We start from the raw sequence: 72089 nt of genomic DNA on the forward strand, positions 1-72089 counted from the left end.
TGGCTGTGAACTATCCATTCCGTTTTCTTTGCTCCTTAGGTCATGTCTGCACATCTCGAGAAACTCTGGCCCCATGAAAAGATTTATTCAACTCATTCTATTTTCCTATATCGTCTCTGTTCTCCAAGTGCTGAGCGATTCCCAGTGCTATTTTCTCTCTCTTCTCGTTCGCCTCTCTCTCTCTCTCTCTCTCTCTCTCTCTCTCTCTCTCTCTCTCTCTCTCTCTCTCTCTCTCTCTCTCTCTCTCTCTCTCTCTCTCCCTCGTTATTATGAGCAATTTTCAGCGTCATGACTAAACCGAATCCATCAAATTCCTCCTCACTGTTTTTTATTCCTGGTAACGTCAATTTTTCTTCAGCAGTATCTTTCTCGCATCATCATAAATCTTCTTCTTCTTCTTCTTCTTCTTCTTCTTCTTCTTCTTCTTCCTCCTCCTCCTCCTCCTCCACTTCCTCCTCCTCCTCCTCCTCCTCCTCTTCTTCTGCAGCATTTTCTCCAACATAATATATCAGGGAGAACGTCCCACACACCAGACTAAGATGAACTTCCATGAGTGAGTTCTGGGCTGGCAAGGAGCATAAGGGACTCCCTCCCACTATTAGGGATGTGAGGCAGGTCCTCAAAAGACACCCTAAAGTCCCTCTTTTCCACCCCTGATCCATTCATCCACCTCCTCCCCTCCCTGCTTAACGGATTAAGGCCTCTCTGATCAGGGTGCATACATGGATTTTACACGGATGCCTCTGCAAGTCTTCCACTGTTCCACTCAAAACATCCCGAGTCCACCCACCCTACCACCCAGCCACCCACCTCCTCATCTCGCTGGTCAGCCTCGCGTGGACGGCAAATTGATGATGATCTCTTTTCCACTCATTTTCTGGCTTAAATCATGGGTGATGGAGAAGACCCCAGTCCTCTCGTCCCTCCCTCTGGCGCCGCGTCTCAATCGTCGGCCGCTTCTGCTTGCTAAGCCACCACGAAAAAGCACAGAGACCCGGTGAGGTTCTGATCATCCTTAAAACCTCTCTAGTATGTGGTGTTGTCCGGGGGTATGATGAGTCGCCATATCATACAGACAAGGATCGTAGGATACGGCGGCGTAAAAGGGCCTGCTTGAGAGCCACGTTCTCCAATATAGCACAAGGTTAATACCACAAAATGAAACATAGGAACAAATGGTTTATTTCATATAGACTCAAACTACCGGAGGAAAGACGAAAATATATACCGGATTCTCTTGAGAGAAAATGAAATTGTACTCTTTAGAAATATTACTAACATATCATATTACTCTTAATAGAAAGGTTTCTGCTTATCGAGCGAAGTAATCTACCAAGACCAGATGTAATGAACCTCGTAGAACGTTTTTCATAAATGGCTAAGAATAAAAATGAAATGACAAATGGTTTTAGCCCATCTTGTACTTAACTACTAACGTCATAAAATGTGTGTTATATACAGAATGAAAGCCCTTATAACAAGGAATATAATCGCAAACCCTTCCCCTTCAGTAGATTTCAATTTTTCCAAGTACTCCCCAAAGAAAACGGTACAGGTGATTATGTTCCTACAACGTACAGAGGCGAGGGACTCCCAGCGCAAACATGCGTTACGTCGTCACCAGCCAAGGGCACCTGCCGGGCAGGACGGGGCAGGACATGTGTTGCCAGGATTCGACAGGATGGAGTGGCGGGGTCTGTGCACACGCCAGCAAATGTGTCTCCTTCCTAAGACCATCCCGAGGAAGCTCGAACCCCGTATCTCGAGGGATGTGAGAGCATCGCCTTACCAGTTTGCCACTCTAGTATACTTGCAAACGATATCTTGTTTATAAACATTACTTTTCACAGCACCGAGGGGAGATGAACACCTGGGCTGGCTATGGGCCGACCGCCGTGCCCAGGGTTTGAACACATGCAGACCTGACTTCCGGAGGTGTGTGTGTGTGTGTGTGTGTGTGTGTGTGTGTGTGTGTGTGTGTGTGTGTGTGTGTGTGTGTGTGTGAAAATCTTTAAGGCTGAGTTATGCAACAAGGAGAAATTACCCAATAGAGATCCTCAAGCAATCATTATCAAGCAGTTACTGGTCTATGATTCGCCTCGTTCAACTTCCACTGAAACTTGAGAGAGAGAGAGAGAGAGAGAGAGAGAGAGAGAGAGAGAGAGAGAGAGAGAGAGAGAGAGAGAGAGAGAGAGAGAGAGAGAGAGAGACCTCCATTCCTCACACTGGCATCATCGAGTCTTTGAGAACCCCAGGACCACAGAGGGGTCTAGATCGTCCTCATCACTGGTCCTCCACTTCCGAGGAAAATCCCTCACCACAAACGATATAGAAAAACACGCATAAAACACACATCCTTGAAGATGACATCTGCTGACACGCGAGGACCGTCCGTACGTACGTACGTCCGTGGCCTCCGCCGCTCACGACCAGTGAAGGTCTGCGATAGATGGACTCGCCTAGTTTTTACACCGTGGGCCAGATGGACCTCCTTGTATTGGCCCACATGGACCCCGTGAGGAATTTCCTCTTCGAATCACACGATGATACTAAGGTCTCATCCACTCCCTCCTGCTCCACCTCTCCCTCGACATCCAGAGTCTTCTGATTTAACAGTTTTTCACACATCTTTTTCTTTATAATCATTCTCTCGGACTGTAAGGTTAAGAGAAACGCTCCCGGACGAGATGTTACAAGTTTATCTCGTGTGTGTGTGTGTGTGTGTGTGTGTGTGTGTGTGTGTGTGAGGGAGGAGGGGGCCCCCGTGACATGGTGCGGGTATGCTATGGTCACATACCTGGGCGTGTTATCAGATCATACCTGGGTCGTCGTGTACACAATCGGGGTCACGCCGTTCCCCTCGACCTGATAAACACACGAGTGTCAGGATCCTCATATTTTTTTTTATATATGTCCCCTCCCACCCCAGCCTCATCCTTACCCCAGCCTCGTCCTCACCCCAGCCTCGTCCTCACCCCAGCCTCATCCTTACCCCAGCCTCGTCCTCACCCCAGCCTCGTCCTCACCCCAGCCTCATCCTCACCCCAGCCTCATCCTCACCCCAGCCTCATCCTCACCCCAGCCTCGTCCTCACCCCAGCCTCAGCCTCACCCCAGCCTCATCCTCACCCCAGCCTCATCCTCACCCCAGCCTCATCCTCACCCCAGCCTCGTCCTCACCCCAGCCTCAGCCTCACCCCAGCCTCATCCTCACCCCAGCCTCGTCCTCACCCCAGCCTCGTCCTCACCCCAGCCTCATCCTCACCCCAGCCTCGTCCTCACCCCAGCCTCATCCTCACCCCAGCCTCATCCTCACCCCAGCCTCATCCTCACCCCAGCCTCATCCTCACCCCAGCCTCGTCCTCACCCCAGCCTCATCCTCACCCCAGCCTCATCCTCACCCCAGCCTCATCCTCACCCCAGCCTCATCCTCACCCCAGCCTCATCCTCACCCCAGCCTCATCCTCACCCCAGCCTCATCCTCACCCCAGCCTCGTCCTCACCCCAGCCTCATCCTCACCCCAGCCTCATCCTCACCCCAGCCTCATCCTCACCCCAGCCTCATCCTCACCCCAGCCTCATCCTCACCCCAGCCTCGTCCTCACCCCAGCCTCATCCTCACCCCAGCCTCATCCTCACCCCAGCCTCATCCTCACCCCAGCTTCATCCTCACCCCAGCCTCATCCTCACCCCAGCCTCGTCCTCACCCCAGCCTCATCCTCACCCCAGCCTCATCCTCACCCCAGCCTCATCCTCACCCCAGCCTCATCCTCACCCCAGCCTCATCCTCACCCCAGCCTCATCCTCACCCCAGCTTCATCCTCACCCCAGCCTCATCCTCACCCCAGCTTCATCCTCACCCCAGCCTCATCCTCACCCCAGCTTCATCCTCACCCCAGCCTCATCCTACCCCCAGCTTTACCGTCCCTTAGCCTCATGTCCGCCGCCCCCCTCAGTCTCACGTTCCCCCTAGTCCCATGAACCAGAATCATTACGGAGGAATGACGGGAGAAGCAATCTTGGCAACGAGACCTCGTGGGAAAAAACGGGGAGTTTAGGGCTTTTAAAGGGAAGGTTCAGGGACGGGCGACAGGGAGGGTTTGCCGAGCCAGTGTTGACACCTGGAGTGACGGAGGGCCAGGTGTGCCACAGGATCATCATCTCCTGAGTCCCTACGAGGATTTCCTCAACACTGGAGTGGCTTTTTTCTCCCCCTATTGCTCAGTCTATCTCACTTTCTCCCACTCGCTCTCCCTCTCTCCCATTCACCGTCTCTCACTCTCAATCTAACCTCCCCTCTCAATACACCTCCCCCATTCACTCTCTACCACTCTCACTCTAACTCCCCCTCACCCCCTTCAGTACACCTCCCCCAGTTCACTCGTCCATTCCCTTTCCCATCGACCGTCCCTACACACACACACACACACACACACACACACACACACACACACACACACAAACACACACTCACTCACTCTCACAGTCCACTCTCCCTCCAGCAACACAAGTGTGTCAGGTGTTACCACAGCGATGCAGATGGTAACCCCCCTGCCCCACTAACCATACCCCAGTCATCCACTATAATCTGTAATCACTTTAATAATGTTTAATTACAAAGAAGCGGATGAACTGAACAAATGATAATGATCATATTCCTATTATGGCCCACCAAGGTTTCCTGTGCGTGCGTGCGTGCGTGCGTGTGTGTTTGTGTGAATGTATTTTTGCGTGTGTGTGTGTGTGTGTGTGTGTGTGTGTGTGTGTGTGTGTGTGTGTGTGTGTGTGTGTGTTTACGCAAAAATGACAGAGATGCGTTTATATGAGTGAGCGTGCCTGTTTCTGATTCACCGATTCGTGTGCCTTTGTGAATGCTTTCGTGTGTCTTGTGTGCAGTTCGTGTGTACATTCGTAAGAGTGTACAGTTGATCCGTTAGGTGTACTCAAGTCTCACCTGAATGTGTTCACATATTCATCATCAGATTCTTTAGGATTCGTGTGGAGGTTTGTATGTTCTATGAATGTGCGCGTTCATATGCACTTTGTTCGTGTATATATATATATATATATATATATATATATATATATATATATATATATATATATATATATATATATATATATATATATATATATATATATATCACCAATAAGGCCTCATTCCCTTACTGTGCTTACGTAACATCACTGTTCATTCTCATCACCACTGACTCTCCTTTACTCTAATATTCTAAGTAAAGTCCGATAAAGATGAACAAAGGTGAGTAAAGTATTGAGCCAATATGATTAATGGAGTGACGCCTGCGTGGAGTTCGTCCTCTGCAGTACACAAGGCGAATATTGTTGTTAAGGTTGTGATACTGTCATTTAGCAGCAGTAAGTGTGGTGGTAGTTGTAGTAATAGTGGTAGCAGTCGTTGTTGTGGTAGTAGCAATAGCAATAGCAGTAGTAGCAGTAGTAGTAGTAGTTACAATAGTAGCTGTAACAGTAGCAGCAGTAGCAATAGCACTAATCCATGAAGAGAATACAAAGTAATTATCGACTTTCTCGTATAACGTAACGAATGAAACTGTAACATGTACAGCAAAGCATCAGTCAGGCAATGAATGAAGTTCTCCCGTTGTGAAGAACCATTACGAAGATACTGTGTCACTTGTACGTTATAAAAAAATTCAATGAAGGAAAACGTAAAAAAAAAATCAAAGAAATTAAAGTGTTGAACTGAACGTAAATATACAGTGAAAAAATGAAAGAAATAATGAAGGAATCTTCATGTAACGTCCTACTAAAGTGCAAATCATAACTAAACAGAAGCTTGAATTATTTTGAACTTATTTTACAAAATCACAAGTAAATTCTACGCATGTGGAAATGCAGATAACTTACAACTAAACTACAGGTCTTGCCGTATTAGTATACAGGAAGAGGCAAGAAGGGCGAGAGAGAGTACTGGATAATGTCTATAATAAGAACAAGACATGTTTATGGAAACCACTTAACTGACGAGCATAGATCCAGGTCGTGAGAAGAGGACAGAGAGGAGGAGGAAGAAGAAGAAGAAGACAGAGAGGAAGAAGAAGATGACGACTTTTAGGCGTCTGATATTTCTGAAGCGTTATGAAAGGCTCGAGGTCAGGAGGAGAAAAATACTGAACCACGTAATGAAAGCATGACCAATCACACAGTCCATTCGTGTGTGTGTGTGTGTGTGTGTGTGTGTGTGTGTGTGTGTGTGTGTGAGTACTAAACAGAACAGACACAGAAGTATGGAGAGCGCAACTGTAAATGATCTCTCTGTCCTTATACATGATAGTGAAATCTACTTCACCAACAGCAAGAGACTGAACGTAGCGCAAAAAAAAAGAGAGAGTAATTTTAAACGAGCGTTATTATAGATGCTGGCTGGGTAGAGGGAGGGATGTGTGTCTGCCTGGTACGAAAGCCTGCGGGTTGAACATAGAGATGACGAGGTGGAGATGAGATGATGAGATGGTCCGGACGCGTGGGATGAATGGATGAGGAGGGAATGATGAGTGGAGGCTATGAGGAAGGGGGGGGGGGAGGTAATGAGAGGAGGTTACGAGAGCTACAGGAGGAGGATTGAGGGAAGGTGGGGAAAGACCAGAACCTGGTGGAAGACCCAGTATGAAGGATCGAGCCTGATCACCAGCAGAGCAGCTTACAAGTCATCAATTCTTAATCGCTTCTGCAAACCAGGTATCGTATCGTACACATCAATTATCTATTATAGAAAAAAAAAAAAACATACACTAGCTATACCCAGGGTGAGACAGTAGTTAAATTTGAAATTGGAAGTGGATTTGCTGGGGGGTAAAGTTCACGAGTTGCTTCGAATCGCTGTTCGATACTTTTCGAAGCCTCGGCCGGTATTGTCAGATATGTCACCGAAAGGCAGGGTATCTACCCTGTGATGCTCTAACTACAGGGTCGTCTTTGCCTCGTATACTCTCTCTCTCTCTCTCTCTCTCTCTCTCTCTCTCTCTCTCTCTCTCTCTCTCTCTGTAACCTGTTGCTTCCACCCGCGGACGACATAACCACCACTTAAGGCCATTTGTTACGTGTCAACAACCCGCTTGTTTACCCCTCTGGTTTATAGCCTGTAAATACACTTCTTAAACAAGCTCTGGCGGCTAATCCACTGCAAAGATGGTTTAGATAGGTATCTGTTATGGCAATATAGCAGGAAAGATATTTGCTTTATAGCTCTATAGATATGTTCTATCATTATAGCTGTATGGACATCTGTTATAGTATTGTAGAAATCTATTAAAGCAGTATACAAGTACATATATCTGTTATAGCATTATTGCTGTTTAGATATACGTAATATCATCATAGCTGTAAAGATATCTTTTTCAGCACTACACCAGTATAGACATCCATGATAGTATACTATCTTTCTTAAGATTATATCAACAGATGACAGATTAACTCCATACTACCTTCACCGTACACTTGTATACCTGCGAAGTACAATTGTGTACTTGCGTAGAACACATGTATACCTCCATAGTATACCAGAATCCCCTCCGTAGCACACCTGTACCCCTCCGTAATACACCAGTACCCCTCCGTATCACACCTGCGCCCCTCCGAAGTACACCAGTACCCCTCTGCAGTATAACTTTGTCCCTCCGAAGCACAAATGTACGCCTCAGTAATACACCTGTACACACTTTGTAGTATACCTGAACTCCTCCATTGTACATCCTTACCATTCCGCTGTTCACCTGTACACCACTGTAGAACACATATCCTTTCAATCTTCGAGCCTCTCTAGCACGATGGTTTGACTCTCGAGAACCATGGTACGACTCTCAAGCACAGACAGCACGACCCTGGTGTTTGAGGCTCATGCCCCCAGGCTTAAGGCTCGTACCGTCGTGTTTATGGAGTTAAGCGGCGAGTGTGTGTACCCTAAGTTAAGGGAACCTCAGCTTGTGTGTGTAAAGCTACTGCCGAGCCAGCTGGGGCAGCAGCCCTGTGTCCACACTGGTTCGCAGGCCAAATATATCACGCCGGCCGGAGTCCTGTGGTCTGGCCTCCTGGGCCAGGCTAAAATAACAGGGTAGCTCTCGTGGTGGACGAGGGCACTGAACACGACCAGATAACCCACCAGCGTGTAACATACTGGCGCCAAATTACACGTATTTAGGGCGGGTAGGGCGATGTCTAGCATCTTAATGATTCTCCTAATGTCAAGGGCATATTTAGCCACCTCTTTAATTACCCAGAAAGGGACGTTAATTGCGAATAATATAAGGAATAGCCATCTCGCTAATGGGTAATTGTAAATAGATACGTAACCAAGTCCACAGGTCATCCGAACCGCAAGCCGAAACGCCTTTCGGATCTCTTCTTCTTCTTCTCCTTCTCCTTCTTCTTATTCTTTTTCTTCTTATTCTTCCTCTTCTTTTTCTCCTTCTTTGGGATAAAAACATCGGACTCGCGAATCCAAACACCTTCTGAATCTTTTTCTTCTCTGGGATGAGGCCATCCGACCCTCGAATCGAAATATCTTTTGAATCTTTTTCTCTCCTTGAAATGAGGTTATCCGATCCACGAATCGAAGCATCTCACGAGTCATTTTCCCTTTCCTCGGGGTTCAGCCATCTGACCCGCTGGTCAAAACATCGAACGGATCTTATTCTTCGCTTCTGAGACCATCATACGAATCTTTTGTTTACGATTGAACAATCCGACCCTTGTGAATTCGAAACACCAAACGAAAAACTTTTGCTCTCTGCACTGAAACATCTAATCACAGGAGAGATGCAGATCCACCTGGGTCGTGATGCCGAACCGGAACGTTACGAAACACGACAATTTTTCAGTCGATCAGAGTGAAGCGTTTTGTGAGGTGAGGCAGGAACTTCGAAGAACCCTGGGGGTTGCAGGGAGCAGGAGGAGCTGTGCTGGAGCCTGACCAGTCATGCACTGTAGTTTACGGCTACCGTGGGTCATAGGGTCATGCTGCCTCATGCCGAGTGCATGATGAGGGAGGGCCTCATGCTAGCCGCGTGATGAGAGTCTTGTGCTGCGTGATGAGGGTCTCATGCCGAGTGCATGATGAGGGGCCACAAATGCTTCATCACTCTGCCAACTTGGAACATCTCGCTAATTGCCTGGTATCTTACCATTTAATTGGTTTGTTATATAAAGACACACACACACACACACAACACACACACACACACACACACACACACACACACACACACACACACAAAAAATGCTTATCTCAAGTCATAAAATTGCGGATAAAACTTAGAGAAATAAAAAGGATAAGTTCTGTTATCGAAGATGCGTGAAAGACCAAACTCCCGGGGTTGGTGGAGACTAGGGGTACGAAAAGGAACCTTCCTAAAACCCCTTGAGCACGACGGTACGACCCTCGAGTACGGCGGTACAACCCTTGAGCACGACGGTACGACCCTCGAGTACGGCGGTACAACCCTTGAGCATGACGATACGACCCTTGAGTACGGCGATACAACCCTTGAGCATGACGATACGACCCCTAAGGTATGAATGCGTGGCATTTCATCTGTTCCTCGATGGTCAGATCAAGGGGTCGAATCGCCAAGGGTCGTACCGCCGAACTTACAAGTAATCCTGCTGTATTCAAGGGTCGTACATGCGGGTTCAAGGGTTGTACTACCGCCGATCTCAAGGGCTTCACACAAGAGTTGAAAACTGCTACACTAACGCGAGAACTCTTAAACTGCTTGTCCCCCACTTAATACCAACAGCTGGTCACAGTGCTGGCTGACAACGGAGACTCCCGCACCGTTACAGTGTTGGATGACAACAGAAAGTTCTGCATTATCACAGTGTTGGCTGACAACGGAAAATCCTGCGTTGTTACAACGCTGACTGGCAACGTAAACGCCTGCATTTTCCGCATCTCCTTTCACTGTATACTTACGGTTTTTGAATCATGCCAAATGATGGTTTGTGAGCCACATCACAGAACTGTATAAACTACGTCGAATAATCAAATCACTTCCAACTGCATTCGTCTCGCCTGTTTGAAGCGACATCAGAACCCAACAAGCCAGATGGGTGGTTTAATGAAAGGGGGATGGGGGTCATTAAGTGATACAATGACTCTTAATAGCGGTGCTTTGACAGCAGCTGGTCCAACTGGTGCGTAAGAATATTCGTCCGGAGTTTACAAAATGACGTTCGCAGCGAAGAACCATCGTCCCGGTCCAGCGATTGTTTGGCGGAGGACTTCGAGGGCTGTAGATACGCCAAGACGCTCGGGGGGGAAAAGACATTATCCAGCACACGTTTTCCTGCGAATTCTACAATCTCAAGTTTTGATGCTCGACCTATAATGAAGGCTACGTATTGTTTCCCCGGGTGAGGCCCATGTATGTGAACACACGGTCGCGAAGAAGGGACGCGCGCTGCTGCAGGGAACGCCCGTTCTCTTCCCAGTATTAACGACGCCAGCGACTCGCAATATATAGCCCGATAAAAATGAGAACAAATGCGTCTCCTTGACGTTTACGGCCGATTCCTCCAAGTCCGTCCGGCGTCCAATTTTCTTTAGTTCACCATTTATATTTTGTTTATATTCACTGATGTTTTCATTAGAGGGGCTGAGATCAAGCTCCGGCCACAAGGGACACAGAACTACCAATAGCTCTCCTCCTCATGATGAGTATGATGATGAGTATGATGATGAGATCCAGAAATAAATCATACCTTATCATCAACCAGCCAAAACCCTGCCATAACTCAACCTTCATCCCCATCACGGGATATGATTCGTCCCTTCTTTTTACACGAATGACGTTATACGTTTACTTCATCACTTAAGAATACACACAAAAACACAAACACACACACACATAAACATATATATATATATATATATATATATATATATATATATATATATATATATATATATATATATATATATATATATATATTCCCGGATAAAGGTTTCTAATGCCAATATATTTCAGCTCGTCCAGTATAATTGGCTTCGTAACTCGGAATCGTTGGGGGAACACAGCGGGTAACTTATATTTCATTCTGTGTGTTTTGCATTTCAAAAATAAAGGAATGTCAGATGTATAATCGTACGGCACAGTCAGGTTCTGTGGATCTGTGTTCCTCTTCATATCAGTGTTACTAAGACTTCCACCGAGCGGCTCAGCTTGAGCATTTTGTCTTTAAGGATTTGGAAATTCGTGATGAATTATGAAATCTTTCCCTGGATGAATGGCTGGTATAGGTAGGTGGGTTGGTAGGGTGGTGGGGTGGGAGGCAAAGGTGAACTGGTTGGCAAAGTGGGCTGGTAGGAAGGTGGTGAGTAGGTAGGAAAGTGGTGGGGCTGGTAGGAAGTTGGTGGGCTGGTAGAAAAGTGATGGGTTGATGGGAAAGTAGGTGGTGGGCCGGTAGGTAGGTGGTGGGCTGGTAGGTGGGAGGTGGGCTGGGAGGCAGATGGACTGACAGGTACATGGACTGACAGGTGGGTGGGCTGGTAGGTACGTGGGCTGGCTGGCTGGTAGACTGGTTGACCTGGCTGTATCTGATGGACCGTGCCATGTCGTCTTTCCCTCTGCCTCGTCCACTGTTCTCCTCTGGTTCATCAGGCAGTAAGTAATGGTCCTCGGGACATCGCTTCCATTGCATTCGAAGTCGCTCGCATACGTAAGAATTGTGTATACGTATGCTTATGTGTATTATACACATAAGACTTATACAAGCACGGGTGAACGGTCGCAGGCTCACATAATCATACATCTACTGTCTTACATACACACACACACACACACACACACACACACACACACACACATATTCCCTTAATCTTTCCAAGTACGAACCCCGAGATCAGTTCGAGTGTCCTGATCGTGTTCCTTTACGAATTATACAGTACTCCATTAAGCAAGTCGGATGTCAATGATGGCTTATCTACCTTTTATGACCAGAATTTACCGATGGGAGCCAGGACGAACGTGCCTCGTATGAATAAGTTTCTGCAAGGACCCCCGATCACTGGCCAGGACATAGGGACAGCGAGGAGGGAGTCAGCTGCTGGGTCACCGGTTGTGTCAACTGCTGGGTCACCTGTTGGTTCACTTGTTACGTCAGTCGTTGGGTCACCTGTTATGTCAGCTATTGGGCCACTTGCTGGGTCAGCTGTTGTGTCAGCTCTGGAGTCGGATGCTGGGTTACCTGTTGTGTCAACTGTTACGTTGACTAAATGACGTTGGAAATGGTTTTGGTTCTGGCAGACGACCCTCACCTCCTTGACGTGAGGAAAGGGGAAGGCGGCCTGGTGGCTGAAAAGTCCACTAAATCACCGCAAATGTAAGAAGGCAAATACACATCACCATACGAAGGCATCACACAGGTGGCGTGTGTTATGTACGGTAAGGCACATCATCATCTCCTGGTGAGGAACTGGAAGTGAATCTTTGGGTCCTGGGTTTCGACACTCCTATCTTAAGCTCGACTCAAGTCACTTGCCTGAGAACTGACTCTCTAGTAATGCAAGTGATTGAGTCAGTGTCTATCCAGGTTTAATTCCCGGTACCGGGTACCAGGAAGCTGTATAACTATCCCAGGTGCCTGGCCCAGGCAACGAGGAGGGACACGCCTATCCCAAGTAACATGGAGTTCCTACACCTATCCTAGTTTCCAAGCAGCTCCTACATCTGTCCCAAGACGCAAGACCCAGAAAGTTACACTGAGAATAAGCCACACATGTGTAGAGAGAACAAGGGAGCCACACACCTTCCCTGGAGAGTGAGGAACGACGACTCATCTGCCGAGGTATCGAGAAACCACACACACACACACACACACACACACACACACACACACACCTGCCGTAGGTACTATTCAGCTACACACCTGGATGGTCCACGCCAGTCGAAGTAGAGCAAAGATTCTACGGGTTACGAGCCTTACCCCAGGCACTGTGAATCCCAACACTTTACCTTACCACCGAGCCCCCACACCTGCCTGAAGGCACACACGCACACACACACACACACACACACACACACACACACACACACACCTGACTCTACGCCAGAGCCAAACACGGGGTCATCCAGCCAGCTTAGCTATTGGCTCTACCATATTCTTTATGGCTTCTTTACAGCTTCACGGCTCCCCCCCCCCCCCCCCCTCCGTCCTTAAACACCCTCGCTCATCATTTCATTTTTATGTGTCATGCAAATATCGAGGAAAATACCTGCAACCCAAAGTACACGAAAATCACCTGCCTTTCAATCAGCAGACGTTCGGGACATAAAGGTTTATTGCGGTGCATATTTCGCCCAGAATGGCCCTTTTAGTGGTCTCCTCCGGTCAAGCGGCCAGGACCTGTTGTTGGGGAAGAAGCGGGCGCCTTAATGCGAACCTTTATCATCTCACTCATTTGAGCATCTTCAATATAGACTCATGTTTAAAATATGAGTCTCCTTTGTTTACCCTCACAAGCGGTGTAGGACTGACACGGGCTTGAGGACAGGAGGCAAGGACGAGAGAGAGAGAGAGAGAGAGAGAGAGAGAGAGAGAGAGAGAGAGAGAGAGAGAGAGAGAGAGAGAGAGAGAGAGAGAGATGCAGGTAGACAGAAATGAACTGAAACATTTCTAAAAGAAACACGTAAATATCTTTACGTTGTGTGACTATTTCATGAGACGGATTAATTATAATCTAAGTGTACTTCCGCAGTTACGACTCATCTCGAATACCATTAAGCGTAATTATAATAATTCAGGCAGAAAAATATATATATATATATATATATATATATATATATATATATATATATATATATATATATATATATATATATATATATATATATATCCCTGGGGATAGGGGAGAAAGAATACTTCCCACGTATTCCCTGCGTGTCGTAGAAGGCGACTAAAAGGGAAGGGAGCGGGGGGCTGGAAATCCTCCCCTCTCGTTTTTTTTTAATTTTCCAAAAGAAGGAACAGAGAAGGGGGCCAGGTGAGGATATTCCCTCAAAGGCCCAGTCCTCTGTTCTTAACGCTACCTCGCTATCGCGGGAAATGGCGAATAGTATGAAAAAAAAAAAAAAAAAATATATATATATATATATATATATATATATATATATATATATATATATATATATATATATATATATATATATATCATACGCTGTGATTTGCTTGAAATAAAATGTATAATACATTATATACAATATGTTGATCACGCTATCAAATAAGTCGGGATGATTTCCCAATACCAATCGAACTCATGAGCCTTGTTACTCCTGGCGTGGCGTATCTAATCGTCCACAGGAACACAGCAAATGAACTTTTGCCCAATAAGGCTCTGAAGATCTATAGACCAAAATGAAAAGCAAAACTGCAGAAATAATGAGGACAAAACTAAAGATATACGACAGTAAATATCTAGAGATAATAAGAATAACAAAACTCAGACGGCGCGCGGGCGGGGCGGGAGGCAACCAGGGTCTTCGGCTTCGTACTTACGGGTGCGTTTAGGTCACCAAGCGCGCGTGAAGCTATCCAGCGAACAGCGACGAGATGAAACCCCACCTTGTGGGAGCCCAGACCCCGCGGTCTGGTGCCAGGGGGTTCTACGTGGTGTGTACAGGGGCTGGGAGAACGAGCAACATCTTCCCCACTTTTTCTCCCCGTGGTCTTCTTGATTATTGATATATATATGTAATTGTGGTGCCACTAATTGTGAGGTGGAGAGAGGGGAATTTGATACTCTTGGAACCCCATCTCGCGTGTCATAGCCTCTGGACGCATCCTCTGAGAACCCATCAACGCATCCTACAAGTGCCCGTTAACGTATCCTACAGGAACTCTTATCAGGAGACGCACTAAGATATATAATTAAGAATTTGATAAACGATTTACGAGATTCTTTAGTTACCTCGTGAATGGCTGCGCTCTGGTTCTAATGTACTGACTTCACCAGACAGTAATTTCCTTTCAACTTTATCATGAATGAAGGAAATAAAGTATCTCAACGAGAATACGACAAGCGAGACTATAATTGAAAAATCTTGATTGCTTTCGCTGGAATGGAGAATAAAAGCAATGGGGTTTTGAGAGGAAAATATGCCATGATTTAAGGACATGTTCGAGAAAAAATAATAACTGAATAACACAGATAGTATAATGTCATTCTGCAGGACCTTCATAACCAATGAATAACTTCAAAAAGGTTACGTGGAACATACCCTTCCCACACCAGTTGATGACTGCAGTCATGAACATGTGAACACACACACACACACACACACACACACACACACACACACACACATACACATACGGCCTTCGCACAGGTAACATTTCAAGAATATGAATATATCCAAAAACTGAGGAGAGAGAGAGAGAGAGAGAGAGAGAGAGAGAGAGAGAGAGAGAGAGAGAGAGAGAGAGAGAGAGAGAGAGAGAGAGAGAGAGAGAGAGAGAGAGAGAGAGAGAGAGAGACAGACAGACAGACAGACAGACAGACAGAAAGGTGGGCAGTGAGCGTTCTCACGCGGGATAATCCCACTGTAAGAGTGTCCGGGGCCTTCGTGGGTGGGAGCCACGTCTCCACACACACACACACACACACACACACACACACACACACACATCAGGGCCGGGTCCTCAGCGTGAGCTCCACAGGAACCCTGGCTATCCCTTCCTCCCCTCCTCCACCATCATCATTGTTGTTATACACATTTTCATCATTTCTCATGATATTACATTTACTTAACGAGATCCATCGTCCGATCTCGTGATCTGATATAATCCAATAGATCTATCCCCCCCACCACACACACCCCTTACCCTCATCTTACCGAAGATAAAAGAGATGTATTACGTTCATCCAAGTTTTGTCAAGAACATGAAAAAGGGGGGGGGGGGGAAGGGTCTCTGTCGTACGATTTCCTCCGACTCGAACCTCAAAAAAGAGAACACAAAGAGATCAAGAGCTTGATCTGATGCGGACCTGACAAGGTTGTATTCCCTCCGACGTCAAACGGAACCAAAAGGTTTTCACAGCCACTTCTCAGGCGGTAAACTACCAACTACATCATTTCCGACGGTTGTTATGAAAAAAATCCCAAGCCATTATAATGTTAAAGAGAGAAAGAGAGAGAGAGTGAGAGAGAGAAGCCCCTTTTGGGTCATAGCCCAACTCGTCACAAAAAGTCAAAGTCAGTACCCATAAAGGTGACTATCCAGGTGAGGGGAAGGTGTTGCGGCCGCCGCTCCTGCCAGGGTGAAGGGAAGGTGTTGTGGCTGTTGCTGCTCCTGCCAGGGTGAAGGGGTGTTGTGGCTGTTGCTGCTCCTGCCAGGGTGAAGGGAAGCTGTTGTGGCTGTTGCTGCTCCTGCCAGGGTGAGGGGAAGGTGTTGTGGCTGTTGCTGCTCCTGCCAGGGTGAAGGGAAGGTGTTGTGGCTGTTGCTGCTCCTGCCAGGGTGAAGGGAAGCTGTTGTGGCTGTTGCTGCTCCTGCCAGGGTGAGGGGAAGGTCTTGTGGCTGCCGTTGCTCTTGCCAGGGCTGCCGTTACGACCCTGTCCTTCGGACAGTCACAGACACAAGTCCATCTTAGACGACTATCGAACTGCCGAGACCCAGTCCACAACAGTGGCATGATTATTGACAGAATATGTGAGCAAACAGCAATGAGGTGTTTTATAACTTCGATCTACGTTCTCACGATGCGTGCTGATGGTTACTTATCACAACTTGGACTACATAACATAACAGTAATACTGTCTAAACGTTGTTACTTCAAATGTGTTATGAAAGTACTTCTGTGTCTGGAAAGTACTTGAGGAGGCACAGAAAAGAAGTATCACCTATGAAGCTCAGAGAAGTTGACCCTTGCCCCCGGAGGAGTTCATTGAAACGTTCGTCCGCGGGAGAATGTGAGTCTTCGAAACATTCTGGAACCTCAGGATGAACTCTGGTCCTTCGTTAATCCAGGTGACATCCCGCCCTGAAAAGGTCCTCTGCCAAACAGCGGCCAGGATTAGCGTCCGGCGGTGACAGACGAGTAACAGATACCGCAGATTTGCAGGACTTACACAGCGAGCTGGTTCTTTTATGCCGGTATAACTTCTCTACGTCGACCAGGGATGAGGAGGAGGAGGCAGGAAGGCCACTGCTGGTGTGTATAGGGAAGACGGTGGGAGGTAAACCATCAAGGTTCCTTAGTTACGTCGTTGATAACAAAAGACGGGAGAAATACCTTGACTGAACGACCTCGGTATCGATAGTCGTGGGGGTCGTGGAGGTCGTGGCCGAGGGCCGTGTCTCTCATGCCCTCCCAGATGTGGTGGCATCCCTTTCATGCTGGAGACAACACTGAGCCATTCTTGCTTTTCCCTTTCTGCTGCGCCGCTGGTCGGCTCCTCCTTTATGTGTGTCCTTCCTCCTGGACAGCCACAGCAAACATCTCTCAACACGTACGTTCAACATGACCCAACTTATTCTAACTTGTCATAACCAATATCCTACATTGTCGGGGCGACGCTATCGCACGTTCTGAATCAGCCACATTCAGTACAGGAAGCCAGGGAGGTAGACTGTCACCAGGTGTGTCTCTTAAGGAGGTCTTTGCTCGGGTAGCGTTGGTGTTGTCACTCTGGAAGTCGCTCAGGTCCTGCTCTCCCTTCCCTCCATACACTCACCCTCCTCCCTCCTCCTTACCTGGCCGCGTGGGGACCCCAAGAAATTTCATCCATGGGAACTTACCTGGAAAAAAAATACCTTTTGCTACCGTGTTCCTCGTCACTGGCCTGGCATTAGGGCGTCTAAGCCATCACAAATAGTCCCCTTGTTCTATAGGCATAAAACTCAGGTATAACACATTTTCTCTCGAAAATAGTTTTATAAATAATTTATCTTAATATCAGGTGGTAAGATGGGCCATATATATATATATCCATTAAATCGGTTTGACCTGCGTCCTTTCTTTCCATTAGGCAAATGAATAACAAGCAACGTCAGAGAACCAGAAATCACCCTTCGGATCACCTCCTTGGGATGTAAATTTCCGGAAGAAATTGTTAGAAAATATTTCATGTGATTAGAAAAACGTATTTCACTTATCCATCTAAGGTAACTGCGGAGGTATATGACTCTGTGGCAGATAATGAAGATGATGACGTCACCGTGTTCTAAATACGAACAACAGGAGTGAGCTTCTGGTGTGTCTGATGGAACTCCTGTGCCCTGGGAGGACGACAAAAAGCCTAAGGCTCTGTCCATCTGTGTCCTCCTACCATCTTGTCCAGTAAAGGAGCCCCAAAGAAAAGTGTCTTTCCTCACAGAACTTATGACTGCACCTAAAAACTGCCGATCAATTTAAGAACCAGTACCACCATCAAGGCTTATCCTAATAAAGAAAGGAAGATAATCGTTTCCTGACACCACCTGGCGAGACACAGATCGTTTCACGCCACTAGCGATCAAGCCCATGGCTGAGAAGACACACCTGACGTTGGTTTATGACGAAAACGTGGGTTCGTATTGGGCAAATGTGGCTTGAGCCAGCGCCAGGTTTGTGACTAGATTACTAGGAGATACACAGCTGACGTGAGACACATGTACTGTGTCTACTGAGTCCATGGCGAGGATGTGGTAACGAGATGCGACTGACAGAAGACGTAGGAGAACACAGTTTGCTGAGCTCATGTGAGTCTCATGTCCGAGTCTACCACCGTCTCGCCACTTCTGTGGACTGTCTCTCCACACCTCAACTTGAGTCTCCCACCATCTCGCTGCATACACCTCGCCTGGTGTCTCGCGTGAACCTACACACACACACACACACACACACACACACACACACACACATACACACACACACACACTTCCCCTCCATCAGCCTCGCTTCTTGATGAATACTCACGAGTGAGACTCCGACTTAATTAATTACTTGAAGTCTCAGTTAATTGTTTGACGGTCCTCGCCACGGGGGAGCCGACGGACAGGTCCTGGGTTTATGAGAAGCGTAAAACTCGCCCGAGACGCTATCAGCGCTATTTATATTAATGCAAGTGGATTGGGTCTTATCAGGGACGAGCACATAATGCGGACGCGTGGCTGATGACTGGCCTACCAGGCATGATGCCTTAAAGGATCTGATGTTGTCTAAGATAGTCCTCCCTCCCTGCCTCCCTCCCTCCTCCCCAACCTTCGGAACCAGTTTAGTGGGAAAAGCCGTTTGCAGGTGTGGCATTATGAACAGGGAGAGATGTTCAGGTTCCATTTATTTTCGTAAGGTGGACGCACAAATGGCTGCCCATGATGTTTCCCACAAGAATTATCGCATGGATGTTCTCTCGAGATACACTCACGTATCTTCCAAGTGTGTGCGCGTCGTACATTTAAAAATAGAGTGTGATCCAACAGCACGACCACCAACACCATCAACAAGGACGAACTCCCCATTGCCACAGCACTCATATATAACCCCTCAACAACACCGCCATAAACTTTTCTTGTACTCGCGGCAAATGGGGCTGGGAGGCTCATTGTTGTGGTAATTCAGAGACGTTAGTCCCTCCAGTTTCCAAAGCATTCCCAGTCTTATGGGCTCCAGTAAATCTCTCTGTGTACTAGGAGAGCCACTGGGGATGTATGGGAAGAATTTTACTCAGTTCTTCGGCTGGCGTGGCTGCCTGGGTCATTCTCCTGAGGAAGAACACCACTTCTGAACCCTCCACACAGGTGGCTTTCGTCCACCTAGTTGCCTTTTATCCAGCTTTGTATATATATATATATATATATATATATATATATATATATATATATATATATATATATATATATATATATATATATATATATATAAGGGTGTTTAACATTGATTATTTGATAAATAAATTCGCTGCCATAAGTGACTTCAAGCGTCATCGTTTGGTTAATATCTTTGTACATCATTTTTTTTTCCTCGAAGTTTGAAAATTATATGACAGACATTTTCAGCGTCACTAATTTCGAATCATGTACATGTGAGTATAATCGATAATTTCTATATATCTGGCCATCACTTTGTCAGTCGAATAATGTTGACTATTCTTCCAAGAACTCTCTCGTCTGTTTCTTTCAGTCTGGTAAATAAGATAAGAATTGCAACGTTCTGTAAAAAAGGAAAGAAAATGACCTCCGAATGAAAACCCTGAACCCAACTGCTTTTAAATAACTACATATGAACAGGATTGACTTGTCATTTGAGGAAATTCCACCAATCTACAAGGGATCAAAGAGCAGTAAAAAGACACAACTTAATGTCTACAATGACTCAAATATATTTCACTCAGTGTTCAGGAAATTCTGACACCCAGATGTCTTCTCACTTGCTCCACAATATTCGTATATCAAATTTTGTAACTTGATAATTCTATGCTATTCTTTAGGGATCAAAGTTAAACAGAAGGAACATACTTTTGGTCTTTCGGGCCAAAACTCGTATATATTTCAGGCAAATGAACCCTGGTACAAAGACGTCTTCCTAAATACTAAACAAAATGCCTTTAACCAATATATGATCCGGGCTAAATTTTGACTTTTTTTTTTTTTAGAAATCAAATGTTACCCAAAAATGTTCCACTTTTGCCACTAACATCCATTTCAACTCCACCAATGTTGAGTAACCTGACCCAGGCACCACTGGACACTACCTGATCATGGTGAACACTTGACACAGAAGTTACCTAAAAATGTACTTATGGTGGGAGTTACACAAGGTGTTCACGCACGCTGATGGTGTTCGCTTTAATACATTCTTACCGTCTTGTAAGGTGTGCGTGGGGGGCTACACCAGCTGCGGCCTGCCCCTAAACAAGCGGAAATAGATTGAACCTGAATGAAGGAAAAGTTGATAAAACTCGTCCCCAACTTGCTAATGCAACTTGGGCAACCCAACTACCGATAATGACCCGGTTTGTACGGTCGCAAACACACTCTCGCCTCAACACACACACGCACACACACACACACACACACACACACACACAGAGCGAGAGGTGTCGTTCGTGGAGGTGTGTTAACAGCGAGTAACATCATCCCCCTCCCTCCGGCAGGAGGAGGAGGAGGTGTGCCGTCCCGTCACCTTCCACCGCTAAATAAGCCACGTCTTCCGTCCACGTATTCAACCAGCACAAAACTTGCTTAAGAGACCTTAACTCTTAAATGAGCTGTCGTAATTCGATTTGGCGGCCTCTCAAATTTGTGTAAGATTTCCCCGAGTTGCTGATAAACGAAAATTATCTTATAAAAGTTAGAAAAGGAACTAATGACTTTCTTCGGATAAAAGGAAGAAGTTATCTGGGTGTATTAAAACTTTCTCTCATGTGTCGCGACATGAAATGGCTTAGATATTATCATAATGGATGGCGAGGCGTCAAGACTGCGAGGCGATGAGGCACATTATATTATACCAGCCGATAGAGAAAGTCCCCATCGCAAAATTCGTGACTACAGACTTAGTGAATTGCCGCTAACTTCTCGTCCGGGAACCTGTTTAAGAAATCGTCCAAAGTTGATGCATAATAAACCTGGTGACACAAATATCTTGGGGGCAGGAAGTTTGCTCGACACGTTTGCGAAAATCTCTGTAAAGAAGAACGAGTCTGAGATTTCTTCTCTTACCCCGAAGCTTCATCGTCTGGGAGACACTGGTAGCAGCATCTGTCTCGGTGATCTACCAGAGCGGCTCAGTTACTCACAATCTCTCTCCCTCTCCTCATGATCACTGGTCTGTTTGCTCTACCTGTAGGAGTGTTGGTCGTCCCTCCGCCTGTTCGTGATTACAAGGTTGGATCATTGGAAGAGAATACAGTCAAGAAAGAAAACGTGTTCTCTCTCTCTCTCTCTCTCTCTCTCTCTCTCTCTCTCTCTCTCTCTCTCTCTCTCTCTCTCTCTCTCTCTCTCTCATATATATATATATATATATATATATATATATATATATATATATATATATATATATATATATATGAGAGAGAGAGAGAGAGAGAGAGAGAGAGAGAGAGAGAGAGAGAGAGAGAGAGAGAGAGAGAGAGAGAGAGAGAGAGAGAGAGAGACAGACAGACAGACAGACAGACAGACAGACAGACAGAGTCCATCACTTCCCTGCTCCTGAGTGGAATGCAGCCTTGGAGCTGCAGAAGCCCCATAAACGGGATATATATATATATATATATATATATATATATATATATATATATATATATATATATATATATATATATATATATATATATATATCGTATGGCAAAGGGGATAGCTCCCTTCAGCTTCAACGAGGCAAATTATGTGGTGGCTAACCATATTGGTCTTATGGTGAGCAGCGTGGTGTTGCTTGTGGTTGTGGTAGTTATACTGGTGGAGTTCTGATGGGTAGTGTGGTCGTAGTCAGTCACCTATGTCTGGACAAGTTAAGATGCTATAGTTAAGGCGGTCAGTGATGTATGCATATGGTTGTGGTGAGTCAGTGTGATGAAAACGTGTTGATGCACCCTGGAATCTGGAATCAACTAAGTATGCTAAAGAATACTGTTGTAGCAGCAGCAATAGTTCGACAATATGTATCTCTCGCTCCAGTCACAGTGGTCCTTGCACCCCTAAAGAAACTGTGTGTACCTTTTAGCCGAGTTCTGCAGTACAGTATATCATCCTACTTAGTTAAGCTGTCGAAATGAAGCTTAGCTTTCATTTGTCTAATTATACGACGATCATTTCTGGTGCCTTCGATGAATAACAGTTACAGCATGCTATAAATAATCTATACCAGAGATGAATAGATAATGGCTATATTTGCCGATAGCTACGTCGGCTATACCACTCAAGTTGCTGACCCTATTTGTAATCTCAAACATTATTGATATCTTCAGCAGTCTAGAGTGAGAGGAGGAGGAAGGGGAGGTCATTAATTAGGGCCGGGGATGTATGCCCCTCTATAGCGGCCCTGGTCAACACTTACCGACCAATAAAGTGAATTTACAGCCTAACCAATCAACAACGGAAGGAAGTTATCTCCCTGCTAACGCAACACAACCTTGATCTATCACGCTATAAAAGCTCAGCAGTCACCTCAGGTGTGGTGGTGGTGGTGGTGGTGGTGGTGGTGATGGCAGTGTTGGTGGTGGTGGTGGTGGCAGTGTTGGTGGTGGTGGTGGTGGCAGTGTTGGTGGTGGTGGTGGTAGTGTTGGGGGTGTTGGTGGAGGTGGTGGTTGGCGGCGACCTGGGATGTTGTCTTCACTTCCCTAACGCCAGGTGTGTGGTGGCAGTAGCAGTGGTTGGAGTGGGTACTGGAGGCCCGGTGCGGTGGCTCCACCTCTCCCACCAGCAGGTGTGGTCGTGGTGACGGAGACGAGCAAGGGGGCGATACACCTCCCCATCACCATGAACACACACTCGAAGTGACGAGGTTTTGAGCCGTCCACAACATCCACTGTTCACGCTTGAATCACCAAGGTACTGTTGACAGTAGGACCAGGCCCATCGAACCTGAAGTATCATCCAAGTACTACATCTATGAACAGGTGAGTACTGACGCCAGAAGAGGCGCTGGGAGTAGAATCAGCACAAAAGTTATGTGTGGCATGAGCTACGTCCTGACACTAGGAGTCAGCTACCCATCACAGCACATTTAAGGTATAAGCTTCGGCACACCAGGGAGTAAGCTATGGCAAGACTCCTCTAACCCAACAGGACAGCCTGTGGTTATTCAGCCGTGGGTGCCGGGCTGTGTTGGCTGGGAATGGTAATGCGGAGTTTATCTGACTTGCCCGCTGCAGGTCATTCATTATTCATGGGTCGCCCATGTCTCCAGTGCGCAGAAGCTAAAGTCGGGTCGGCAGTTTTTAACATAAGCATTCAAGTCTCTCTCTCTCTCTCTCTCTCTCTCTCTCTCTATATATATATATATATATATATATATATATATATATATATATATATATATATATATATACAATTACCCCAGAACCAATATATGTGAGAGTCCTGGTGTAATAATCCCCTGATGATGTGGTTATTACACGAAAGTGCACTTGGGAACTTATCGTGTTTCATTTCCCCGTGGACTTATAGGAATATACTTGATCACGCGCAAAATTGTGATCCTTTCCAATATATATATATATACATATATATATATATATATATATATATATATATATATATATATATATATATATATATATATATATATATATATCAATTCAAAAGGCAAATCACACATGAGAGAGGCTGAAATGCTTTTTTATCAACAAAACACGATCCAAACCTTAAAATAATTGTGTAATGTAGGTACAACATGTATGCAAATATAAAAAACTAAATGATATTAACAAAGTACACTAGATCAATTACTGATAAATGAATGAGAAAAATATCAAAGTTTTCTTCACTTCTTTTTTCAACGGGATACATAAAACAGCAACAGAAAACAAGTTTTGCCACACTGGCTCCTGTTTCCTACTCAACCCCCACCATTAACAAGGTTCAGAGGGCTGGGCAGGTAAGAGGCTTTGCCTTGGTAACACTGGGGAGTCTACACATAACACCTTCATGATCAAATGGATTTTTCCAACTATTTCCTGTTTGGTATTATACCCCACAAATCCCCCAACCTCAGCTCCCCTTTCCACAGTTACCGTTTTCCAGCAAAAAACTGGTCGATATGGTCAGATTTCACACATCTGGTCGACACTGGTATGTCTTATGTTTTCTAGGAGGTTTTCTACTGTATGACAAGTAGGATTATATATATATATATATATATATATATATATATATATATATATATATATATATATATATATATATATATATATATATATATATATATATATAACAGAGAAGGGGGCCAGGTGAGGATATTCCCTCTAAGGCCCAGTCCTCTGTTCATAACGCTACCTCGCTGATGCGGGAAATGGCGAATAGTACGAAAGAAAAAAAGAAAAGAATATATATATACATATATATATATATATATATATATATATATATATATATATATATATATATATATATATATATATATATATATATATGAGACGCCCTTTCTAACCATCCTTGATATTATCTATCTCTGTTTCTAACTATCCTTACTTCCAGCTAATCTTCATTCTATATATCCTTGTTCCTATCTATGCATGATTCTAACCATTCTTTGTTTCCACTTTCACTCGTTTCTCTGACACTCCCTATCCCCTCCTATCCTGGTTTCTCACTATCCTTGTGACCCGCTCTCCTCACAACCGCTGGGACTCACTGTCCTCGTTTCTCACTATCCCTGTCAACCACTATCACTCTCTGTTACTTCCTACCACCTCTGTCACTATCTATCTTCATTTTGCACCATCCTGGAACCCATTTTCCCTGTTCCTCACTCTTCAGGAGTCCTATTCTCTCCATTTCTCATTATCTTTGCTTCTCACTCTCTTTGGGCTTGACGTGCCTCGTTTCTCACTATCTGTGACTCTCACCATCCCTATTTCTCACTATTCACATTCGGCGCTATTCTCTCTCTCTCTCTCTCTCTCTCTCTCTCTCTCTCTCTCTCTCTCTCTCTCTCTCTCTCTCTCTCTCTGTATATGTGTGTGTGTGTGTGTGTGTGTGTGTGTGTGTGTGTGTGTGTGTGTGTGTCAACTCTCGAACAAGCCTGGAAAAAAGACTCAAATGCAACTGCAAATGCAACTGGCAAGAAAATCCTGTGTTAACACAAGCAGAAATGACATGTATGACTCTTACTCCGTGCGTCCCTCTGGCCCGTCACTGGCCAGTTAATGTATATTGCATTCATGTGTCATTATATTTTTCGTATTATTCTAATTATCTCATTTCTTTTCATTCTCCTCCACTGGAAATTGAAGGGGGTAATCATTAATCCAATTACTGGCAATGAATAATGGATGGGACTTATGAAAAAAAAATACATATATACAAAAGATCATATCTCCTGTGTACCATGGGTTCCCCACTGACCTCATCATCATTTGCAGCCATGGGAGCTTGGCTTCACCTGACCACAGGTGTTCCTATGATGATTTGAAGATAAGGATTCGCTTATATAAAAACATTATATCCTATCAAAAAAAAAAAAAAAAAGTCTGGTGCAAACGTTCCCTCTTGTTGAAGAAAACATGATTCAACGTTTTTTCCTCTCAAAAAGAAATTAAATGACTGGGTCCAACGTCTCTATGAAAAAAAAGAAAACGTTTCAGCGTTTTTTCTACATTCAAAACAGCCTAATTCCAACGTTTCATCCGCTCAAACCAAACGTCAGACTCCAACGTTTTCTACACAAAAAAAAATAAGTCTGACTCGAACGTTTCCTTCTCTCAGAGAAAGCGTCTGATTCCCTGCCCTCAGAGATCATACAAAGACCTGAGGATGAGATGAAGTGGCCTGGTGTGAGGCCTGACGCAGCAGATGACGCCGTGTGGACCTTCTCCCGAAGCAGGTATCGAACCCAGGGTCTCACGTCACGAATCGACCAGACTATTCATCCTTTTCAAAAAGCCAATCTGGATCAACGACTATTCCCTCTTTCATATCAATAACACATGGGTTATGCCTCAGGTTCTGTACCCATTATCTGTACCTCAAGCCCTGTACCCTTTATCTATGCCTCATCCTCTGTATCCTACATCAACGTTTTATCATTCTGTTAGAACTTCATTTTCTTTCCTCCACTGTGATGCAGGTCTGCGCAAGTTCGTAATGGCAATAATCCTCCTCCGTCCTTCATCATGCGAGACAGACGCCATCTGGAACACATCCCTGTGTCCTGGAGAGCGCGTTCCCTCATTACAGCGTCGCTCACTGCATGGTGTAGGATGTTCCCTCTAGACACACACAGGAGCTGCCAGACGCCTCCTCCTGTAGCAGGCAAGGGATCGCCACTGGGGCTGACGAGGCAGCCGCGACGTGGGTTCGACAGCCGGCCCCCCCCGACGAAGGCATCCCCGACGTGGCTTCGACAGCCAGCCCCGATGGCGTATCGCCAACCGGCCCGACGAGGCCTCGCCCGACCTCGTCAAAGCCGCGTCTCTTCCAAGTGCTAAAGTTTATTCGTTGTCTCCTTCGCTCGTGCGGGGGGAGGGGGGAAGGGGGGACTTGGGTAATGTGTTGATCTCATCCTCCGCCACCGTAGTAGCCACGTGTCCAAACTCTCTCTCTCTCTCTCTCTCTCTCTCTCTCTCTCTCTCTCTCTCTCTCTCTCTCTCTCTCTCTCTCTCTCTCTCTCTCTCTTACCACCTTCTTCCATTCACGATCTCCCGCTTCTTCTCCTCCTCCTACTTTTCCTCCTTCCTCTCCTTTAATTAATTCTCCCTTAAGTTCCCCCTCCCTTCCCCCTCACATTGCCTACGGCTTTTCCCCTCCCTCCCTCCCTTCCCTCCGCCTGCTGCCCTCCCCACCCTAACTTCCCCACGCTGAACCCTTACTCCTCCTCCTCCTCCTCCTCCTCTTCCCCCAACACCACCCCCCCCCCCCTTCTCTCTTTCGCAAATTGGAAAGGATTTTTGTTTCTGAACTGAGGATATTAGGATATGATGAGAAGACCTGGAGTCACCAGGCAGCGGGAAGGAATGCGCTGCTCTGTCGCATACATCAGTCCGTTATCTCATTCTTGGTGAGATGAGGAGCTGGGAATGCAGGGTGTCGTCTCTCTCTCTCTCACCAGGACGAGCAATGCTGCAGTATTAGCGGCCACATGTGCCGAGCGTCATGTCCACTTTGACAACACATTACGGTAAACTAACGAGACCGACAAGGAGGGAGCTGGGTCATGTGTTCTCCCTCCCCCCCAGAGTCACTGTGGGGAAGCTGGTTATTTGGGCTTTACTGGCCCGTCAACTGCTACGGTCATGAACATCGCCAACGTCAAGTTATAACCACCAGTCGAAGAAAACTGAACAAATTCATCAAATGTTCAAAACCATTGTAAGACCACACACACACACACACACACACACACACACACACACACACACACGTTAACAACATCCAGTGTTACCAGACTTAGGGACAAGGAAGTGATCGCCAAACAGACAAACGCTCACGACCAGCCATTACCAACGAGGCGGAGCCCCGGGCCGACTCCACCATGGACAAGGGAATTACAGGCTTCCTGCTCGCTCCTGAATGGCTTGTATGGTCGCGGGTGGGTCGTACATAACAAGCACTTGATATCGGCGCATCTACGCCTATAGTGCTAATCCCTAGGTGTGACTACGCTTTGCGCATTATACGCCACAGTGTTGTAAGTTGATGCAAATTCATAGTTCTCTCCTCCCTCGCCTTCTGCAGGGGTTTAAACGTCTCCTCGTCCACCTCCCGGAGGCTGGGGTGACTCCTGGAATTTCTGTTGATTGAAACATCGCTTGTCAGACCTGGAGACGTTGATGCATGGGATATGTGGCGAGGTTGGCGGGTGAAATATCAAGAACCCTTAACATTCGTTTGGAGGCGACTGGCCCCATCTCCGGCAGCCAGCGCGATACCAAGTCGGGAGGTTCGACTAGGTACCAGCGTGACCACTTTGTGGTAAGGTGCCAGTAGATACGTGTGTGCCTCTAGGAAGCTCCGGAAACATTCTGGTATTCCTGCCTCTCTCTGTAATTACTGGTTTGCCCGTCCGTTCAACCATCAACATCTCCAGTATCATTCTGTTTCATATATATATATATATATATATATATATATATATATATATATATATATATATATATATATGCTCTCACCTCTCCTCTCCCATCTTCCGAACCCTCCCATGCACCTACGAAGGTCTATGCATTCTCATATCCACCCTCACATCCTCTCGTACCCCTGTCATCCATCCACACTCATCCACCATCTATTCCTCCTACAGCTCCACAACCACCTGGTCCACACTCCACCATCAGCATTCTCCTCACCCATCCCTCACCCATCCCTCTCTCCATCCCTCTCGCCCCATCCCTTCTCTCCCTCCTAATCCCCCCCAAATCTTCAGCACCCAGCGGAGGTGTGCCCCGCCCACAAGGGACCCCCTCCGGCACCCCAGCTAACCACCCCACCCCCCACCCCCTGACATGGGGAAATTAATGATCTTGAGGTTTGTATTTCAATTACGACTTAAATTGGAATGTCTTTCGGTTTACACAGCTAGCGTGGGTACAGACCCTTGAGAGAAATGTATCAATCACCTCCAAAAGATTTACAGAGATACATTATAGGTATAAAAGTGTAAAAAAAAAAAAAGCCCTCACACACAAGTTTACAAATATATTAAAGCAGCTCGTCTGTAAACGAAAGTAAATTATCTATGGACGTGTTTACAGCATTACTTTCGAGGGTTACATTCAGGTGAAGCAATAGCCAGATATAGACACTCCAGGGGAACCAGCTGTCCATAAACAATCTATCCGACGACTATCTATCATGGCCGACAGATAGATTGTTTGAGGGACGGACGAGGGTCATCAGCCAAGTCCTGAGAACTACGTAATTTCACCTTCTGTTAATCAGAGGGGTGGTTAACGGGGGGCTAGGCTGCCGTGGAAGGAAGGAAGGGGCGATCGCAGGCCTATGTGGGCGCCCTGGAGTGCGACGGGCAGGAAGCGTTCTGATGAAGGGACAAATGTAATCTAAGATATATGTCTTACGGCTCTCTCTCTCTCTCTCTCTCTCTCTCTCTCTCTCTCTCTCTCTCTCTCTCTCTCTCTCTCTCTCTCTCTCTCTCTCTCTCTCTCTCTCTCTCTCAACCCAAGACACACAACAATGCAGTTGTAAAAAAAAAAAAAAAGGAAGGATACATGTTTTTGCGCTTCGCTCATGGAGATGGTCGAAGGAGAAAAGTGATGGAGGAAGGGAGGGAGGGGGACGTGATGCAGGGAGAGAAGAGGAGGCTGTGTTGGAGGAAGAAATGGCTGTGTTAGAGAAAGGGCTGTGGTGGAGGAAAGGAGGGCCGCGTTTGAGGGAGACAGGACTATGTCTCAGGGAGAGAGAGCTCTGCTGGAGGGAGAAAGGGCTGCGTTGGAGGGAGGGAGGGCCGTGGAGAGGAGAAGGAGGGTCATCACCCTAACAGATCTCACACTGGACGGTAACAATGGTGGTATGAGTCAAGCCTGGCCAACGGGCCAGCCATTGTCCCAAGGTGCGTCTGGTGCAGCCAGCCGGTACGACGGTACGTGTGACAGGTACAACCAGCCGGTACGACGGTACGTATGACAGGTACAAACAGACGGTGCGGCGGTACGTGTGACAGGTACAACCAGACGGTACGACGGTACGTGTGACAGGTACAAACAGACGGTACGACGGTACGTGTGACAGGAACAACCAGACGGTACGACGGTACGTATGACAGGAACAACCAGACGGTACGACGGTACGTGTGACAGGAACAACCAGACGGTACGACGGTACGTATGACAGGAACAACCAGACGGTACGCATGTCTAGACCGAACGCTGCGCTTCTTAAGGCATCCTTTGCGTTCCTTAACCCATACACTGGGCTCCTTAAACCATTCCCTGCGCTCCTTAAAGCATAAAACATGCTTCTTAAACCTCGAAATGCGCTCCTTAAGCCTATACTGCGTTCCCTAAAGCGCGCACACACACACACACTGCGCCCCTTACACCGATCCTTTCAGCATAAACTGCGCTGCTTTGAGCAAGCCCTGCGCTCCTTACAGCATCCACCGCGTCACAGGACGAAGCTCACCCTCGCCGTCCTTCCTTCATGCAATGTATCAAGCAGAAGCTTACGCATGGAAAGCTATTGTCCGCTGTCACACCTCATCGTGATCTGTTCCCTCCCGCTGGCGTTTCATCATATGCTACAACACTCGGCTGACTGCTGACTAAAGACGGCCATTTGTCATCGTGGAAAATATATTGATCTGAACCTGCCAGATGTCCATTTTTGTCGAGAGCGTAAGTGTCTTTGCGGATCCTTCAATCGCGAGGTTGGAGTATAAATGGAATGAAGTATTCCTTAGACCACAACGTGTCTGTTGCCTTCTGTAGCACACACACACACACACACACACACACACACACACACACACACACACACACACACACACACACACCGGCTGGGTGAAAACACATGTACGCTCTCGCATGATACACTCACTCTGACACAAAACACTGAGGAACTTCCCCTGATAAAGATTAAATTACGACGAGGCCCTTGTCTGACACTCACACGGGACGGCCTGGCGCGCTGGTGGCCCCTCTTTGTGAGCTTGTCTTGTGAGCTGGTCTCTCAAATGTGGTAATACTGAGGGATTACGGCCACAGTTGAAGTGTACATCTTGATGAGAGAGAGAGAGAGAGAGAGAGAGAGAGAGAGAGAGAGAGAGAGAGAGAGAGAGAGAGAGAGAGAGAGAGAGAGAGAGAGAGAGAGAGAGAGAGAGAGAGAGAGAGACAGACAAAGGAAGCGAGAGATGGTGCCATAAGTGTGCTTTACGACGAGATTTGGCAATGAAGCGTGGCCAGCGCGTAGCGCTCGCCGCAGAGAATGCAAGAGAGAGACAGAGAGTGAGAGGCATCAGAGACTTTCCTCGCCCCATTCCACGGCCCTCACCCCCCCTAAAGAACGTCCGAGGTCTTCCACACAAAGACATAGACGGGATCTATGACAAAGGTATAGACGGGATCTATAGCAAAGACATAGACGGGATCTATAACAAAGACATAGACGGGATCTATAACAAAGACATAGACGGAATCTATGACAAAGATATAGACGGGATCTATAACAAAGACATAGACGGGATCTATAACAAAGACATAGACGGGATCTATAACAAAGACATAGACGGGATCTATAGCAGAGATATAGACGGGATCTATAACAAAGATATAGACGGGATCTATAACAAAGGACGGGGGGGGGGGGGGGTAAAATGCTTTCCCGACCATCCAGAAAACATCAGCCAATCTCGGGCGATATTTATGCGCGGCGGATGATGGAGGTTGGGAAGACGCGCGTGGTGCAGGGTACAGAATCACACTTGACGATTTGTGGAGAGAAAATATGTCCGTCCGTGCATGTGAGGTCATGGGTCAGAGGGAGAGTGCATGTCTCAGGCTTGCGGGCGTGAGGTGGGTGGGTGTTATCGGTGCCCCGATTGGGTTTGGGGGTGGAGGGGGCGGCGGTATCGGTGCCCCGATTGGGGGAGGGGGGGGTAGGTGCTCTCAGTGCCCTCCATTGGCAGGATGCTATCGGTGTCCTGATTAGGTTTGGGGAAGGTATCGGTGCCCCGACTGGTAGGACGTTATCGGTGCCCCGATTGGTATGACGTTATCGGTGCCTCGACTGGCAGGACGTTATCGGTGCCCCGACTGGTATGATGATATCGGTGCCCCGATTGTTGGGAGTACTACTACTGCCCACACTGGCGGAGTGCTTGAGAGAAGCGCTTGTTGGAGTGTGTGTGTGTGTGTGTGTGTGTGTGTGTGTGTGTGTGTGTGTGTGTGTGTGTGTGTGTGTGTGTGTGTGTGTGTGTAGTAAAACAACAGACTCCTGCTCTAGTCCATGCGTCGTAGCTGTAGAGACTTCACATCTACATAACTAACTCCGCAAAACATGTCTTCGGGATGCCATGCACACCTCGAAAGCTCATTAAGCCAACGCGAGGCGAGGGGAACACACCCCCTGCTTGTCCTCACCTCATCTCAGACCATTTGATAACTTCACTAACTCCAGCGATGATCACACACAAGGAGAGGCCCAGCAATTTGCCAGGGGAGAGCGATATATCTCCTCATTAGTGTAAGTTATTCACTTCAGGTGAATGTTGTTTACCTCACCATCCTTAAATTACCAGAGCCGTATCCTGATGCTTTATGAGGGTCAGAGCAGACCACTAAACACCATTTAAGAATTCATTATGCAGCCACAGCCAGGGCAATTACTCATAACAATTGACAAGGCTTTAAACACAGCAGACTTCTTACTGCAGAGGGTTGCCCGTCGCCACTCGACCCGACCCCCTGGTCATATATATATAAATATAAATATATATATATATATATATATATATATATATATATATATATATATATATATATATATATATATATATATATATATATATATATATATATATATATCATCCCTGGGGATAAGGGATTAAGAGTACTTCCCACGTATTCCCTGCGTGTCGTAGAAGGCGACTAAAAGGGGAGGGAGCGGGGGGCTGGAAATCCTCCCCTCTCGGTCTTTTTTTAATTTTCCAAAAGAAGGAACAGAGAATTGGGCCAGGTGAGGGTATTCCCTCAAAGGCCCAGTCCTCTGTTCTTAACGCTACCTCGCTAATGCGGGAAATGGCGAATAGTTTGAAAGAAAAAGATATATATATATATATATATATATTATATATATATATATATATATATATATATATATATATATATATATATATATATATATATATATATATACATATGTAGGGAGGTACGTGTTTGTCTCGTATCTCATCCCCTTAAAAATCCTGACCAGATAGAGGACTAACTGATAGAAAAGACCACAGTTTGTGTCCATTATTCTGGTCTCCTCCCAAGCTTCGACAGACTCACACTACACCATTATATATATATATATATATATATATATATATATATATATATATATATATATATATATATATATATTTGACGGGCCATTTACCCTGGGCAGCAGCGTCTTAAAACCCCACCATGGAGAGGGTTACTCCCTCAGTGATATGTGTGGTGATGGCTGGGATTATTACCCTCCGCGGCCGCGTCGACAGGACCCGGGAAATATGGAGGGCGTGGCCTCCCGCTCTTAACACACACACACACACACACACCTGCTGCCTCGAGGACCGGGACCGGCCGGGGAAGATCCTGGAAAGCTGAATGAATCTCTCTCTCTCTCTCTCTCTCTCTCTCTCTCTCTCTCTCTCTCTCTCTCTCTCTCTCTCTCTCTCTCTCTCTCTCTCTCTCTGCATCTTGCGTGTTTACTGGCTGGTATGTGTTTGATTTGCCGTCCATCTGGCACCCGCTGTGGTTGTCGTCCGTGTCCCAGGAATTCGTGCACTTGCTTTATTCGTTGTGCGTGTGCGGCATTCGTGTTTAGAATCACCTCGAGGAAGACGATCGCAGAATCACCAACTTTCCCTGCGCGTGTTGGTCGACGCGCCTGACCCCCATATGGCGCACTTCTCTGTCCTTCCTACAAACATAACGAGACACAGACGTCCTCTCTACAGAGCTGGAGAGCATGTAGTGCATATCTGTCTTGTGCCCTTAACGGGGAGGAGGAACGGAACGGCCCGTGTTCGTGTGGAGGGTTCGAACCAGACAGGAAGTTGTTGGAGAGCCGTCCCTTACATAACTCGTAATGTAAACACTGAGGAATATGTCACATTAATTGATTAGCAGCTTCTGAGATCGAGAAATAGATACATATGTTTACATATGCAAATTAAAGAGAAATTAATGAGATGAATCTTTCATATATATACATATATATATATATATATATATATATATATATATATATATATATATATATATATATATATATATAAGACACACATGCACGTCGACACAGGGTCGATGACAGCCTCCGTCTCCACGCAAAGTTTATTCAAACCGCCGTATATACAATCTTGCTCTAAATTACATGGTTGTCTTGTACGCGGTGACGATGGTTTACGAGGGAGTGGCCGGCCCAGGGCCCGGCTCCCCAGCGCCAGAGTTACTGCACATCGTAAACAATTAAGCTCTTCACCCTTCAGGTTAGCGGAGTGGTCGCCGGGGTATTTGCTCGCCAGTCAAGACCTCCGCTGGTGGCGTGAACGCCAGCCCAGAAATACCCAGGCCACGTACTGGTCCGTGTCTGTCACGAGAGGTAAAGGGAGACTTGGCGAAAACCACCCTGAGTTTGGGTTCGAGTACACCAAACACGGCATGGGCGCCATCTGTCCGTCTCCCGCGAAGTGTGTTATGATCAGTGGACGAATTTTTTTCGCAGGAAATTCCAGCAAGTGGACCCCACTGCGAATGAGGATCATATGATTACATCTGGATGATTTCAGTGGGGGGGTGTGGTTACGAATCACAAAGTCGTCTTAGAACTGGGCAAAATGTGTGATTCTGAGGATGTGTCGTTGTTACATAGACGTACTGTTATTGTTACGTCTTAAGGAGTCGCTTATATCTTGAGTTCTAAGTCTGATACGTTAAGAATGGGAGGTTCAGTTGTTAACGACTAGTGCATGATCGTTCAGTCATTAAGGATGACGGTACGATTGTTCAGCGCGACGGGACAATTCTTGAACACGACGATACGATCCTTGAACTCGACGGTACGATCCTTGAACACGACAGTACGTTCCTTGTACACGACAGTGCGTTCCTTGTACACGACGGTACGATCCTTAAACACTACGTTACCATGCCCGGGTATGGTGCCCTGGCCTTTGACCTGATCCCCCAGGGGTCATGTAAAAGATCACCCTCTCCTACCCATGGGGTCGGACCGTCGTGGCCACGGCGTCCATCCGTCGCTGCTCAAGGGCTGCCCCGTCGCGTTCGTTTCGTTATAACAAAACATGACGTCATCCGTCTGGCGACCAATGGGTCCCGGTTCGATTCCTGCAGACGTAACTCGTCTCGCTAGGCAGAGGTTACTTCCACATCGTACATATGCTAGTTATGGCTAGTTACCAAGACGCTGTTCCTTATCGTCTAACACTAAGTAACACCCAGCTTCCCAACCCTGCTATCTCCCTCCACCTTTGGCTACGCACAGAATAAAACGCAAAGATACGTCAGCAACTAAACAAATGATAACTTAAGATTTATTTTTTTTTTCTCTCTCTCTCTATATATATATTGCACCGACACGTCCTATAATTCTGATACTATTTTGCAGGAGATAATAAAGTGTTGACGGGATCTATAATCTTTACATTATTATCGGCATCATCATCTCAACTGAGGATAAAAATACAGGCAAAATATCATAAATAAATATATATATATATATATATATATATATATATATATATATATATATATATATATATATATATATATTTCTTTTCTTTTTCTTTCATGCATATTCGCCACATCCCGCGTCAGCGAGGTAGCGCCTAGAACAGAGGAGTGACCCTTAGAGGGAACTCAGCCCCCATCTCTGCTCCCCATCTTGGAAAACAGAAAACGAGAGGGGAGGATTTCCAGCCCCCCGGTCCCTCCCCTTTTAGTCGCCTTCTACGACACGCAGGGAATACTTGGGAAGTATTCTTTCTCCCCTATATATATATATATATATATATATATATATATATATATATATATATATATAGGCAATTCTATATATGTGTGTACGTCGATATTCGGATGCTTCTCATGTGGTGGTGTATATAATATACATCGCACGTTTACCCAATTTCCGTCCGGAGGTACGATCATTGGTCATATCGTAAATCCTTTCCACCCCATGAATTCCACCAACTCATCTTTAATCATTAATTTCCTGCGTGTACAAATTACTCACTGATCCCCCCGTCCCCTCACACGTTGGGGGAAACCACACCAGGTGTATTCCTGATTCCACATCGCCACCAAACACCACCAACAACCACCAACACTACCATCACCACCATCACCACCGGCCAGACCCACTAGATGAGGCACAAAGTTCTGCACCCATCACCGCATCAGCTGATACGGACGTCAGAACAGCTGTTATAGACAAGGGGACTGTCAGCTGATACCAACAAAACAAAGTCATTTGGTAGCTGCTGTCACCGTAGGCGCACAAAAGCCACAAAGTTATTCCGGCTATTAAACCATTCTGGGCGTCCGCACACACGACCAGCGGCCATATACATATAGCGTGTGGATATTTCGGCAACTTTTGGCCTGTATAACAGGAGTTGAGGCTGTGAATTTCGGCGATATATCAGGGTTCCCACGAGCACTGATAGCGGGCAGGGTCCCCTCATTGTTCATCAGGAAAGGACTAAACCCACCTAACTTTTACGCTGACAAAGTTACGCAAATTAACGAAACTCAGATGACCAGGTTACGTGAAATGTCCGTAGAACAGATACAATCTGTCTGACCTGTCGATGCCAAAGCCCCACATCAGGAGGACTGTGAATGAGCCACACTGTCTGCTGGCAAACATCAGGAATACATTTACGTACATGTAAACGTTAGATAAGTCATTTACAGCTAAAACTCGAACTGCTTCTTAAAGTTTGATCGCTGCACTTAAAGAAGCGTATATAAGTTTTAGAAAATGTCCAATGGAAGGCAAAGAAGATGGTACCAAGTGAGCTGTTTTACCGAGAGAGGCTTGTGGTCATAAATTTGCCTATAACGGAAGAGAGAAGAGTAAGGGGAAACTCGATCACAATTCTCATATTCCTTAACCAGTCTCACGACATCGAGAGAACAGATCCTCGAGATCTACTGTAAGAGATTTGTTCGAAATGACAGAAGGAATTGATCACAGCAAAACACAGGATCAAGGGAGACCCTCAGATGCTGAAACTGTTTAGTGCTGATGGTATACAGAAGTTTAAAAAGTTGTATGGTATTAGAGAAAGCTTGAGTGATGGAGGGGCCGAACGAGTGTAGAATTCCCTCCCCGTGCCGTACAGGGAGATATCTACACTGCTCACAAATACTGCCACGTACACAGAAACACACACGCTCACACATACAATAACTAAAACACACATATGTACACATATAGCCACAATTCACAGACACAGTCATGCACAGATACACACAATCATGTGGATATTGTCCACTTACACAAACGCTCTCAGAAATATATATCATCTCACTCCACCTTCGACTGGGTTTAGAAACTCGGAAGACGTCTAGCAAACGGCGTTTGAACTCTTACGTTGTAGTGGTATAAAGACAGTTATCCGTTGCTTCAGATCATTTGGAAGGCTAAGGCGGGTCTTTCTCAGATGCCTATCCATCTACCACTGACCAGGACGCAGGTCTGGCACTATCCAGCACTCCGGTGGAGCGATATTCTCATGTAATATTGCTCCTATCCGTCCCTATCCCTATGTATATAGTTCTCTCTCTCTCTCATCCTCTCCGAGAAGCTCAGCTTCCCAGACAGGTGCAAAACAACTGGTCGTTTACACTGATTCTTCCATGCCAACGACAAAAGTCTACTCGTCCTGTTTATACGGGGCCCCCATCCAATCAGCGAAACTGTTAAAATAAAACCTGAAAAAAAGAAGTGATAGAGAAAGTTCTCAATACTGTCAGCATCCCAGACGAGCAGCCGGGACCTCGTCGCCTGCCTGGTATATGGGGGTAAATGACGCAATTTGCAAATGCTCAATAATATTTGTCTCTCTCATGGCTCATGGCGAAGCATCGAGTGGATGAACACACGCTGCCCGACTCCCTCAATGCATTCCAGCTACGCAAGAGTCACAGGATAATTATCATTCACCAAAGCATCGTCTGGGATGACTTTAATAATGAAGGTAATAGAAATATCATCAGTCAGGCTTCGGACGGCTGATCCGAGAGCATCCATATAGAACACCTGAAATTCTAAAAGGTTCATTTCGTTCTTGAAAACATTACATATATAACATCCTTTATTTCTCCTTTCTAAGGGAACGTAAAGGTGCACTTTTCTTCAGAATGATATAATCAGATATCGAATACCAGTATCACATGTCTGACGGACCTCGCGAGCGAACGTCGAACACAAAAGCATGACAATCTATAATATCCGAACTGCCTCGGCTCAATCACTCTCACCGTCTCGGGTTAAGTCCACGTTGCGCTGGCTTGTCCACCGCCATCGTTTCATTTTCCACCCAAACTGATAAATCCGTGCGTCGGGTAAACCTAAACCCGCATTATGGCGATGCGTTGGCTTGAACGTGGAGCAAAAGGCTGCTTCGCGGACGGTCGTAAATCCTCGAAGTATGCCTGTGATGCCGACCAACTATTTTAATTGGCAAATAAGTGTTGTCTTGTGGGGGAGTCCGCGTACACAGTGCGCCTCCTCCGTCCACTCTCAAGTCATTACTTCGAATTCTTTTCTGGTCATTTCAAGCCTTAGAATTACTCGAGACAAAACACTCGCACCGACACCGGACGAATAACTTAAAAGATGTTCGTCCATTTTCTACGACTCCTTCTTGGGCCTGTGGCTCGAAACTCGCCCTACAGGAGGTGTATCCCTACTCGAACGCTCTTGCGCCACACCACACTTCCCTGTGGTACCGTTGGTCCCCTCATCATACTTCATAAGGAGATCAGACCAGAGAATCACGAGAGCATTTACACTGAAAGCAAAATAGTTATATTCCAAACTGCAGTCATTCGTTTTCTTTGCAATCGAATTCCAACACTTGAGAGAAAGATGATGATATACACAAAGAAGAGATCTACCACAACGCAGTGTGTTACTACAAGTTTTTTTCCTCACAAGTGGACCAAATCGAAAATGAAATCTGTTGATTAGAACCACTTTGACGTTAGGGAATTTCCTGATGCGAATGAACAGAGATCAATTCCAAGACGCACCAGTTTGTAAGTAAACTGAAGGAAGGAATTATGAGGAAATGTAATCGTCGTCTACATAAAGTGTTTAACGCCACATATGCACTTGAGACTGCTTACCTTGTTTTTCATGGTGTCAATATATATATATATATGTATATATATATATATATATATATATATATATATATATATATATATATATATATATATATATATATATATATATATATATATATATTTTCCTTTTTCCTTCTAATCCATGAAAAAATGAAACACGATAAGTTCCAAAGTGCACTTTCGTGTAATGATCACATCATCAGAGACCAATTATATACATATGAAACTGTTTCGGATCAGATCAAAGATCAGACTATCATACCTGAGGATCATATCATTGTGCTCACAGGGTTGAGCTGGAGTCGACGGATCATCACAGTCTGGTTCAGCAAGTTCAGAATGCCAACATCACCACTGTGGGTGTGCGGCACCACGACCCGACGAGCATGCGATCAGAAGTGAGTGACTGCTTAAAATGAGATCGTATTTGAGATGAAAATTAGTGAAAGACTTATCAAGTCTGACAAGAAAGAGGCCCAGGCAACGCAAGGACCTCAACACATCGGTTCCATGTTGTAGATCCTGGAGATGCACAGCCTACACACCTAAAGGCACAGAGGGACTTAAGGACACTGGGAGGGAGGAGGGGAGAATGTAAAGTCACAATCCATTCAAGTGACATTCATGCGCACATTCCTGACTGGTTCATCCGGAGTGGGGAATGAGCAGCAGGGGAGAAAAGTCCAGTCAGTGTCAGGATATACGGTGCTTCTAGCTCCAAGACGTGTAATAAAACTCCAAAAGCATTTGCAAAGGAGAGAGATGTGAGAACCTCACACTCAAGGTAAACTGAGGAACAGCAAGTGCGAACTCTGAATCTACCTCGACGCATTATTTTCCATGACTAGTCCGTCTAAGCCTCACATCACACACCTCCTGATGCACGTCAGCAATGAGGCAACGCGTCTTTCGTGGCCATTCTAAAGCCAGAAGATAATGGACGAGACCTGGTAAATGTGGCCAAACGCAGGTGACGAAATTCAGAAGTCGAAGCTCTCCTACAAGATCCATGCGAATAAATTCACATGATGAGACCTCTGATGTTCGTGATGTTGATGAGATAGATGATTCGTAAGATCCTGAGGAAGAGGATGATGACTAGTGTTGAGGCCAGAGCTGATGGGACAAGTTATGTCTTGACTTGCAGTTATACACAGCGTCTGCGCTTAAATTCTGGCCTGATCAGGATACCTCCTGTTGCAGTAGGAAGGTTTAGACGGGTACTGAGGCAGATCACCTGATACAGTGTGAGGTGAGGGGCTCTTTCCTCCCAGGTCAGCTCACCGGGGTTGGGTGTGAGTGGCCCTATCTCGAGAGGCCACGATGGTGCCATGGTTGGATATGACATGGTAATGCAAGTATGGAAGGTACGGTACTAAATAGTTATGCGTCTTTTGCAGGTTACTTATAACACTTAAGCCGCCTAGGTCATGTCAGTGGGTCGTTTTTATCAACCCAGGATGACGACTCAGATACACACACTCGGCGTCCAATTTTTCCTTTAGTAACTTCTTTCCTCACCAAAGCCATGCATGGAAAAATATCCCAAGAGCAACCAAATGGCAAAAGCTATTGAATATATCTAAAGTATACCTGTAGACCTGAAGTAATTCTTAATTCTTATTAGCCTCTGAAAGATACTAAGCAATGGAGACAACGAATAGACCTCCTTCTAAAGAAAAAAAAAAATCTAACACACGAACAAATAAGTGAAAACCCACATTGCATTTTCCTAGATTATGAGAGCCTTCTTTCCATCACCCTAACTTGCGCATAAAGTTAAGATTTGCTTTTAAAAAAGTTTTTATCGTCAAATAAAATCCTCATCCTCTGTTGCTGTCAACCGGCCAGAGTTCCAAGGTTGAGGCTTGAAGCCTCTCATGACCTCCCGGCCCGGGGCCTCTGTGACGTACCGCGGGGTCAAACAACAGTGTCAGAAGTTCGTGTGAGTTCCTCTACGAGGCTTCGTGATGTTAGTGAAGCTGGAGGATGTCTCCCTCTCATGTGGTCTTACGTAGCTTACCTACTTATATATATATATATATATATATATATATATATATATATATATATATATATATATATATATATATATATATATATATATATATATATATATGTGTGTGTGTGTGTGTGTGTGTGTGTGTGTGTGTGTATATATATACATATATATATGTGGGTGGATTAAACCATTCTTTCGTCTGTTTCCTTGCGCTATCTCGCTAACGCGGGAGACAGCGACAAAGTATAATAAATATATGTGAAATAAATATAATGTGTGTGTGTGTGTGTGTGTGTGTGTGTGTGTGTGTGTGTGTGTGTGTGTGTGTGTGTGTGTGTCAGAGGTGGAGGGGGCAAGGGGAGGGAAAGGCCAAACTGAAGGTAGAAGGAAGCAAGAGAGTGTAGGGCGTGCACGGGATAAAGTGAATTGGAGCGATGTGATATCGGTCAACGTGTTGTCTGTCACTGGACTGAAGCAGGGCATATGAAGTGGTCAGGGGTAACCACGGTGGTAAGGTCTGTAGGGCCTGGTTGTGGATAGGGGGCCGTGGTATCGATGCGTTATACATGAGAGCGAGAGAGTGGATGATGCGAATGGGGCCATTTCTTCCCCTGTTCCTGACGCTACCGCGGGAAAACGGTGAGCAAGCATGCAGAAGCAAATTTCATAAGTATATATATATATATATACAGATAGATAAAGAGGTAGACTGACATATGTACATAATACATACATACATACACAATACAAGTACATATATAAAACATATATACGTATAAAACGATAAGAATAAAGTGGCGTTGCGTGCAGGTTCCCTAACCAAACAGACTCTGGCAAAAACCGACATTGGGTAATAGCGGCGATAAAAAAGGTGGGTTTTGCATGCACGTTCCTCTGGGCCCGACTGGAAACGGCCATGCATTATCTTGCGTCGGGAGGATGAAGGTAATAATTTATTTAGCAGAGTTCCACCCAGGGCATGTGATCCCCCGGTGCCGCAACACAGGTGCTCCGGGATGAAGGATGTAACCCAAAAGGATGTGGTGATATAAGGGCCATTGTACCTCCTCCTGCAGGAGGCGAGCGACGCCCCTGGTGCTTCGACCGTCCCCTACAGGCGGCCCGAGGTTCAGACGCCCGACTATTATGCTTCGCTATCTACCACATGACATGAGAGGGACGCAAGTCTACCCTTGTGACTTGTATATCAGTCGTCCCGCTGTAGCACTTTCGGCTCCATGACTCCAGAAGTTATGAGTTATGTACGAGACTCTGAACAAATTTTAACTGATACGAGTGACGACAGAAGAAAAAAAAAAAAGACATATTAATGTAGCGTATTCGTTATACGATATTCCTTCAACAACACTTGGTTCCAGATAGCTTCATCGAGGGTAGAAGCAATGTACGAGGCACCTCAGCCCGAAGATGAATGAAGTGAACAATTCTTTCATTCATGGTCGACTGCTTGAGTCAGACTCATCCTGGCAAATATTTGTTTTGAATCTCGAATGCTCTCCAAACACAGGCGGAGACTTGATAATGGAGACGAGCCTCCCAGGTCACTGCATCAGAGTAAAATAACATTAAGTCTCTCCCCTCCCAAGGCTGCTGGGGGGCCACTCTAACACTTCACTCTTACCGACCAACTGTTGCACTCACGCTCATACCGCACGCTTCGCTTGCTGCACTCTGACAGGGACTCGCCTACAACACTTAAACTTCCCTGCAACACTTGAGGCTACTCTGCTCTTAGCCAGCCACTCCTTCGCTCACATCCTCTCTCTCTCTCTCTCTCTCTCTCTCTCTCTCTCTCTCTCTCTCTCTCTCTCTCTCTCTCTCTCTCTCTCCATACGTCACGATCATTTCAGAGCGGCCTGGTCGCCCCCCCACCACCACCTCACACTCCACCAGCAACAAACGGCGCACCCACCACACAATCCTGAGATCACAAAGATATACTCTCCACTACCTCCTTCACACCCTATTATAGTGTTGTACTCTTCAACCAGTACACACGAGACCCACTGACCACCATAATCGCTATGTTCTACAGCCTGAAGTTCATTTCTCTGCACACCAACTGTTCTCTGCGTCGACACCATCAACAGATACAAGGCCACATAGAAATACATAACACCTTACAAACACCATCCAATACTACCTAACACCACACCACACCACACCACACAGCACCACACCTCACAACACCACACAGCACCACACTACACCACACAGCACCACACCTCACAACACCACACAGCACCACACTACACCACACAGCACCACACCTCACCACACCACACCACACCACACCACACCACATCGCACCACACCGCACCACACCACACAGCACCACACCACACCACACAGCATCCCACCACACCACACAGCACCACACCACACCACACCACATCGCATCACACCGCATCGCACCACAACGCACCACACCACACAGCACCACACCACACAGCACCACACTACACCACACAGCACCACACAACACCACGCAGCACCACACTACACCACACAGCACCACACCACACCACATCGCACCACACCGCACCACACCACATAGCACCACACCACACCACACCACACCACACCACACCACATCGCACCACACCGCACCACACCACACAGCACCACACCACACCACACCACACCACACAGCACCACACCACACCACACAGCATCCCACCACACCACACAGCACCACACCACACCACACCACATCGCATCACACCGCATCGCACCACAACGCACCACACCACACAGCACCACACCACACAGCACCACACTACACCACACAGCACCACACAACACCACGCAGCACCACACTACACCACACAGCACCACACCACACCACATCGCACCACACCGCACCGCACCACACCACACCACACCACACCACACAGCACCACACCACACCACACAGCATCCCACCACACCACACAGCACCACACACACCATCAGGGACACTCCCCAAGCAACCACTTACTCCCACCCTTATGGAGCATCACAACATTGCATAATAAAGGGGCGACCTTCGATCCTTCCATTAGGTGAGAGAGGTTACTGATGGCGGCGCTGCTGCTCTTGCAGGTGGTGGCTGGGCCACACAGCTCCTTCATAACCTAAATTGATGTCTTATACATAGTTATGGACTGTAGGGTGCGCGGGCGTGTGTGTGTGTGTGTGTGTGTGTGTGTGTGTGTGTGTGTGTGTGTGTGTGTGTGTGTGTGTCTTTCTTATTTCTGTATCTAGGGTTGTATCTCTACCTGTGTCCACGTTGTGAGATCGAGACATCTCTATGCCTGATGGACTGTTTGCTGCACAGACGAGGATTTCTTCTCAAGGGCTTTGTCAATTTTCACAGAACTCGAGAAAGCGCCACTCTCTCCTTTACCTCCTCTTCTTCTACCTCCTCCTCCCTCCTCCTCCTCTTGGCCCTCCAACGTAGCTCTCCTATGTAATAATCTCCCTTGAGGACCAGGATTAAGGCTCATGTTCTTAATATCGGCCATCAGCTCCTAGATGAGACTTGCGCCATTACTCCTACAAACCCACAATAATTTTCCCCAGTGAATAAACATTTTGGAAAACTCTCTCTCTCTCTCTCTCTCTCTCTCTCTCTCTCTCTCTCTCTCTCTCTCTCTCTCTCTCTCTCTCTCTCTCTCTCTCTCCTCAAACATTAGTTTTCCACATTCAAAAAAAAAATAATCATAGTAAAGCCATCTGTTGTGTAGAGGAGGAGATACAATCTATTTCCACACCCTCCACAGGAAGAGTTGGTGGGCAGAACACAGCAGGGGAATATATAGTCTTGCTAATAAGAAAAAAGAGTGTAAATATATATATATTTATATTAGTGACAACTTGTGTACGTGTGTCTAGACTAGTGTGCTCCTTCTCCTTCCTTGTTTCTCTCTTTGTTCTTCTTATTTCCTCTCTTCCCTGAGACTAATGGGAAGCACTTTCCCAACCCAATTCCTCACGTGAGCCTCTCCTTACTTTTACCACAACTCCGTCCAGAGCCACGTATCTCCAGCGACCACAGTTCATCTGCCACCGTGTGGCCCTGCTCAACAGACGCCCCGATGGACGTAGAGTATTCGTGGCATTTAGAGAAAAATGAAAGCAATGAAATAAAAAAAAAGGCCGATGAATCATAATCAAAGCAGAGGAATGACTGATAAGACTTTTAACGAAGTATCTGAATGACGTATCACATTGGATAGGTTCTGTTCTGAGGTTCCACGAGACACAGTCATCATACATTCCGAGCTGACGCTGAAGTTAACCTCCAGTGTCTCTGCCTTCACTGGAGCCCAGAGACTTGCACGTTGTATGCATCTGTGGACTTCTTCAAGAATATCAGCTTTAGTTATGTACGAGACGAGCATTTACATCCACGAGTATTCTTATCTACCCCGTGTGGCAGTGGTCACCTCCCTCGAGAAATATAGAACTCAAAGACACAGTACCAAGATAAATGCGACAACGATCCGAAGAAAAATACAGAAGTACGACTGTGAAACTATTGCTTTATTTAACCGATCTCTAAAGGGAGGAGGAGAGGCAGGGTTAGGACCCGGAGTGCGGTGGAAGAATGGGGGATAGAACGTGTGGCTTAGCGAAATTGTGTTACATTAGAATTGTGTGTGTGTGTGTGTGTGTGTGTGTGTGTGTGTGTGTGTGTGTGTGTGTGTGTGTGTGTGTGTCTGTCTGTCTGTCTGTCTGTCTGTCTGTCTGTGTGTGTGTGTGTGTGTGTGTGTGTGTGTGTGTGTGTGTGTGTGTGTGTGTGTGTGTGTATGTGTGTGTGTGTGAGAGCGTTCTTATCCTTATCTCAAGCTGTGTGTATGTTGATCACATTGCAGTTCAGGCTCCTCATAATTTCTTCTCTGGAGAGAGATCTCGATAAATGACACGATGATTGAATAATTCGCTTCACTTAAGCCCACATTTTATAACCCATTATACCGCACCCAGGTAGCTGGTCTCCCATTCCTAACAGACTCTTAATTCCCGATATGTTTATTATTACCAGCGTCGGGAATTCCTGCATACGCTTACGCCAGAAACAGGACCAAAATGTCTTTCTTTTTTTTTTTTTTTTCTTCTCCAGCTACAGTGACGCCCCTACTGATACCGATCTCTCGGCGGCGGTAACTAGAGGTATTCCCAGTGTTGTATGTGCGAGGTTATATGACGACTGCGTCCCCAGGACCAGACCTTGTGACATGTGGTCCTACATGGGAGTGGACCCTTCTGGGGATCTTGAATGTTTATAAATAAAAAATCTCTCTCTCTCTCTCTCTCTCTCTCTCTCTCTCTCTCTCTCTCTCTCTCTCTCTCTCTCTCTCTCTCTGTAACGCAGGACCCCTTTTATAGGGTTCCTGGAGCTTCGAAACTGCATCACAATCAGAAGCAGGGAACAGATGAAGTCCATTGGAACAAGACGTTCCAAAACAAGGCGGCAATGCCTTTCGTCAACTAATATAATACCTAGAAAAATGAACACACACACACACACACACACACACACACACACACATACACACTGACAGATCTACGAGAAATGGTGAGCTGAGGATTCGTTCGAGTTCCTTCCAATGATGAGCGAGTTGGACCGCGCTTCCTCACCTCGACCCAAGAGTCACCTCACAAGAAGAGCCGGGTCGCTGAGTGATTCTCTCCTGACACTTAAAACCTCTCTCTTTTTTTTTTCCTTCGTCATCGCGTGTGTGTAATTCATCACCAGATTGGGTCAGGCTTCACCTGGGGCGCGGTAGATGCTTGTGGCTTGCAAGGGGGAGGCAACCAGGAGGGTACTCCTCCCCCTGGTGGAGCCACATACCTCCACCACTTGCCTCACCACACACACTTGCCTCACCACATCACTTACCTCACAACACACAACTTGCCTCACAACACACACTTGCCTCACCACAACACTTGCCTCAACACACCACTTGCCTCACCACACACACTTGCCTCACCACACCACTTACCTCACAACACACAACTTGCCTCACAACACACACTTGCCTCACCACAACACTTGCCTCAACACACCACTTGCCTCAACACACAACTTGCCTCACAACACACAACTTGCCTCACAACACACACTTGCCTCACCACACAACTTGCCTCACAACACACAACTTGCCTCACAACACACACTTGCCTCACCACACCACTTGCCTCACCACACACACTTGCCTCACCACACCACTTACCTCACAACACACAACTTGCCTCACAACACACACTTACCTCAACACACCACTTGCCTCAACACACAACTTGCCTCACCTCTCCACAACTTGCCTCACAACACACACTTGCCTCACCACACCACTTACCTCACCTCACCACTTGCCTCACCACACACTTGCCTCACTACTCCTCCACCGCCTTTGAAAGAGGAGAACTCTTTAAAACTAGCTGTTGATGCAATGGAACAGATCACCACGATATTAGGACAGAATTGTTAGAAATACCGTAAATTATAACTCAAATACGTGAACCAGCTTCAATAGATACCAGACATAAATATAAGTGAAATGATAGAAAATATATATATATATATATATATATATATATATATATATGGTTGTTTAATTTGTTTATGGATGGGGTTGTAAAGGAGGTAAATGCAAGAGTCCTGGAAAGAGGGGCAAGTATGAAGTCTGTTGGGGATGAGAGAGCTTGGGAAGTGAGTCAATTGTTGTTCGCTGATGATACAGCGCTGGTGGCTGATTCATGTGAGAAACTGCAGAAGCTGGTGACTGAGTTTGGTAAAGTGTGTGGAAGAAGAAAGTTGAGAGTAAATGTGAATAAGAGCAAGGTTATTAGGTACAGTAGGGGTGAGGGTCAAGTCAATTGGGAGGTGAGTTTGAATGGAGAAAAACTGGAGGAAGTGAAGTGTTTTAGATATCTGGGAGTGGATCTGTCAGCGGATGGAACCATGGAAGCGGAAGTGGATCATAGGGTGGGGGAGGGGGCGAAAATTTTGGGAGCCTTGAAAAATGTGTGGAAGTCGAGAACATTATCTCGGAAAGCAAAAATGGGTATGTTTGAGGGAATAGTGGTTCCAACAATGCTGTATGGTTGCGAGGCGTGGGCTATGGATAGAGATGTGCGCAGGAGGATGGATGTGCTGGAAATGAGATGTTTGAGGACAATGTGTGGTGTGAGGTGGTTTGATCGAGTAAGTAACGTAAGGGTAAGAGAGATGTGTGGAAATAAAAAGAGCGTGGTCGAGAGAGCAGAAGAGGGTGTTTTGAAATGGTTTGGGCACATGGAGAGAATGAGTGAGGAGAGATTGACCAAGAGGATATATGTGTCGGAGGTGGAGGGAACGAGGAGAAGAGGGAGACCAAATTGGAGGTGGAAAGATGGAGTGAAAAAGATTTTGTGTGATCGGGGCCTGAACATGCAGGAGGGTGAAAGGAGGGCAAGAAATAGAGTGAATTGGAGTCATGTGGTATACAGGGGTTGACGTGCTGTCAGTGGATTGAAGCAAGGCATGTGAAGCGTCTGGGGTAAACCATGGAAAGCTGTGTAGGTATGTATATTTGCGTGTCTGGACGTGTGTATGTACATGTGTATGGGGGGGGGGGGGTTGGGCCATTTCTTTCGTCTGTTTCCTTGCGCTACCTCGCAAACGCGGGAGACAGCGACAAAGTATAAAAAAAAAAAAAAAAATATATATATATATATATACATATATATATATATATATATATATATATATATATATATATATATATATATATATATATATATATATATATATATATATATATATCCCTGGGGATAGGGGATTAAGAATACTTCCCACGTATTCCCTGCGTGTCGTAGAAGGCGACTAAAAGGGGAGGGAGCGGGGGGCTGGAAATCCTCCCCTCTCGTTTTTTTTTAATTTTCCAAAAGAAGGAACAGAGAATTGGGCCAGGTGAGGGTATTCCCTCAAAGGCCCAGTCCTCTGTTCTTAATGCTACCTCGCTAACGCGGGAAATGGCGAATAGTTTAAAAGGAGAAAAAGATATATATATATATATATATATATATATATATATATATATATATATATATATATATATATATATATATATATATATATATATATATATATAAAACAGCGGTGATAACACACTCCTAGTCCTGCTAGTGGCATCTTGCAAGGAACTTCTTCCAACATTCTTGCAACAAATAATACCTTTCGTAAATGGCATTCGACAAATGGCCATTAATCTGGTCCGTTCTCCTCTTCCCATCACGGGCACGATAAGCACACGAGCAAGGCCTAGAACATGTCGGCCAGATGTAACTCACTTGTGGGTTTTGAAATATCATGACTCACTGCGTGTAGGAAGGTGTATGTATGTATGTGTCTTTATATGAATCCATGTATATATATATATACACCAAGCGAGTATGAATAAGTACATGGGTTTGTATGTATATGGCTGTGTATTTGTATGTATATGTATGTATATGTATGTATATGTATGTATATGTTGAAATATATGTGTCTATATTTGTACGTGTATGGGAGCATATATATATATATATATATATATATATATATATATATATATATATATATATATATATATATATATATATATATATATATATATATATATATACATTAAACGGTTATAAAGTATAGAGATAAATCTGGTCGTAAAATTTCGGGTCAATGCCAAGAATTGAATCTTTTCCACAACGATCTCCCACCACGCTCACTTACCTTCTTTTAAATCATTCTTTCTTTCTTTCCTACCTTGGGCGGAACAAGCAGTCGATGGACGTCACTCAGAAGTCAGTGAGGTTCATCAACTTGTGTTTTACAGTGACACGCCTGGAATCATCGTGTGTGTGTGTGTGTGTGTGTGTGTGTGTGTCCGTCTGGGCGAGGATAAACTGCGTAAGTTTTTTCTCTCTACACCAGAATGAATTATCATGATAATTCAAGATACTCAAATATAGTTGGGGCTAATCTGATACAGGTGACCAACTTTGAATTCATAATATCATTTGCATACACACTATCGCAAATCTACAGGAACTTCATTTCAGAGAAAAAAAAAAAAGAATTGAAAATATTCCCCTCTCCGTGCATATTGCACGACCAGCCGGAATGGAGTTGTAAATTTGACTTAATAGGCAATAGTCATAATTAGAATATATGTAACGAGGCAATGGCCAGTTCAGGGAACTTGTTGCTGAACTGCACACGACCAAGTCTTGTCAAAGGTTACCTCTCTCTCTCTCTCTCTCTCTCTCTCTCTCTCTCTCTCTCTCTCTCTCTCTCTCTCTCTCTCTCTCTCTCTCTCTCTCTCTCTCTCCTGCCCTCCGTGAGGTTCCTGGTTTGCTTTGAGTTACTGTAGTGATGTTATTCCTCTGTCCATAACTCGAAAAAAAAAACAAGAGAGAAAAGATTAAGATGAATGTAAGTAAGACTCCAGAAAGTGATTTTTCTAATGTGTAGTTTGCAAGAGTTTTCCCGATCCCAAGTCTCTCTTCTTCCTTCCAATCTTTATAGGTTTGCGCTTTTGTGCCGATGGGGGATTTGTGGAAAGTGCAAGTAGATTGTATGATAATTCCGACTTACTTTTGGTCATGCTACGACTAAGTTGCTTATTACCTTATAGAAAAGTCCTATGTTTAAGTTCCTTTTCCAAATCACTCAACGAGAATTTTCTCATGAATTCTTCGTCTTCAAGCACCTAAAACTTGGACCAACAGACAATATGTCTTTCCCTTCTTCAGGCCACACTAGAGGTCGTCCCAACAGTAAAAATCTTTACTCCTCTGCTTCGTGCATCTTGTTGTTTTCAGGACCTGACCTCTAACCCCTCAGCTTGGGCCTGAGACCAGAGGCAACCGACTTTTAAAGACTCGATGCATTAAACTGTTGAGCGCTGCAGCAGCCCCTCATGCCCATGTAATGAGCAAGGATGGGCTGGTCTGGTTACACCTTGGAGGAAATTCTGTTCTTTCGTGAGAGGATTCGAGAGACCTTCCCTCTGGTGATGATGCCATGATCCGCCGGCAGAGGGCTCATGAGACGTGGGTCAGTGACTTCTAAGGCACGACCTCTGAGTAAGTCAATGTTTGATACAAGGCTATTTACTTTATTTCCTCTCCCTCCTCTTCCTCCGCCTCATGATCGTCCTCCTCCTCCTCATCCTCTTCTCCTCCAGCAGACAGGCCAACACGCCACTCTCCCCTAGCTCCTGTGTGCTTGGTTGGACATGACATCTTCTGGGTTTCTATCACTTGCTAATTACTCTGACAAGAAACCCAGGGAGCACATCCTGTTATCTGTTATCTCACTCTTATCGTCTGGTTTGGAAAACATTAATTCTATTTCTTACTATACCAAGCGTGAAAGGCTTTTTACTTTCTTTATTTTCCTTTTTTCTTTTTTGACAGTTCGTTGCTAAATTAGCAAATGTGACACAAGGCCATTAGGGATTACCATGCCGTCCGGCATTTCCATTGTCAGTGAGCTTAATTATTCTATAAATGTCATTATAACCATAAACCTTCAGACCATAATGCTCTGCCCACGGTGACACCGGCCTATGACCCGCGCGACCTTTGAAGTGAATTACCTCTTGCTAACCAGACGCGATACTACCAATGATTAAGGCTCCATTTTCTCTGGTATTACACGGAGCATGGATGGCTGACACTCACTGTAAACTGAATCTGCAGCGGCGACATGAATGTGCGGTACAAGGGATTGCTTGATGAAGGTGCGATAAAGCGGACTTACCAAAGTTGGTGATCCGGCTTTACGTTTTCTCTCGAGCCAACCAACAGACCCTTCAGACGCCCTCCACTCCCCCTCAGCTACAACACACGGTCGTGCTGAAAATTTCTATTTTCTCTACAATACTACCCTCGTCCTGTGGGCGAGTGTGTCGAGGTGGGAGACACTGTGGGCGAGTGTGTCCTGGTGGGAAACACTTTGGGCGAGTGTGGCGAGGAGGGAGACACTGTGGGCGAGTGTGGCGAGGAGGGAGACACTGTGGGCAAGTGTGTCGAGGTGGAAGACGCTGTGGGCAAATGTGTCGAGGTGGAAGACACTGTGGGCGAGTGTGTCCAGGTGGGTGACGCTGTGGGAGAGTGTGTCCAGGTGGGAGACGTGATGGAAGCCAGTGTGGCAGTGATGAGGTCTCCCAGTGACACTGATGTGATAGCCTCCCACACAGCTGGCGAAACTCAGCCCTGCCTGCAGCAGTCACCACAGCAGACCTCCTCACAACCTACAACACCTACAACAATATTCCTTTAATAATATTTCTTTTTATGACAGTTCATCTTGTCTGAGACAAATTTCCCTTCATTATGGAAGGGGACACTTCGGCCTGACACTCATAATAACGTGCAAAATTACGAGATAGCCAGAGAATTTATGATATACAATTAATTCCTACTTGTGGGAAGAGGGGGCGCTGAATCAGAAAGGGAAATTACGACGGGTTATGGAAAACACGTCGTATTAATCATTTTTTCCTCATTATTTGCCTCTAGAAAGAAGCTCTTCAACGGAAGTAGTTAATTAGTTATTCATCGTTCAATATATCATCGCTTTAAGTGGAGCAACGCCTCAGTCAGCGACCCATTATTAACAAACCAAGTTAATGACTATGTGAGAAAAAAAAAATACACAATCTTAACCATAAAGATGAAGCAACTTAAAACCATGTGGAGGGAGCTTAGCTGACCGGATAAAATTCCCGACGCCTCTGTAAGATAAGAGACAACGTAGGTAACGATAGATAACTTCCTGTGGTCAGGTAACAGGCAAAGGGTGACGGCGCCTCTGCACACAAGTGCACAAACGCCTCAGCCAAAGTTCCCTAGTGAGGTCCTCCAGCAGCGTCGCTACCGCACCCAGACGGAGGAGGTCGGCTTCATCTTTAGTCTCCCCTTCGACGTGGACTTCGCCGCGGCCACAGAGACATGGTATCATTGATACGACCCCCTGAACACGATAGCACGACCCTTGAACACGACTGTACGACCCCTGAAGCACGACGATACGACTCCGGAACACGACTGCACAACCCTTGAACACGACGCTACGACCCCTGAAGTACGATGACACTGTCCCTGAACGCGACAGCACGACCCTTGAACACGACGGTACGACTCCTGAAGCACGACAATAAGACCCCTGAACACGACTGCCCAACCCTTGAACACGACGGTACGACCCCTGAAGCACGACGATAAGACCCCTGAACACGACTGCCCAACCCTTGAACACGACGGTACGACCCCTGAAGCACGATGGCACTGTCCCTGAGCAAGACAGCACGACCCTTGAGCATCTGATAAAAAACTTACTGAGCACTGATTTTCATAACCTGGAGATCGACAGTACAACAAGACAGAACCAAAAGATAGCCACCAAGATCGAAACGAAGACATGCAACAAGACGGCACTTAAAGACATCTAGCGAGAGAGAACTAGAACAAACCAAACGTGGCTGAACTGAAATAAATCATACAAGTCACTGATCTATCATGGCTTACGTAGACAGATGGGGTTCTAATATCATTTCCGTACCTCTGCCAAACCTTCTCAAAAAATAGACAGGTAGACAGAAAGATAAGCAGGTAGTTATATAGACAGCTAGCAAGCTAGATAGATAGAAAGAAATAGATAGATAGATACAATTAGATAAAGATGGAGAGGTAAGATGGGTTACGTAAGTAAATTCTTCCTCCTCCTCCTCCTCCTCCTAGTACCTTGAGTGAGTCGGACTCAACTGTTGCTTTACGAAAAAATAAAAATCTCGACCCACAGCAACTCTGCTTTCGGATGCGACTGTGACGACTACAGAATGGCTTAAATGATCAATATAACGATAAAGAGAAATAATAAAACTTTCCACCACTGGCTCCAGCCCCTGGGGAGGACCCTCGTCCACATGAATCACTGAATTCACAGACTTCAAACGGGATTGCAAATTGCGTCCGACGGGGACGATAAGAGATCTTGGAATTCGTATGCACCGGAGCGAGGAAGATGGCCCTATTACTCCACGTTTCCTCCGGTCTTGAACACTACACTGGAGGGGATCAGATGGGAGGGAATAGCACACGGAAGGCAGTAACAAGCAGGGGAGAAGTTCGCCCCAGTAGCCCGCCTGATACTAACACACACGTAAAGTTGAGGATCCACTGGATAAAGTGAGGCCCTTCAGGAAGTGCTCTGAGCTCCACAACTGACCCAGGGAACGATTGTGGTAGCACCAAGCGAGAGGTTTCTGCGAGGGACGTGGCTGGTTTCACAAGACACGAGTGGCATCCACGGCACGAGTGAGGCTCTCCACTGAACTGAGGGTTTTCACAGGGGTAAGGTTCTTCAAGTGATACTGGTTCAAGAGCACACAGCGAACAGCCACGGCATAAGTGAAGTCCCTCAAGCAACAGACAGGTTCCACGGCTAACTTATGGTTATCCACAGCATGAATAAGGCTTCTCCCTGGAGTGGATTAGATCGTTTTTAACAGCTTGATCGAAAGTCTTCGGCTTTCCTCAGCATCACATAGCGACAGGTGACAACATACGAGTATTTCATATTATACTGAAAGATTTCCCTTTTATCACACATGAAAGTTCCTCAAGGCTGTACATCTACAGACAATGTTTCCTTGGTCATATCCCCGCGCCTTCTAAATCTATTGCCCACGCCTCCTAGCTCTACAGCCCACGCCTCCTAGATCTAAAATCCACGCCACCTACACCAGATCCCCACGCCTGCCTGCGTCGAGGAACGAACTCCTCGTTACGTCCACGGAACAAAGTCTCAGAGATCTGGGACATTTGCTGTCGGAACCCCAGGGGCCCCTTATTGTCCGTGATGGCTCTGCGTCGTCATCAAGGACTGCATACACCCCAGGATGGCTATGGATGTGGAAGGAGAAGCATCCTAACTCGCATGCAAAGGACAAGAGATTCCTTCTCCAGAACTTTTAATACTAGTGCTTAGTGCATGAATGCCTTCTTTGGTCCTTCCCCCAAGTAATTAGGAACGTTCTTTCAAGACGGAGGCAAGAGTAAATTACTTTTCTAACTTTTCTACGGGTAATCAAGATGCTCGGAAACTTGTTTTCGATGCTACAGGTGTGTCTGGGATGAGCGGGTCCCATTTCAAGCCTTTAGATTCTACAATTTAGATTCTACAGTTTCTGACACCATTATTTTCAGCTGTTTCTTCACAAGCAGGTGTTATGAGACTTATGCGATGCTTCTGCATTCTTTTTCTAAGAAGAACTCGATCAACTTTTTACGTAGGAGCGACTTGTTGGCGAGACTCGTCAACATTTTCTTTTGTTATTGTCTAAGTTGGCTATGAACATTCATGTCTTATGCAGTTTGCTGGGCTGACAAAAAACGTAGTTATTTCATTTATTGCTTTGGATGTATGGGATTGTGAGCAGTCCTACACCTCTACTTATGTTGTGTGAGGTGAATGAAAATACTTCTTTTCTTTTGCAAAAAAAAAGTGTTAACAGGACAGTAGAGAATATTTCCTTGTCCATATTCTGATATTTCCTCGCCCACTTTCTGAAGTATGCAGGATGGTGGGCGGAGAAGAGAGATGAGGAGCAATCTCCTATCCCTTCTCTAGGTGAGGGGCAGCCCTTCCTTCCCTCCCTCCCTCCCACCGACGTGAGATCGCAGGGCACCATTCCCGCTCAGTCGTGATGGAGCACCTCATACCCGACACTTAGTACCCTCGTCCTTCCTCATATTACGAGGAGGAGTCGCAGGAGAATGAGAACGGTCGTGAACAACACATAACTGGCAAAGACACACAGATGTGACCCCCACCCGCTCCTGACGTCGCAGAAGGTCAAGCAGGAGAGGAGGAGGAGGAGAGGAGAAAGAGGAGGACTGGCAGACCGGGGAAGGGAAGGAGGAGAAGAATGGGACGGGATGGGATGTTGGGAGATTAGGTGGAGGGATAAAGGGAAATGAGAACAGCTTGTGAGTCACCCGCAGGTGGAGTGGGTTCTTGGTGACCAAATTCACCCACGGCTGCCAAGTACAGCGTCTGAGCTGCCAAGTACAGCGTCTGAGCTGCTAAGTACAGCGTCTGAGCTACCAAGTACAGCGTCTGAGCTACCAAGTACAGCGTCTGAGCTGCTAAGTACAGCGTCTGAGCAGTTAAAATGATTTCCGGACTTAGAAACAAATCTTATTAAGGCCCAGTAAAGGACTTAAATTCATTTAGATTAGAAGAGAATGTTACAAGGTGACCTAATACAGGTACCTTGAATCATCAAAGGCTTCGATAATCTCGATCAAAGAAGCAATTATGGCTTGATTCATCTGATTCCATCAGCAGAAACGGATAACAACTCGTGGGCAAAATGTTTTGCCTCGAATGAAGGGAAACACATTTTCTTCAACAGGATCGTTAACATCTGGAATAACTGAAACATCTGACCAGTTGGAACAGAATAACTCGATAGACATTTTGCTTCAAGTCCACGATTGACACTTTGGTGCTTCCTGATTTACATGAAAACCATGCAGATTTTTTCCTCCTCGAAACATCTATGAGACTCTCTACTCCTACCACACTAATTACAGTTTCCGATACCTTCCACCCATCACAAACAGCCTCGAAAGAACCCAGTCAGTCGTCTGCTGGTATTTGCATTCGCTTGTGGTCCTCCGTGATGCAGGAGTTTCCACCAACTTAACCCTCCCTCACTCCCTCCCTCACGTCCGGGGACCTCAATAACGTTCTTCAGTCCACAGGAAGTTTGTTCACCGAGGCAGCTGATATTGCTGTGAAGGCTCCAGTGTTTACAGTGAGGGTGACGAAGCCTTGGTGCATATTCACTACTCCCTTGTCTCCCCCATCTCCTGGAATGAGCCCTTGAAGGAGACACCGCCGAGCTGTCGACGACGACACTGGGGTGTGGGTGGCTGGGTGGCAATGCGCCGCTGTTATTTTCGGCTTTCCGTCGAGCTTTTGTTGTGGGTCCTAATGGTCGGAGGTTGGGGGGGAAGATGTCTTAGTGGGTAATAAATTGGGGTAATTTAGGGGCGGTTTCGTGCGCGAGGTCTGTCTCTTTATCATTATTATCAACAAGGGAACCAAGGTAGTACTCTCAGATTAACTGAAAGGGAGGGGAGGGGAGGTAGGTCTCTCTCTCTCTCTCTCTCTCTCTCTCTCTCTCTCTCTCTCTCTCTCTCTCTCTCTCTCTCTCTCTCTCTCTCTCTCTCTCTCTCTCAGTGAGTATCGCAACAACATACTGGACCAACCCATCTCTCAGTGAGTATGATAACATCATACTAGGTTAGCCCGTCTCTCAGCCAGTATATAAGCAGCAACATACTAGACCAGTCCAACTCTCAGGGTGATAGCAACATACGAGGCTAGCTCATCTCTCGGCGAGTATGGCAAGCAACACACTGGACCAGCCCATGTGGTCAATACGTATGGTAACAATTTTCCAGACCAAACCATCCCTTCCAAGTGAATACTGCGATACACATACTGGCAGAGAGCACCTTTTCCAGGCATCTGTGCCTGGATGGGAAGAAAGTTCAGCTGCTGAGCGCCTGCACCGTAATGGAAAACATTCGCCTTAAATTCCAGTGAGGCGAAGTTGCAAAACGGGGCAATGTTGTGGTGGACGATGTTTCTAAGCGTTCTAACTAGTTTGTCTTGTATTGCAGGTGTTGAGACTGTGGCAATACCAGAGAAATAAGACTGACTACGTAGCTGACGGTAATGATTATGATGATAACAGTAACATTAGCATGTAAGATAAGTACCTTTAGTCTCATGATACTGAAATAAATATATATGGAATGTCCAAATCACTATCCCTATCGAAAGTAGTTATGGATGGCGTTATAATCAGTGTAATCTTTTTTCAATACTCAAATATAACTTTGACTGCTTCACTTGCCCTGGTTTAATCTACTTGGAGCACGGCACCCCTCATATACCACATCGATCCAATTAATTCTATCCCATGCATCTCTCTCCCCTTCATGAATCTTCAGCCTCACATACCCCAAAGCCGCTTCCTTTACTCCATTCCTCCAGCTCCTTCGTCTCTCCCTCCATCTTCCTCCCTCCCTCCACTTCAGCCGCGTGGGTCTTCTCAGCCAGTCTGTCCTCACTCATCTTCTCCATGTGTCCGAACCATTTCAGCCACACCACTGGTCATCCCTCACAGTCACACTCCGCTTATTACCACGCCCGCCTGTGTTGTGCCGCCCACACAACGCGGGTGGCATGGGTGAAATTGTAGAGAGAGAAGGAGGAAAGAGAAGGAGGAACGATAAAGGTATAGCCAAGATAAGAGACTCAGATAAGACGAGAAATAAACATGAAGCTGAAGACAATAAGGTGAGAAGTAAAGGATAAAGGAGGAGGAATGGCAAGAAGATGAAGACAAGGGTAGACAAAAGTAAACAAAATTCAGATACCAAAAGAAAAGTCGAGATTAAATGTTAGAGTAAGAAAAGGGGGGAAAACGAAGAGGAAAACAGTAGGAATATTGAGAAAAATGAGAAGAGGAATGGGAAGGAAAACGAGCAGAAAATTATGCACGACAAGAAATGAAGAAAACACAGAAAAGAAATTAAAAAATAAAGAACATTAAAAAAGTAATAATCAACAAATAAAGAAGAGCCGAAAGAAGAATTGGGGAAAGGAGGAAAAGGAGGAGAAGAGGAAGGAGGAAAGGGAGGAGGAGGAGGAGTGGCAGAAGATAGTTTACAGGGCAACATGTCTTCTGGGTAAATAATTTCCACTTTCGGTCCCCGTGATTCTGCTGGCAAGACGCTGCCATTACTCAACACCTCTTATTACCACCTGAATAACGCGCCGAGACCCGTAATCCAGGCCAGGGCCTGCTGCTCCCCCACGAGGGCCCTCCTACCAGGCCACGGCTGTTCCCTTGCGAGGGGCCCCTCCAGCCCGGGGCCCACTAGTTCCCCGCGTAGGTCACTCCTGCCTAGAGCCCTCCCCCCCCCCCCCCTTTCGCTGAGCCCCTACTAGCGACCTCCATACACCAGGCAACACGACCCTGAACTTCCCCTTCGTCAGGAGGACGACCTCTCTCCTTCCTCTGAACCCCAGACGTCGTCTAGGAGATCGAGACTCCCTCCCACCAACCCCTACCTCCACGCCACACTCTCCAGCCTCCCATATGGCTGTGGAAGACTTCCCCGTGTGGCTCCAAAAAGTCGGTCTGGATCGTAGCGTCTCCCTCGAACGAACTCCTTACACCATCTAGGAGCCTGAGAGAAATCCTCTAGCCCCTGTTCACGCCACTGCACCTGGGGATCTGCTGTAAGAGAGAGCCCCCCCGGCTTTATCACCTTGGGCCCCCTGGTTCTTCCTAGGGAGAGGTCCGGGACCTGAGACGCCCTGCTCGTCCTGGGGTCAGGGAGAGAAGGAGAGGTGAGGGAGATGTGACCTCGGCGATGATGGACAAGCGAATGGTAGGCTACTGTGACCCGAGTCGTGCCTGGCACCAGGGACGGGGAGGTAAGTGGGGAGAGGAGGAGACCGAGACCGAATGATCCTCCTTCCCTCAGGTCTGGTGCGGAGGTGGGGAGGAGAGACAGAGGTGGGGAGGAGAGACAGAGGTAAGGAGAACAGGATGAAGAGGGGAAGATGAGGGGGGGAAGAAGTGCAAGTTAAAATGAGGTTACGAAGGTGATGAGGGAGAACATGAAGGCTTGGGAGTCCCACAGAGCATCGGAGGAGTTGGGAGTAAACAGAGGAGGAGTTAAAAGAAAGAAGAATATATGAATCTATTTAACCCAGAGACGAAATAAACCCATGTAGACAAAGACACTGAAAAAAACAAAAAAAATAAAACCTTGCAACAAACACAAAGTGTACAATAAAACCACACAACAAACACAAATACAACAATAAAACCTTGTAACGAAGACAAAAAACAATAAAGCCATGTAAAACAGACGAACAAAACAACGAATCGTGTAACAAAGACAAAGACAGAGCCATAAAATCGTGCAACAAAGACAAAGAAAGCAATAGACTCACGCAACACAGACAATGGAAACGATGAACTTATGAAAGACAGAGAATACAATAAAAACCTGTAACATAAACGATGAAAACAATGTTTAAATCTGTAACACAGACGACCTAAACCTACCAGACTACATGTGGCACAGAACATGGTGTTCTACGAGGCAGAAAAAACCCCGTGTACTCACACACGTCTCGCGCAACGAATAAAACACAGGAACACGATCTCCATATTACCACCTTCAAACGTATCCTCCCTTAATAAGGAAGAAGGAGGGAATCGAAATACGATAATTGTTAGAAATACGAGAGAGAGAGAGAGAGAGAGAGAGAGAGAGAGAGAGAGAGAGAGAGAGAGAGAGAGAGAGAGAGAGAGAGAGAGAGAGAGGAAAGCAAACAAAGGAGGCTGATGAAAGAGGATGGCCCGAGAGGAGGATAAAATCAATGCAATTAATCAATTCTTAACAAAGGAGAAGAATGTAAACGACAGGTCTTGGCTAGGCGAGACGTGGAAACCACCCCAAGTCACAGACGGACCTGAAGGGGGAGGGAAAAATGATAATATTCCCAGAAAAAAAAGGATAATATTCCCCAGAAAAAAAAGATAATATTCGCAGGAAATAAGGAATATTACCCGAATGACGAAGCTGAGTCTGTTCTGTGTGTTTATGGATCATTATCAGTGACTGTTTTAGAATAATCTCTCATCTTGTCTTCTACTGTCCTGTCCTCTGTTGTCCTCTCCCCTATTGTCCTCACCTCTGTTGTCTTCTCATCTCTCTCTCTCTCTCTCTCTCTCTCTCTCTCTCTCTCTCTCTCTCTCTCTCTCTCTCTCTCTCTCTCTCTCTCTCTCTCTCAACCCAGTTGCTCATGGATGTGCGGCGAAGGGTATTCGATTACCAGTAATCGAACTGTCATTTTGTCTATTAGGGGGCGATCATAGCCAAGAGGACCTTTGCGTTCCTAGCTACCACGTAAAAGCTCCAGGTTCGAATCCTTTCCGTTGGAGAGCATTATGTGTTCTATGAATAGTGCGCTTTCATATGCACTATATTCGTATGTGTATATATATATATATATATATATATATATATATATATATATATATATATATATATATATATATGAAAAATATAACACATAAAAGTAATCTAAGAACACAACTCAAAGTAAATACCAAATTCATCTATATTTTCAAAAATCCTAAGTACACTGATGTCTGATTTTATTTTTCTTAAGAGAAACAGATGTGTCTTTATTATCTGGTAGATATTTCTTACTGGATATTCCATCATCAATTTTAATAATAAAAAAAAATTATGAAGTTGATAAAGATCTTTAAACCATAAAGTTAAAATTTCTTGGCAATAAACTAAACCTGAAGCTATAATTTACGAGGGACAATATACAAGCTTAAGTCCAATAATGCTAAGATTTCCCTGCTATATAAAAGAATTCCTGGGATGAATTATTCTTTAAAAAATAGTACAGTGGGTGTAATGTCGCCACATTATCCCCACAACATCTCATCTTTCCAGGATTCATCCATACATATATATATATATATATATATATATATATATATATATATATATATATATATATATATATATATATATATATATATATATATAATCCCTGGGGATAGGGGATTAAGAATACATCCCACGTATTCCCTGCGTGTCGTAGAAGGCGACTAAAAGGGGAGGGAGCGGGGGGCTGGAAATCCTCCCCTCTCTCTTTTTTTTTTTTTTTTTTTTTTTTTTCCAAAAGAAGGAACAGAGGGGGCCAGGTGAGGATATTCCAAAAAAGGCCCAGTCCTCTGTTCTTAACGCTACCTCGCTATCGCGGGAAATGGCGAATAGTATGAAAAAAAAAAAAAAAAAAAAAAAAAAAATATATATATATATATATATATATACATATATATATATGTGTATGGGTGTGTGTGTATATATATATTTTTTTCATGCATCTTCGCCATTTACCGCGTTAGCGACGTAGCGTCGAGAACAGACGACTGAGCCTTAGAGGGAATAATCCTCATGTGGCCCCCTTCTCTGTTCCTTCTTTTGGAAAAGTAAAACCAGGAGGGGAGGATTTCCAGCCCTCCGCTCCCACCCCTTCTGGTCGCCTTCTACGACACGCAAGGAGATAGAGAGAGAGAGAGAGAGAGAGAGAGAGAGAGAGAGAGAGAGAGAGAGAGAGAGAGAGAGAGAGAGAGAGAGAGAGAGAGAGAGAGAGAGAGAGAGTCATAAGATTCCCGAGTTCCACCGGTGATGATAAGCTCTAAAGCTGAGCACGTCTCGCAAGGTGTCTCGTGCGGGGACGGACTGGGATGTCTCGTGCGGGGACGGACTGGGATGTCTCGTGGGATGATGTCTTGGATGTCTCGTTCGGTGTATCACTGACGTCACTAGAGACGTTAGTGTAAGCTGCCCAATGTGAATATCCTCTGTCAGGATCCTTACGAATATGCATAATTCATATCTATATCTATTTATCTATCTATCTCTGTGGGTGTTACCGGACTCCTCCCGCCCGCGCGTGGTTACACCGCGAGTGAAGATTGACGAGGCACCGTCGTCGTCAGCGGACGCAAGGAGCAGCTCGCTCCAGAAGGAATCCATCATTTCCCTGTTCCTGATTGGAGCTCAGTTCCGAAGCCTGCAGAATCCCCCCGTAAAAAAGGGGGGTCCTGGGGCTACATAATAATGACCTCTCACTCTCTCTCTCACTCTCACTCTCTCTCTCTCTCTCTCTCTCTCTCTCTCTCTCTCTCTCTCTCTCTAAGAACCTGGTAAGGAACCATCGGCAGGGTCGGAAACCAAACTGGCCTTGAGGTGCACGTTCGTGCACGCTGGAGGGAGCAGATGTAGCTCCTCTCTCTCCTGCGTACGTGGTGTGTGTGTGTGTGCGCGCGCGCGCGTGTGTGTGTGTGTGTGTGTGTGTGTGTGTGTGTGTGTGTGTGTGTGAGTGTGTGTGTACACAGGTGGTGCATCAACGCATGTTCCCGTACCACATAAACCTCTGTGTCTATCCACATCTATCAATAAATACGTGTTCCGTGGCAGGCATGCAGATGCTACGTCTATTCATGAGGTGTATATCTGCCTTGCCTAGTTTTAACTGCGTTTGCTTGTCGTGTGAATATATGCATGAGAGTCTTGACCCCAGAGAGTGAGAGTGAGAGGTCATGACCGCACGTCAGTCATGCACATAATGTGCCCCAGTGTGTTGTGACAGCGGCCATGCATATATGCTGCCTCAAAATTCCATCCCAGAGCCAATCACTCAGCCGCAGGAAAAAAAGTAAAATAAGATAAGGTATAAGACGTCTTCGTCGCGTTGCACTACGTAGTGTGACCAACCTCGGGGCTTCGCTGTGAGCGCCGTCAGACATGAAGGACCCCATCGTCTCTAACGACGTGCTCACTTCGTCGTCTCCTCCTCTGTTGCTGGCTGGTGTGTGTGTGTGTGTGTGTGTGTGTGTGTGTGTGTGTGTGTGTGTGTGTGTGATTTTATAGAGTCTCCCTTTTTTTTCCCTTCCTTTGTCCTCAAACATGCTGTTATTTTCTCCTTCATACCGTCCTAGGACACCCCTCCCTCTACCCTCCCCCCCCCGTCGTCGTGGTCCGTGCTCCCCGGGGTCCCCCTCCCCCCCTCCCCCCCTCCTCTCCTGCGGAGGAACTCGAACATTGTTGCAACTCTCACTGAACGGCTTCGAATTCTGCTCACAGGGCGCGTCGGTTGCTGGCGGAGCGGAGGACATTTGTAGGTCTTCGTGGAAGACTGGAGGAGAGCCCCGGCGGTGGTGTTGCTCCTGACGCGCGTCCCCCTGCAGTCTCAACTCCCCGTGTCTTATCATCATCTTGACGTCACCTTCTCTCGCCTCCTCACACCTCCATCTTCCAAGGGGGACAAGTCCTGCGGTTCTTGACCTCCGGAGTATCCTTCTACCTCCTTTTGTTTCTCTTCATCATCACGTCTCTCTCTCTCTCTCTCTCTCTCTCTCTCTCTCTCTCTCTCTCTCTCTCTCTCTCTCTCTCTCTCTCTCTCTCTCCCCGTGCTGTTCTTCCGTGTGATCGCCTCTTTCCTTCACTCCACATCAGCTACAGACTGAGTCGCTACTCTCTCTCTCTCTCTCTCTCTCTCTCTCTCTCTCTCTCTCTCTCTCTCTCTCTCTCTCTCTCTCTCTCCCCTACTGACCCCTCATCCCCATCCCTCGTGACCCATCTGGGCAGTACATCATCGCGGCTGACAGGCGGATGACAGAGGTGGATGCCTCGCCCAGACTGCTCTTCCCTCCCCGAACTGTCGACGCCCTCCTCCGCCCACTGGAAGAGGGAGAGAGAGAGAGAGAGAGAGAGAGAGAGAGAGAGAGAGAGAGAGAGAGAGAGAGAGAGAGAGAGAGAGAGAGAGAGAGAGTATTTACCCCTCTTTTCATACTATCTCTTCCATTTCTCCGTTAAGCCATCTTAGATATCGTGTACAAGTTATTTTGACAACATCCAGACGTGAAAAGTCTACCTCCCACCTTCCCAGCGACCTTCACCTCACGTCTCCCCATAACCTCCCCATCTGACCGACCGAGCGATATTCTGTCTCCCTCGCCTTATCTCCCCGTGAGAGACGGAGAACGGCCCATCTCCCTACATCTTGTCCCAGGTACACAAACAATGATAGATTACGACACCCTCTACAGCAGCAGCCACCACCACTACGAAAACCATGGCTATGGCAAATCCCTCACATCCTCTCTCGGTCTTCGTGTACGAACCACAGCGTCTCAGTGGCTAGCCTAACACCCTCTGTACACCCGTGTGTTCCCGGACGGTGGCTGGGAGTTATATATGTTCTTCCTACAGAGTCTTAAGCTTCGTGGCGTGATGAGAGTGACGTATTCTTTGGCCTTTTGCCTATCGTGTTCGGGGGTAAAAAACCAACAACTGTGTCGTATTAACCGACTGATGTGTTGAGTCACCGATTCGCATTTTCTGAGAATATCTTTCAAACAGAAGTTCAGATCTTGCTGTGTTCGAACTTCAGGGATGATTACACTGTCTCGTTAAACTTCATGGATGATCACAATGTCTCGTTAAACTTCAGGGATGATTACATTGTCTCGTTAAGCTTCCTGGATGATCACAATGTCTCGTTAAACTTCAGGGATGATTACACTGTCTCGTTTAACTCCAATTTATATCGATCATAAAGTACTGGATATTCTGGTTTCATATGTGATGTGTTTATGTTTCTCTCCGTGTGAGTGACTGCATGTGTAAGTATTTGAGTGAACGTATTGACTGCATGTGTATGTAAGTATTTGAGTGAACATATATTTCATATCTGTGCGCATATGTGTGTGTGTACGTAGTAAATTAGCTTTCAGGATAATTATTGCACATTCTTTCCATTCCCACTGCCTCCGAAAATACGTTGTCTGTCCCTAACGACCTTCCTTAATATGGCCACACGAGCCAAACATGACCGTAACGTATTAAACCAAACCTGACATCCACGACCAGACGCGAGGACGGGTGTTCGACACCCGTCTTGGAGGAGGCTGAGGACTTTGTTAAGTCGAGGTGCTGTTGTGCCGAGCGTCAGCGGGACATTTGCTAATGGTTTGACTCATCAGCTTCAGCGATATATTCACGGCGCGTACGTCATTCCCAGCGCACCTGCCCATGGCACGAGTATGAATACCTCCCAAGGAACCACAACTTCATCCTGTAGACGCGATCTGCTTCACATCTTCGTTCCTCTTCGATTAATCTTATGGCGAACGGTTACCCCGCAGAGAGAGAGAGAGAGAGAGAGAGAGAGAGAGAGAGAGAGAGAGAGAGAGAGAGAGAGAGAGAGAGAGAGAGAGAGAGAGAGAGAGAGAGAGAGAGAGCAGCACCTGCGTGAGAAAGATGTAAGACCCTGGGATCGTTCTCTCCTGACACCTGTTACACACACACACACACACACACACACACACACACACACACACACACACACGCAAACACTTGCTGGTGTGTGCTGAACGGTCGACGAAGGGCGGGTGACATCTTACACCCATTCTCCTCCTCTCCCTCTCCTCCCTCCTCCTCCTCCTCCTTCGTTCACAGAACAATTTACACCGAACGCAGAGAGGACCCGGACAGAAACACCAGAGACGATCCCTGAAGCAGATCCCCGGTGCAGTCCTCACACAGCGGGGACGGAACCAATATGGTGCATGTAACAGACGCTGTTCCTGGCATAACTCACCCCCGAAGGTGGAGCCTCGTAAGAGGCTATCACATCATTCCCAAAGTGAAGACAAATGGCGGCGGGTCCCCCACCGGGCCGTGTTCCTAATGCTGCCCAGATCAATACATTCCACAGGTGGCCCGACGCTGAGACATGTCCAGTCTGCAGCCGACGGCATCGCTTTATGTTACACTCCTTCACCGACGCGTCGGCCGCTGAGGAAAACACCACTTTCGACGTCTTCGCGTGTGTGTGTGTGTGTGTGTGTGTGTGTGTGTGTGTGTGTGTGTGTGTGTGTGTGTGTGTGTGTGTGTGTGTGTGTGTGTGTACGTGTCTGCCTGCGTGTATACATCTGTTGGTGTCTATATGTACGCAGTATGTTTATCTCTGTACATGTTTTCTGTACATATCAGAGCCTTTACTCGTGCCCGCTTATAGCCCTCGTCTTTATATATGTAATCTGACCTCCTCGTCCAAATCAGTTACAGGAACTTTACGAGGACAGAGGTACACAATGTTCAATATTGAAGTCTCTGCTGCGAGTAATAAAGATGTTTAATTGACACAATTAAGAGCAGTAAATCACATGTACGTAAATAAACATATATACATATATGGGAGGAGACGTGCTGAACCAGGGGATATGGAGCGGCGAACATAAACCATGGAGTAGTCTGTCTGGAGAGGTTGGCTGTGGATGGTTGGTTCTGGCTTCAGTTCATCATGCACGACAGCTACAGACTGGACGTGGACGTTTGTTCCTGACGCTACCTCGCAAAGACTGGATATTCAATCAAGGTAGACACACACACACACACACACACACACACACACACACACACACACACACACACACACAATATACAAAGATGTATATATGGGAGGGACTCTAGATCTTACATACAAGGGAACATGGAGACGCCGAAACCAACAGCCAAGTAATGAGATAAAACACAGTTGACTGACCCACCATCTTACACAAGCCTAACAGCTTGCTCACACGATCGCAAACAGCCCAATTCACCCGTATCTCACCAATGTCCCAGTTCCATTGGCCCTTCAACCTACCAGCCTACTAGCTATGCCTTCACCCTGTCAACCAGGAACCCATCAACCTTCCAACAGCTTACGATTCCAAAAAACAAGACCCAAAACTTGTCCTGGAGGTCTGCACATGAACCAATAATCACTCACTCCAGAATTAGAAAAAAAAAAAACCTCAGTGACTCTTTTACACTAATTATGGAAGTCATGTAAAGACACAGACGTCAGGTGTTCGCTAACACGGACACCACAAGAGCAACGCAACCCCATCGCAAGATCTAGTGGCTACCACACGAGTTATACCAACCCTTACCGAAACGTAGTACAACACGTGGTACCAACCCCTACCGAAACGTCCAGAGGCCACAAGAAGAGCAACCAAGCAGCCAGCCAGCCACCCCCCCCCCCCCTCCCCCCAACGCTGGAACGTCCATTCCAGCTCGGACTGGAATGCAGCACTCGATTCATCTCACCCCAAAAGATCACGTCGTCGGATCCTCACTCTACAGTCGCCTCGGGCGTCAAGTTCAGATCCGCTTCCGTAAACAGATATGCAGACGTCTTGCTGCTCAGCCCAGCTGACAGGAAGTAAATTGGGGTGTTGGTGATCCATCATGTTGTTGCTGGCTGGCTCTGTCATCTGCAACCCTCGGGTGGAGGCAACGTCTGTCTCATGAACGGGGCGAGACGTCGTCTACTCTCGTTCCTGAACATGACGGGGGGGAATTAAGGAAGGTGTCAACAGCCTACGAGCATTGCCGTCTGCGAGTGCGAGGATGATCACACGGAAGGTGAAGTGTGACTGCCTGATCTTTCCCTCCCCTGACGGCTGTGAGTAGTGCTGTAAAGTGGTGGGAGAGAGAGAGAGAGAGAGAGAGAGAGAGAGAGAGAGAGAGAGAGAGAGAGAGAGAAGAGAGAGAGAGAGAGAGAACTTGCTCACGAGTGTTTCCAACGAGATTTTGCCTCAAGGGCAGGGCCAGCGCGTGGCGTCCACGGCAGGAAAATATGAAGCTACGATAGAGCAAATTCCTTTCTTCGGCTCGGGCAAGTTGGCTCATTCACACACTTTACCTCCAGCATTCGCCTCTCTTCCATATGCCTCGTAACAGCACGTCGCCCCTCATATACAATGTCGATTTAACTCATTTTTTCACATACAAACCTCCCGTCCTCCTGGAAATCAGCCCCCAGTACCCAAAAGCCTCTTTCGCTCTATCTTTTCATCTCCTCTATGTAGCCTCGATAATATTCACATCTTTACTTTCCGTTTTATCATTATCGGGTTAATTTTCTTCACATTATTAAGTCTAAATGTTTATCAAAGATGCTGAACTCAAACTTATAAATAGTGTCTCTATAACAAATGCATGTTGAATATCTATCTATCTATTTCTTTTTTTTTTCAAAGGAAGGAACAGAGAAGGGGGTCAGGTGAGGATATTCCCTCAAAGGCCCAGTCCTCTGTTCTCAACGCTACCTCGCTATCGCGGGAAATGGCGAATAGTATGAAAGAAAAGATATATATATATATATATATATATATATATATATATATATATATATATATATATATATATATATATATATATGGATGTGACTAGGCATGTCGTTAGTAGTGCCAATTTGGAATTCAAAGATATTATTAGATGTGTTGGCAGCGTGCCACTTTGTCAGTCACTCTGAAAAATTAGCCATAATCTTGTGATTCAATATATGATCAATTTACATCTATATTAGCCATCCCATTAATACAAAATGAAGCATATAGAACATCCATTAATCAATTAATCGAGAATAATTAATCATTTTTTAGATAAAAGGAAATGATGTCCTTTGATACAGGAGCAGAATTCATAACCGGTGAAATATTTTGGGATCCAGTCCTCTCGATAATCCTTTATTGTCTGGAGCAGTAGTCAACAGCTTCTGTATGAAGACTTTGATCCCCTTTTGTTTCTGAGGCAGCAACTAACTCCTTTTACCTTGAGACATTTACTCTCCTTTCAGTCTAAAACAGCAGACCGCTCTTGTGTGGAGAATTTGATCCCTTTGGGCTAAGGTAGCCGACTCCTTTTGTGTGAGGCAGTTGATTCCTTTTTGTCGAAGACTGTTAATCTCTTCGGACTAAGTTCGCGTCGTTATCTGTGTCGTTCCCGCCGCTATCTATACAACTGCTTTCTTTCTACATTTTCTTGACGATGATAAAGGGGAACACCGGCCAGCTTCTGTGTATCATGAAGGCATGACACTCTGTGTGACGTGATCGAGCAATTCTCTCTCGAACTGTTTAACGGAATCGAACGATTGAGTCTGCGTGACGCGAATGAACAGCAGAATCTTTGACTGTGTGACGCGAGGGAACACTTGACAACCAGTTAACAAAAATTATAAAACTAAAAGCAAGAAATTAGCTGTGTCATAGGAAGAGTAAAGAGTTGTTGAAGTTGTGATGAATTCTATATCGCCCACTTATCCACCTTCAGTTGAAGGTCCTCGTGTTACTCCACAACCCATTTTCCATAAGATCCTGCTGTTCCTGAGGCTACGCACCTTCCAGTAGCATGAAAATGATCGACGCCCTCTACATCCACCAGGTACAATTCCTTCCTAACACCCTCGACATGCACCTGGTACAATACCCTCTTCATCCCTCTACATCTACCTGGTACAATTCCTTACCAACACCTTCTGCAACTACTGGTACGATACCCCCTTAATGCCCTCTACATCCATCTGGTACGATACCCCCTCAATGCCGTCTACATCCATCTGGTACGATACTTTCTTAACACCCTCAGCATCCACCTGATCCAATACCCTCTTCACACCCACTCCATCCATCTGGTACGATACCTTTCACGCAGGTTTTTCCTCCCTCGATCTTATTGTAAGTGAATCTCAATCTGGCTAAACACCTCTCCTCTGCATGGTCCAGACCTGATCCTTGTTCAGTGGCTTGTTCTGTACTTAGAAACAAAGCTGATCCGAACCCCTCTCGGAACGTCGTCTGCTGTCCTCCCCTTTGAAATCTTTTGTTCCATCGCCTTTATCAGGATCGAATCAAAGCCAAACATAACTGGTAAGAGAATCTATAAAAAGCGCTTCAAAGTGACTTTGTTTGTTCCATACGATTCGCTAATCTAATTACCAGATTGAGTTTGTCAGCTCAAACATTACGTTTCAGTACACTGTTTGTTGTTGGTCACACGAATCGCTCTGTCAACCGACTCTTTAAATGTTTGCTGATTTTCTGTCGTATTTTATGGAAATGTTTGGGATTTGGGAAGTTGATACTGATGGTTGACGTAATCCGGAACGAGTTTAGACATGAATACACGTACAAACATATGCTAACACACACACACACACACACACAGAAAAAAAAATAATATATGGAGTGGTGTGTGTGTGTGTGTGTACACACAGGAGTACAGACATGGCACATGTATACATGGTTTAGGAACGGGGGCAACACGAATGTAAAACTTTCCGTAACACACAAAATGATGAATACAACAGTCAACCTATCACAAGCATATTCTTCGGTGTGACGTACTTCTAATTTACTAAGACTTCGGCGCAACTGCTTCTCATCATTCTCGAGGAACAGCCCGTTTTTCCCTTACTCGAAAATGGCAAAAACATGAATTCAGTGTTTACACCAACCCTTAAATCTCTTGATGATTCTGGATCCACCTTGTCGAACGTCGTAACCTTATAAGCACTTTTTGAACATCAGATTCTCTGTCGTTGTCCACACACATGTTTATCCGTAAGTGAGGGACTGACTGGAGACACGACCGAGTGTTCATTTACTGTGAGAATATATCTAAATGACGCGTCAAAATCCGGATTAGCAATGTTTCGGAAAATCGAAGTGATACAAATGTTGGATTTATCGAAACTCTTTTTTTGAATCCTTGAATGTTGAGGTTTGGTACGGGGTCCTGTTGCGTTATTTGGGTGGCGGAGACACGACGGGTACGGTGAAGGAGGGAACTAGGGGGTGGGGTTGATGGCTCCCTCTACCCCTTTCA

This window comes from Panulirus ornatus, chromosome 12, assembly GCF_036320965.1.
Source record: "Panulirus ornatus isolate Po-2019 chromosome 12, ASM3632096v1, whole genome shotgun sequence".
Classification (NCBI taxonomy): domain Eukaryota; kingdom Metazoa; phylum Arthropoda; class Malacostraca; order Decapoda; family Palinuridae; genus Panulirus; species Panulirus ornatus.